Source organism: Mustela putorius, unplaced genomic scaffold, assembly GCF_011764305.1.
Source record: "Mustela putorius furo isolate JIRA1106 unplaced genomic scaffold, ASM1176430v1.1 tig00003899_pilon_pilon_pilon, whole genome shotgun sequence".
Taxonomy (NCBI): Eukaryota; Metazoa; Chordata; class Mammalia; order Carnivora; family Mustelidae; genus Mustela; species Mustela putorius.
Window position 1 is genome coordinate 1,179,365 of NW_025422048.1, and position 67,000 is coordinate 1,246,364.

Below are 67,000 nucleotides of genomic sequence, written 5' to 3' on the forward strand. Positions count from 1 at the left end.
TGTTTGTGCTACAGGAAAAGGGGAGTCCAGCCTGAAGCAGCTGGATCTGAGACTCGGGGCTGTCCTAGCACTGAAGAGCCCCCTGCCTGTGGGGCTGCCTGCCTGGTCCCCCGGCTGTAGAAGCCCCGCGCTTGGTGTGGGAAGCAGTGTCACCAGTGACTCCAAAGGCCTGCGACGTCCTCACCATCCAGCACCACCTGTTTCTTGCTCCTTTCTCATCTCTGCAGGATGTGCCCCAAGTGCTGATTTGTTGGGGAAAAAGGGAGTTCTGACTAGTGTCCCCGCAACTAGGAAGGTGAGGGTGAGGTCTCCCTCTTGGTCTCTGCCTGTCCCCTGAGGACATTCCCCCTGGTCTGCTGTCCTTGGGGCCGAGGGTCTAGGTGAAGTGATGCGCCTTTCTGCACTCAGAGGTGACGACAGAGGCCTGAGCACGTCCTGTGGTGTGTGTCCCCCTCACCCCTCACCAGCGAGAGCCCCTGGGCCAGAGGGAGGCAGGCACAAGAGCAGGCACCCAGACCCTCCCCAAGGGAAGTCCGGCCTTTGAGTCTGGAGAGCATTAGCGAAACTTGCAAATTGCCTTTGCTTCCCTGCCCCCTTCTAGCTTACCTTTTCTCAGGTCCTCAGCAGCGAGAGACAATGAGATGAAAAGGCCAAGAGGTTTGGCTCCTGCTCACTGGTAGTCCCTCTCCCTTCAGTGTTTGTGTGTCCAGTGACAAAGGTGTTCTTCCTGGTGACCCTGATTATATCCAGTATCTTAGACGCTATACGCATAGGCCTGCTTGGTCTCCTCTATCCCGGGCTTTTGTTTTGCTTTTTAGCTTTGCTTTTAGTTTTTCTGTCCCTTTAATTTAATGCACTGACTAGACACACAGAGCAGTTGAATTTTTATATATATATCTGTATATTGCACAATTATACACTCATTTTGCTTGTGGCTACACACACACACACACACAAACACCTGTTAAAATTATACCTGTTGCTTAATTACAATATTTCTGATAACCATAGCATAGGACAAAGGAAAATAAAAACAAACAAACAAAAAACAAACAAAAAAAAAAACAAAAAAAAAATACCACAAAAAAAAAAAAAACTACAAATCTGTCTGCTGGTCACTTCCTCTGTCCAAGCAGATCTGTGGTCTTTCCTCGCTTCTTTCAAGGGCTTCCCTGTGCCAAGCGAAGGAGGCTCCGGGCAGCATCCGGGTTTTGCACTGTTTCTCCCATGCTTGTGAGAGAGGTCCCGGGATGCTGGCGCGGGACAGTTCACCTCAGCGGGCGGGTGTAAGAGCGCTTCCTTGCCCTGGCAAATTCGGGAATGTAGCTGGTACCACCTGGCCCCCTGCGACCTCCGCGTGGGGCAGCTGGAGTGCACCAGGGAGGGGCTGGCCTGACCCACCCCCAGCCCTCCCAGGGGCGCAGGCAGAGCGGTCTTGCACAGCCAGCCAGCTCGGCGGGCCTCCCCGCCAGTAGGGCTTCCACTTCGCTGAGGCTGGAGGGCAGATGGGAGGCCCATCACATCTCTGAATGTGTGAGTTGCACCGGGTAGACACCAGGGACCCCACAACCACATACGAGAGTCCACTGGGTCCCCTCTAGGAGGTAGCAAAGACTCCAGAAACACCCTTTCTCTTTTTCCCGATCCTACGAGTAACTGCATTTGCTTTTGTAATTCTTAATGAGCAATACCTGCTAGAGAGTTTAGCCGTAACAGTTCTTTTTGATCATTTTTTTAAGTAATTAAAAAACACCAAAAAAAAACCAACCACCACCACCACCCAGAAACTCGTTCTTCCAAAGCAGAGAGCATTATAATCACCAGGGCCAAAAGCTTCCCTCCCTGCGTCGTTACTTCTTCTGAGGCCTGAACCAAAAGAGAAACACTCGTAAGCCGTTCGGGTGGCCAGGCTGCCCGCGTGCCCCTCGGAGGACCCGAGCTGGGGCAGCCTCTGGGCCCAGTCCGGGGCCCGCTCCCGCCTGCGCTCAGTATTAGCAGTGCGCCGCCGTGTCCTTGCCCGCCCGGCCCGGGCTGCTGCTGCTTGCCGCTAACAGGTGGGTGTCCGCATGTGTCCACGGGTGCGCTCTCTGACTGAGATCCGAAATCGGCGCCCAACTTAGCCTCACCCGGTGACCTCCTGCCCGCCTGGACGGAGCAGGGCCCACCCAGTTGAGTGTTTCTGGGGAGCCGGACGGTGGAGTGCAAAAAGGCTTGCAGAACTTGAAGCCTGCTCCTTCCCTTGCTACCAAGGCCTCCTTTTCCGTTCGATTTGTCACTGCTTCAATCAATAGCGGCCGCTCCAGAGTCAGTAGTTGCTGAATATTTGACCAAATATCACCAGGACTGTTACTCAGTGTGTGCCGAGCCCTCTCGTCGCGCTGGGCTCCCGTGTACCCGGACACTGTAGCGTGTGCTGTGTCGTACACGTGTTTGCCCTCCTCTCCTCCCTCATCCTTCCATCGTTTCTTCCGGGGCTTTTCTGTTTGGGTTTGGTTTGGTTTTTATTTCTCCTTTTGTGTTCCAAACATGAGGTTCTCTCTACTGGTCCTCTGAACTGTGGTGTTGAGGCTTATATTTGTGTAATTTTGGTGGGTGAAAGGAAATTTGCTAAGTAAATCTCTTCTGTGTTTGAACTGAAGTCTGTATTGTAACCATGTTTAAAGTAATTGTTCCAGAGACAAATGCTTCTAGACACCTTTTCTTTACAAACAAAAGAATTTGGAGGGAGGGGATGGTGACCGAGATGAGAGGGGCTGTCCTTCTTCCACAGGAGGGGAGATCCGAAGAGGTGACCCCGGCCCCGAGCAGCCAGATGCCACCCGAAGTAATTAAGCCTAAGCCAACGGACCAAACAGCTGATGTGTTGCCATTTTCAAAGTCAGAGCAAAACCAGGTTTTGTTCCACCCAGTGGATTCTGTTGCCTTTCCCCCAACTCCCGAGATTATTAGCATCATCATTATTTTTAAGGACAGACGAGGTTGATGTTCCTTCAAAGGGAGACAGGAGGGGTGTGACAGAGCCGACCTTGCCTCAGTGGGAGAGGCATAGGGCAGGCCTGAGGAGCAGAGCTCAGGATACAGGTGGCCGTCTACCTGGAGACCTCCGCTGTGGCCACAGGTCCGGTGTATGTTGACAGGACCGATGGGCCACTCTCCACCTGACGCAGCTCCTCCTGGACGGGCCAGGTGGTGGGCGGTACCGTTCAGGACAACCCCCCATCACATCCCACCCAGTCCCAGAGTACACAACAGTAACGTGACCTCTAGATTCTTCACCGTCCTGGGTGATGGGACAGTGGTGGAGGGGTGCACTCTCTTTGCTGCCATCTGATCCCCAGCACAATTTGGACATGAGAAACCCCACTCCCCTTCTCCTGGCCAAAGCAGATCCTTCTGAGAAAAGCCATTACCCCCACCAGACATTGTTTTGGGCTCACGGAACAGGGACATCCCTGTCCCCTGTCCCTCTCTGCTCGCCACCCCCCCCAAGGCGAAGACAGTGCTGACTCTCATGAGTATTTGCACATGGGTTTAGTATCAGGAAGGACCAGGCAAGGTGGCTGCCCCCCCCCCCGAGTCACAGGGACACTGGCCACTCTAGACAGAGGGGCTCTAGCTCGGAAGCCCGGTGAGGGTGGGAGAGAGGTGTGTGCGGGATAGGGAGCAGCCTAGGACAGACTTGGCTAGAGATGGCTCCAAAGCCCTCCATCACATTCACCTTCAGTTTTTGTGTTTTGGGACAATTACTTTAGAAAATAAGTAGGTCGTTTTAAAAACAAAAAATATTGATTGCTTTTTTGTAGTGTTCAAAAAAAGGTTCTTTGTGTATAGCCAAATGACTGAAAGCACTGATATATTTAAAAACAAAAGGCAATTTATTAAGGAAATTTGTACCATTTCAGTAAACCTGTCTGAATGTACCTGTATACGTTTCAAAAACACCCCCCTCCCACTGAATCCCTGTAACCTATTTATTATATAAAGAGTTTGCCTTATAAATTTACATAAAAATGTCCATTTGTGTCTTTTGTTGTAAAATCAAGTGATTTTTTTCATAAGGTTCTTTTACTATTTGAAAAGATGGGCAGCACGCAGTTTTATTTTATTTTTGTAAGTTTTTTAATACGTGTGAAAGCAAAGAATACTCAGCATGCCTTTCTAAGTGACGCGTTTGCACCTTTTGTTGGGAAGTACTGTATCCTGTGCTGTTAGCATTCTCGATAAATCTCTCTGTGAAAGTGACTCAAGGTCTGGGCTTTCATTATCAGCTCACAGGACAGCCTGCTGCTGTGTTTCCGGATTCCGTCCGGCTGTCCCTGAACACCACCAGCCGCTCTCAGGACTGTCTTGGGAGGCAAGACCAGCCTGCTCCACACCCTTACTGCCTCCCCTTGGCTTCCAAGGCTACCTTCGTAGGCACACTGCTGCCGCATGTCATGGGGAGCTCTGGGGTGGCAGGCTGGGAAGGACCTGGCACAGGCTTGGCCGCCGAGCCCCAGGGCCGGAGGCCAGCGCGCCTCGGCCACCCTGCACAGCTACACAAGTGCCCCGCTCCAGGGTGCCCCCTCTGTCCAGGTGCTTTTGGCTGTCTGGCCCCTGGACCTCTAACCTGACACCTTCCCGTGGCCTCTGCTCACCAGGCCCCTTGCCCAGAGGGGTCGCTGTCATCACTGTGGGGTTTGCAGACCTTTTGCCAACCTGGCACTCAGGAGCTGCCTGCCCGGCCACAGCTGTTCCCAGCAGGCAGAAGGAACAAGCGCTCAGAGGCCAGCATCACAGGAAAACAAATGCGGGCACAGCCGCTAGAAGGTGCACTCGAACGTCCTGGCTTTGAAGGTTAAAACAAAGGGTTGGCATTCGACCCATGTGTATTGGGCATGTGTCGCGTGCCAGGCCCGTCTTGGGAGCTGCTGTCCCGCAGGGAGCGAGGACAGAGGCGCGACCCCGCTAGAGCTGCGGGCGTGCGAGCGTGCTCCCTGCCCGAGCCCGAGTCCGCGGTCTTCGTCAAGGCGGTGCCCGCGCGAAGCCGCTGGGGCCAGGGTGGGACCTGCCATGGCTCTGGCTTCCGGGGAGAGAGGCTCCCGTGGAGGCCCAGCTTGAGAAGACAGCCTTCCCGAAGGGGAGCCCTCTGGGGCCAGGATGGAGGGGGCGGGTGGTGAGTGAAGGAGACCCGTTGCCATGCAAGCGCTCGTCCGACTGGACCAACAGAAGACGAAGGTCCTGTGGCTGTGGGTTCTTCCCGGGGGTCCTCAGGGGAGGAGGGCGTCGTGGGAGCAGTGGGCTGGGGGAAGGATGGACTCCAGAGACGTTCGGGGAAACGGCCGGGTAACGGGGCTGTGGGAATGGAGGAGCGCCGGCGAGCGCGAGGGAGGCGGCGGCGGCGGAGGCGGCGGCGGCCGGGCGCTGCGGGTGGCCAAGAGGGCGTCAGACTAGGAGGGCGTCAGGCTAGGAGCGCACGCGGCGTCCGGGAGGCCGGAGCCCGCTGTCCTCACGGGCGGGGAGGGCCCCCGGAGCCGGAAGCACGACGCGGGAGGGAGGAAGCGGAGAAGCCGAAGGCCTGTCTTATGCGCTCGTGGGAAGAAGGCACCAAAGAAGGAAAAGTTGCAAACACCGCAAAGCGCCAACACTTGCTGGAGCAGGGGCCTGGGGTGGAAAAGATGCGATGCGGGGGGCGGAGGCGGCGGCCAACAGCGCTCTGAGCCGGGGCAGCCCGCCGTCCCAGCTTCCAGATGGTTCTCCCTGCACCCGGCCTCAGGGCCAGCCGACAGGGACAGGACGCGGCCGTGACCCACGCCTGACCCTGCCCGGGATCTCTGACAAGGTCCGCTGCCTCCTGAAAGAAGCCCGAGAGTTTATAAGGAGGCGGCCCAGGGCGCCCGCCAGGCCCGGCTCGAGCCCTTTCTGGAGAACGCCCCGGCCCTTGCCATGCCCTTTGCCCCGGTGCTCGGATCCACGCTCCTCCACCCCTCAGAGTCCCGCTCAGGCGGCCCCTCCTCCGAGAAGCGCGCCTCGCCGCCCAACCGGACCGAGGGGCGCGGCCTTCGCGGGGAGAAACCGCGCGCGGCGCCCCCGTGCGGCCGAGGGCCGGGGTGGAAAACGGCGGCCGCCAAGGGCAAGATGGCGGCGGCCCCGGGCCCCGCCCCTTCCGTCTCGCGGGGCGCTGCACGAGGCCGGCTTAAAGGGGAAGTGAGTCAGTGTCCGCGGACCCGGCCGGCCAAGGCCCGCGCCCGCCGCGGCCTCCAGAGGCCCGGAGAGGCCCCGAAAGGCCCTGGCCCTGCGGCGGCGGCGGCCATGGCCGGTGGGCCGGGGCCGGGAGACCCCGCGGCCCCTGGCACCCAGCACTTCTTGTACGAAGTGCCTCCCTGGGTCATGTGCCGCTTCTACAAAGTGATGGACGCCCTGGAGCCCGCCGACTGGTGCCAGTTCGGTGGGTGGCGGCGGGCGGGCGGACGCTGGGACGGGGGAGGGGCGCGCTGGTCCCGGGCGCCCAGACTTGACGCCTCCCGGCCCGCAGCCGCCCTGATCGTGCGCGACCAGACGGAGCTGCGGCTGTGTGAGCGCTCCGGACAGCGCACGGCCAGCGTCCTTTGGCCCTGGATCAACCGCAACGCCCGCGTGGCCGACCTCGTGAGCATCCTCACGCACCTGCAGTTGCTCCGCGCTCGGGATATCATCACGGCCTGTGAGCGCCCGGCCCCGGGGAACCCCGGGACCCCGGTCTGGGGCCGGAGCCTGCCACGGGGCCCCTCCCTCCCCCACTCCCCCCCCTACCCCCCCCACCCCCGCCACCTAGCCCTAACTGCCCTTCTCTTCCCATGTGTCCCAGGGCACCCTCCTGCCCCTCTCCTGCCCCCCAGCACCAGCACCCCGAGGCCTAGCAGCCCCCCTGCACCCTGTGAGGCCAAGGTCCCCCGCCCCCGGAAGTTGTCGACGTCAGCCGCCACAGTCCCCTCCCCAGGTAAGAGGGCCCGGGTGTCGGCCTTGATGGACCTTTGGAAAGGGCCACCTTGACCATGCTCTGTGCCTGCCTCTCACTGGTAACTTTATGAAGCTTTTCCAGACTCCCAGACCCATTCTGGGGCTGAGCTCGGTCCTGTCCCAAGCCCTGCCTCCCGCCAGCAACCACCACCACCATACCCAGCCCCTTCCTCCACCAAGGTAGGTTGGTGCTGCCCCCAGGGAAAGATTCAAGACAAGGAGCAAAACAGTGTAGCCTGTGGGTACCCCAGCCAGCCTAACAGGGCCAGCCAGGAGGCAGCTGGGCTGGGGGGCACTTGTGACTTTAAGACCGCAGGAATAACAGAGGACCTCACCTGATCCAGGATCTCTGCCCACAGCCTAACCCGGAGAGCCCAGTGTCCCCCCTGCAGGGAGCCCAGGCCTCTCCCTTTTGCTGGCCCCTCAGTGAGATCTCCCAGGGCACCCACAACTTCTCAGAGGAGCTGAAGATCGGAGAGGGTGGCTTCGGGTGTGTGTACCGGGCGGTGATGAGGAACACGCCGTACGCAGTGAAGAGGCTAAAGGAGGTGGGTGTACCTTCCCCGCGAAGGCCCTGGCAGGTCATTGACAGACCCTCGCTTTCTGGTTCTTCTCCTCTGCTTCCCCACGTACCTCCTTCAGCGCTCTGACTGCCCAGTTCAAGGTTCCCAGCCCCTTGGTGGTTCTGGGCCCGGGGCAGGAGCCAGTGAGAGTGGCCACCAGGCCTGGGCTACCGGAGCTTCACGCCGCCTCTCCGCTCTCGTTTGCCGGGGGCTGCAGGGGGCGGACCTGCCGTGGGTCGCAGTGAAGCAGAGCTTCCTGACGGAAGTGGAGCAGCTGTCCCGGTGAGTCTGGGGCACCCCTCCTGGCTACGGGCGGAGGGAGAACCGCGTCAGGGCCCCAGAGCCCACCAGGCCCGGCCCACCCCCACAACCAGCTGGAAAGCATGGCGGAGGCTGGGGGCCAGAGTGCTCAGGTCCTGCTTTTCCAAGCAGGTTCCGTCACCCCAACATCGTGGACTTTGCTGGTTACTGTGCTCAGAGCGGCTTCTACTGCCTCGTCTATGGCTTCTTGCCCAACGGCTCCCTGGAAGACCGCCTCCACTTCCAGGTAGCCGTCCGTGGCCGGGCCCCTTCCCGGGGCCCACAGCACTCTCAGCGCCTGGCTGAAGCGGGGTGCGTGGCCTGGGCTCTCGGGCCCTGTGAGCTGATCCTGCCAGCGGGCAGGGGCCGGGCCCCAGGCTTGGACCCGAGGCGGGCTGCCCGTTTCGCCTGGCACCCTTCCCGTGCTCTCCCCTGGGCCGTTCCCGCAGGCCTGGGAGCCTGGGTCGTGCTGCCTCTGACAAGGGGGTTATGGACTCAGGGCCCCGATTCATGCCCCTTCATTTTACTAGCAGAGTAGCTGGGGGGTCTTGTCAGCGTGGCCCTCGAGGACGGGGGGCAGTGACCAGTGAGCCGCCCTGTCTGGACCTGAAGCTGACCTTCCTCTGGCCACGCATCTGCAAGCCACGAGGGCTGGCAGCGGTACGCAGGGCATTTCAGCTCTTGGGACAAGCGTGCTATGCCGGGGGGAGCCGGAGAGAATGCCTCTAACACCATCCCGGTCGCCCCAGGGAGAAGGAGGAGCACCCTGAGTCCTGGTGCCTCCGGGAAGCACAGTGCTCGTTCCTACAGAGCAGCGCAGTAGCTCGGGCCCCGCCTCCTGGGGAAGCGGCTCCTGCAGACTTTACTCCTTGTTTCCCAGAAGAGGAAAGTGAGACCCAGAGAATGAAGCGGCTTGTGTAGAAGCCACAGTGACAGGTGGAAGGAGAGTCCGGGTCAAGGAACCACGGCATCACAGCCTCTCCTGTGCCCTTTGCTTGCTCTGCCGCTCTAGACCCAGGCCTGCCCCCCACTCTCCTGGCCTCAGCGACTGGACATCCTTTTGGGCACAGCACGCGCCATTCAGTTCTTACATCAGGACAGCCCCAGTCTCATCCACGGGGACATCAAGAGGTGAGGAGGAGACAAAGCCAGGCCCTCGGGGCCTCTGAGCGCCGTGAGGATGGAGGCTGTGGCAAGGGAAAGATGTTCCCAAACCTTCTGCCAGCGGGCAGCAGAGGCCCTTGCCCTCTGAGTCCCAAGGAGCCCTGCTCTGGGTGTCTCCCATGAGAGCAGGCCCGCCCTCTCCCGCTGGAGGCCGAGGTGAGGGAGGGGGTGGAACCCTGAGGCCTGGGACAGCAGAGCTGGGGGCCCTGGGTCACCGAGCACCTGCAGTGGGACAGGTGTGGAAGCAGAGGTCAAGGACGGGCGTCCCGCCCCTCGGCGAGCAGGGACTGAACCGTGTGAGGGAGCCCCCCATTAGCTGGGCCACCCCGAGTCCGGTGCTGTCAGGGCCCAGCAAGCATGGGCTGCGGAGCTGCCCAGGACTGACCTGACCCTGCTCCTTCCCTCCCCAAGTTCCAACGTCCTCCTGGATGAGAGACTGATGCCCAAGCTGGGAGACTTCGGCCTGGCCCGCCTCAGCCGCTTTGCGGGGGCCAGTCCCGGCCAGAGCAGCACAGTGGCCCGGACGCAGACCGTGCGTGGCACCCTGGCTTACCTTCCCGAGGACTATGTCAAGACGGGGAGGCTGGCCGTGGACACGGATACCTTCAGCTTTGGCGTGGTGAGCACCTGGCCCCTTTCCTCGGCAACGCAAAGACAGGAGGGCCTGGATCATTCCGTAGCGGACCAGAGGCCAACCCGGCAGCAAGCTGACAGGAGCCTTGGCTCTGGGGCCCCTCTGCCCCTGACACGGCCCTCCCGCCCCGTGGGGCACTGCCTGCATCTCGTTTCCGGTTTGCAGTTTTGCAATCCTTTTCCTCACGTGAGCCCTCCAAACCACTGTCCTGATCTGCCCGTCCGAGGGCTGTGCCCATCAGCCTCGGTGGCCTCTTCGGGCCTGGCTGCCCCGACCAGCCCACAAGCCCCCCCCGCCCCCCCCCCCCCCCCCCGCACGGGGCCCTCCCTGCTGCGGCCCCGGAAGCCACCGCCACACCCTCTGTCCTGCCCTCCCCAGGTAGTGCTGGAGACCCTGGCTGGCCAGAGGGCCGTGAGGACGCATGGTGCCCGGACCAAGTACCTGGTGAGCGTCCTGAGGTGGGGCAGGGACTGGAGAGGGAGGCAGGGCAGGCGGGCAGAGGGGGTGGGAGTGGGGAGCGAGGCAGGGAGGCAGAGGGGAGAGGGAGGCAGGCAGGCAGGGAGAGGGGGTGGGAGGAGGGAGAGAAGCAGGGAGGGAGGCGGGAAGCGCTACTCCCCATAACCAACAGGTGCAGCCCTGGAGGGTGGAATGATCTGGAATCAGTGCCCCACAGAAGCCAGCCTCGGCTACTGCTGACTCATCTATGAAAGTAGGCAGGGCTCCAAGCAGCTTCCCTTGACCTTGCTGAGGAAAAACCTGTCTGTCTGCTGCAGACGCTGGGGCCTTTCCAGAATCCACCTGGGCTGGGAGAGGGGAAGGGGCCATCCCGGGGGCTCCGGGGCCAGAAGCTGCAGTGGCAAACAGAACACAGGGCCCTGGGAGAGGCTGTGGGGGGAAATGGGGCTACCCCCACCCCGTCGCTTCTGTCTGCCTCTCTGTGGGCCGAGGTGGCGCGGGCTCTAGTCCCAGCCTCATGGTGCTCCGCGCTGGGCCCGCTCTGCCACTTGCGAACAGACCCTGGGCGCGTGCCGGGAGCGCGGCGTACAGCACCGGCTCCCTACGGTCCAGGCCCCGCGCCGTCTTCTGCTCCCTCCCGGGCTCGGGGCTGTGTGTGTCCGGGAGCGCGTCTTGGGGGCTCTGGGCTGGAATCGGGGAGCCAGCCGGTGGCTGTCTGCGTCCGTCTGCGCGTCCCGTGTGCGGAGCTGAGCCAGCGCGGGCCGCTCTCCTGCGTGCCGGGTCCCTCCGGGTCTGTCTTTGGGCCTCTTTGCATCCTTCCCATTTCGTCTCCATGCCGGGGCCAAAGCGATGTCTCAGAGACAAAACGAGATCGTGGCAGCCCATCCGCTTTCCCACTGTGCTTGGGAGGAAGGCCCAGTCCCTTAATGTGGCCACAAGCCCAGGTCCTGCCACCACCAGCCTTCTCTCTGTCCCCCAGACTCAGCCAGCTCCCCACTGCCTGCCCCCGGGCCTTGGTTTGAGCCTTTCCTTCTGCCTGAGAGGCCACCCCCTGACCCAGGTGCTTCCTCCTTCATCTCAAAAGCCAGCATGGCCTCCAGCCTCATTTGCGCCCGTGGGTACCTCTCTGCGGGGTGCTCCCTGTCCTCTTTGGCTCTGACCTCTGGCTGGTTTGTGCCTTCAGATCCCAGCTCCCAAGTGACCACTTGCTCGGGCCCCAGTCAGAAGCCCCGTGGCCCGTCTGTTTTGCTTTCCCGTTGCCTTAGAGGCTTGTTGGTGTCTCTGCCGCACCGGGAAGTCAGCTCTCCGAAGGTGGGCCCCGGGGCGCTCTTCCACTGGCTCCCAGGGGCCTGGGGCAAAGCTGGGCACACGGTGGGTGCTTCATCAATCTCAGAAAGGACCACAGGAGTCAGCGATGAGAGCCTGGGGAAGAGGGCTGGAGGCATGCCCACCCAGGGATAGCTGAGCTCATAGGATCTGTCCCACAGAAGGACCTCGTTGAAGAAGAGGCTGAGGAGGCCGGGGTGACTCTGAAAAGCACCCGGACCACAGTGCAAGCGGGTCTGGCCACAGATGCATGGGCTACCCCCATTGCCGTCCAGATCTGTAAGAAGCACCTGGACCCCAGGCCTGGCCCATGCCCGCCCGAGCTGGGGCTGGCCCTGGGCCACCTGGCTTGCTGCTGCCTGCACCGCCGGGCCAAGAGGAGACCCCCCATGACCCAGGTAGCCCTGGGAGGAGGTGGGGGTAGGGAGGGAAAGCCACTGAGACCGGCTGCCCATGGCAGGGGGTGGCTGTCAGAAACCCCAGGTTTCGGGTGCTACCCAGGCACCTGCCACACCGCTTCCTGGGGACAGAGTCTCCAGACGTTTTTAGCACGCTCTTCAGTTCTGCTTGGGGTGGCTGGAGCCCCTCGCCAGACCCCACCTGGGAGATGGAGAGGAGCAGAGGGCTTTTACTGGGCCCCCTTCGGGGCACTCCAGTGCCACTGCACCTGCGTTTTCTCTGGCCCCCGCCCGAGCGCCGCTTCTTCCCTCTGACGCTAGGGCAGCTGGGAGGCTCTGTGTGAGGGCGGTAGGGCCGTGAATTTGCTTTCCAGAAGACGGACAAAAGCCACGCTCAGTCCTTCGCTTTAGTGGCCAGTGACTTCTTGGCAGTCTTTGCGACGTGGATAAAAAGCCCCGAGGTCCCCAGGTGGCCCAGAGCTGCCCTGTGGTAGGACGGCAGCATGCTGGGGCAGGGCCCTGTCCCGCCCTGAGAGTCCCTTCTCCCCCCACAGGTGTATGAGAGTCTAGAGAAGCTGCAGGCGGTCGTGGCAGGACCTGTCCCGGAGCCCGATTCTGCTGGCCGCAGCCCCTCTTCCCCGCAGGAGAACTCCTACATTTCCCAGCCCAGCAGTGCCCCGTGTGGTGCCAGCCCCCCGGAGCCCCGGGCGCTCCCCTCGGGAGCACCAGCCCAGGCCCCAGAGTGGCTCCAGAAGGGCCCCAACCAGCCCGTGGAGAGTGATGAGAGTGTGTCCGGCCTGTCTGCCGCCTTGCATTCCTGGCGCCTGACCCCGAGCTGCCCCCCAGACCCGGCCTGGCCAGGCAGCGCAGGGCAAGAGGCCACCGCGTGGGCCCCGACACCCCTGGGGAAGGCCAGCTGGACCCAGGAGTCGAGCTGGGGGAGTGGCCCGGGGCTGCAGCTGACAGCTATGGAAGGTAGCTGGGGACAGGTGCCGGGAAGAGGGACCAGGGGCCTCTCTTGGTGACAGTCCCCACACCCCACCCCCAGTCTGTCCTCAGCAAGCTCTGGGCCTTGACCTCCAGGTGGGTGACAAGAGGCCAGGAGCTCACTTCCTGAAAGCCAGGAACAAGGAAGGCTTTGTTCAGGGCCAGGTTCCCGGCCTATCCGGGAGCCGGGGCAGCAGTGCGGCCCCTTCCAGGCCTTTCCTGCAGACACGGCACAGAGGACTTCTGTCCCAAAGGGGCGGGAGTTGAGCTGGGGGCTGGGAAGAGCTGCGAGGCCAGCAGCGGCTCGGAGGAGCTCCCAGGGCCCGTGGCACAGCACCCCCCCAGCTGAGACGTGCTCTCTCCGCCCCAGGATCGCTCCTGAGCAGCTCGGTGGCCTCGCAGCCGCCGCAGATCATCATCAACCCGGCCCGACAGAAGATGGTGCGGAAGCTGGCCTTGTACGAGGACGGGGTCTTGGACAGCCTGCAGCTGCTGTCATCCGGCTCCCTCCGAGGTAGCCTGGGACTAACTCCAGGGCCGCCCGGCCCGCTTCCTCCTGACTGGCGAGCAGCACAGCGTCTGTTCCCTGAGGGTGTGGGGCAGCTCCAGGGCAGCGGGGCTGTCCCCCCCTTGGGGACAAGGCCTTGTGGGAGCCTTCTCAACTCCTCCCGACAGCAACACCTTCCCTTAGCCTAGGGTGCCAGTCCCCCCTCCAGTTGCTTCCAGAACATGCGAAGCTCCAGCAGGTACTTTCCCTTCCAGGTGGCCTTTGAAGAAGTGCTCAGGAACAGGAACTCCTGATCGCACAGATGCCCCGGGCAGAGAGCGAGGCCCGGCCGGGCCCTGGGCCCCGCCTCCTGGCAGCTGGGGCATCGCCCTTGCGTGCTCACTGGGCCCTTGTGTGCTAACCGGAGGCCTTTCCTTCCACAGGCTCAGGTGTGGGACCCCAAGGCAGGCCTGGGCCCGAGGAGAGTGACGAGTTTCAGAGCTGATCTGTTCACGCGGCGGATAACCCAAGCCTGGAAGCCGAAGTTCTCATAGTCGGGAAGTTCTCATGCTCCCGAGTCCTCAGCAGCCAGGGGTGGGGTGGGGGGTGGGGGGGCTCGCTAGGGGCCTCCTCAGGCGGAGAGCTGCTCCAGGGCAGGGGGGCGGCCGGGCCGGCTCCGAGCCACCCCGGGCCGCAGCCGTTGGCAGGGCAGGGCCTCTCAGAGGCCAGCCCTCAGGCGGTCAGGGGCCAGGAAAGCCCTTCTCGAAGGAGGGGTGCGGGGCCGGGGCCGGGGGTGGGGGGCGGGGGGAGGGGCGCGAGAGGAATGCCTGTGCCCGGGCTGCTGGCTGCTCAGGCCCGGGAGGAGCGGCCGGGGGGGGGGGGGGGTCCGGTAGCGTGGAGCAGGGGGCTGGCTCCCCTGGGAGCTGGCCAGGGCGGCCCCTAACGCTTCTCTCTGGATGTGGCTGAAGCCCCAGGGGACTGGGGCCTCTCCGTAGAACAGAGCCTGTGGGTCCCGGGGCCCTCCCCGCCGTTTGTAACTTGGGAAAGCGAGGCTTGTCTGTTCTGGGGTTCCCCTCTCATCGGGCCCGTGTCTGCCAGCTGCCCCGGGGACCTGGGGGGCGAAGCCTAATGTGATGGCCTGCTGGCCAGGCCCCCGCTCCCCCCCCCCCCAGGGGACACCCACTGACGGGTGCCAAGCCTGCCCAGGCTCCAGAGCCCACTGGCTGGGTCTCACTCAGGGCTGGGCCCCAACCTCCAGTTCCCCCGACAGCGGGAGGCCCCTGGCAGGTGGGAGTTGGAAGCGAGACAGAGAGGGAGGAAGAAGATGGGACTCCCGTTCCGAAGAGCGAGTCGGTCTCACGGCCTTGTGCGGCTCGGAAAGCGGCCCGGGCTCCCGGCTGAGGTCACCAGTCACACTACATGCCCCACGGAGCCCGGCGCCGCCCAGGTGCGAGCTGGCCGGGAGGAATAAACGCTCACGTGTCGATCTCTGGCTGTGCTCCCGGAGTTTGTGGCCCTGAGAGGCTCGAGTCTTTCCGATGCTTTTCACCTCGGGGTTCCCAGCCCACCCAGCCCAGCGTCAGACCCGCCGCCCTGCCCCGCCCCCAACAAGTCCTCTGGGGCCATTGTTCCCCCTGCCTGCCAGCAGCTTTTTGTGGGGTTTGGTGCTATTGTAGATGGTACCTTAATTTTATTTTCTTTCCTTTGGGTCGCGGGTGGGGGGCAGAAGGAGAGGAAGAGAGAAAATCCCAAGCAGGCTCCATGCCCAGCACGTGGGCCCATCTTGAGGCTCCGTCAGCCAACCCCGAGATCACGAGCTAAGCCCAAACCAGGAGTCCAGAGGCGAGCCACTGAGCCACCTGGCGCCCCTTCATTTTGTCTTCTCGCTAACCACGGGACGGAGAGGGAGCCTGATGTGAGGCTCGATCCCTGCAACGGAGTTGTGTCCGCGTTACTTAGGTTTGCTGAAATTCAGTTAGTAGCTCCAGCAGGTTTCTGTTTCATCTTTTGGTACCAAAATCAAGGAATGGACCAAACTCTAGGCGTTTTGGGGGTAAACATCTTGGAATAGTCTCCATATGCAGTCATTTCTTCCAGAAATAAAGGTACTTCTCACCTCTTCTCCAATCTGTATGCCTTTCCCTTCTTTTTCTTGCCAACTGCGCTGGTTAGGGCCTCGAACCCATGTTGTGTGGAGGTGGTGAAGACGGACGTCATTGCCTTGTTCTCAGACCTGGGTGTGAAATGGCTGTCATTCTGTCTTTCACCTCTGCCAGTATCTCTTGGGAATTTTTGCCTGTGTGCTCCTGAGGGACATTGACCTGCAGTTTCTTGGTAACATGTCTCTGGTTTTGGTACCAGGGCCCGCATAAAAGCAGCTGGAAAGCCTTCCCTTCTCCTGTGTCCTTAAAGGGCTCGGAGTGCTTGGGGTCCCTCAGTGTTCACCAATGAAGCCATCTCCACCCGGGCCCACAAGTTCCGTTCCTTCAGGGATGCCTGGCTGGCTCCGTTGGTCATGTGTGCGCCCCATGTCGGGGCTGGAGATTACATAAAAATAAAATCTTAAGATTAAATTCCCTCAGATAACTGGGCCATTCGGATTTTGTTTCTTCCTGTGTCTGTTTCAGTAATTGTGTCTTTCAAGGAATTTGCTTGTATCTCAGCTGACCTGGAGTTGATAATACCCCTTCACCCACCCTTCACGGGATCTGCACTGATGGCCCCTCATTGCTTGCATTGGTGTTTTGTGTCTTTTCTTTGTTTCTTGATCAGCATAGATAGAAGCTTATCAATTTGTTTGGTCATTCTAAAGAAGCAAGTTTTGGTCTCAGTTTTTCTCCTTTTCTCCATTTTCTCTTGATGATTTCCACTCTTTTATTATTTCCTTTCTTGTGCTTATTTTGGAGTAATAAAAATTATTTGGGGCTTAATTTACTCATCCTTTCCAGCTTTTTTTTTTTTTGGTTTTTTAAGATTTTATTTATTTATTTGACAGAGAGAGATCACAAGCAGGCAGAGAGGCAGAGAGAGAGAGGAGGAAGCAGGCTCCCGCTGAACAGAGAGCCCGATGCGGGACTCGATCCCAGGACCCTGAGTCATGACCCGAGCCGAAGGCAGCAGCTTAACCCACTGAGCCGCCCAGGCGCCCCTCCTTTCCAGCTTCTTAAAGTGTAACCTTAAATCGTTTCTTTTAAACCTTTTTCTCAGGGCACCTGGATGGCTTGGTCAGTAAAACATCACTTAAAATAAAAAAGTAAATAAATCTTTTTTCTAACATAAGCGTTTAAAGCTATAAATTCCCTTTGAGAACATTCTGTGCATTTTGGTATGTTCTGTTGTCATTATCATTGAGTTCATAATGTTCTCTAATTTCCCTTTTAATTACTTCTTCAACCAATGACTTCCTTGGAAGGAGTTTTGTTTTTTTTTTAAGATTTTATTTATTTATTTGACAGACAGAGATCACAAGTAGGCAGAGAGGCAGGCAGAGAGAGGGGGAAGCAGGCTCCCCACTGAGCAGAGACCCTGATGCGGGGCTTGATCCCAGGACCCCAAGATCATGACCCAAGCCGAAAGCAGAGGCCTAACCCACTGAGCCATCCAGGCACCCCAGGGAAGGAGATTTTTTTTTTTTTTAAGATTTCATTTATTTATTTGACACAGAGAGAGAGAGATCACAAGTAGGCAGAGAGTCAGGCAGAGAGAGGTGGGGAAGCAGGCTCCCTGCTGAGCAGAGAGCCCAATGCAGGGCCCGATCCCAGGACCCCGAGATCATGACCTGAGCTGAAGGCAGACGCTCAACCCACTGGGCCACCCAAGCGCCCCTTAGACGTAATTTCCAATTATTTGGGGATTTTGCCTATCACTTTTTAGGTGTTTTTTTTTTTTTTTCTTAAAATTTCTTAACCCATTTTCTTTCTTATTTATTTATTTGACAGAGAGAAATTACAAGTACACTGAGAGGCAGGCAGAGAGAGAGAGAAGAAGGAAGCAGGCTCCCCGCTGAGCAGAGAGCCCGATGCGGGACTCGATCCCAGGACCCTGAGATCATGACCTGAGCCGAAGGCAGCGGCTCAACCCACTGAGCCACCCAGGCGCCCCTAGGTGTTTTTAATTACATTGTAGTACAGAGAATTTACTCTGATTTCATGTCTTAAAAATATTGAGACCTGGTCTATGGCTTAGCACATGGTTTAGGTCGGTGAACGTTCCATGTTTATTTGAAGAGCGCGTACATTGTACAGTTGGGTGGTGTGTTCTATAAATGTAGATTAGCTCGAGGTGGTTGCTAGGGGTGTCCAAGTCTTCAGTATCCTAACTCATTTTCTCTCCCAGTTTGCTCTGGCCGACTGAGAGAACAGTAGCGAAGGCTCCAAATGTAAATTTGTCCTTCTCCTTTGGGTTCTGTCAGATTTTGCTACATCTAATACAGTTCCGTTGGCTGCATTCACATTTAGGAATGTTATGTGCTCTTTCCATTTGAACGATTTTATTTATTTGAGAGAGAGGGAGCGAGAGCACAAGCAGGGGGAGGGGTGGAGGGACAAGCAGGCTTCCCACTGGGTGGGGAAGCCCGACGCAGGGCTCCATCTCTGGACGCTGAGATCATGACCTGAGCTGAAGTCAGACGTTTAACTAACTGAGCCACCCAGGCGTCCTGCACTGTTACTTGTTCTTGATAAACTGACCCTTTTATCAATTATTTTTTAAGATTTTATTTATTTATTTATTTATTTGAGAGACAGAGGTCACAAAGTAGGCAGAGAGGCAGGCCAAGAGAGAGGAGGAAGCAGGCTCCCCGCTGAGCAGAGAGCCCGATACAGGCTGGATCCCAGGACCCTGAGATCATGACCTGAGGCGGAGGCAGAGGCTTTAACCCACTGAGCCACCCAGGCGCCCCAAACTGACCCTTTTATTATCAGGAAACACCCCTCTTCATCTCTGGAAATGTTCCTTCTTTTGCTATCAGCTTTGTTGGGTGTAGTCACTCCCACTTCCTTATGCTTAACTGATTTCTCGATACTTTTTTTCTGTTCTGTTCTTTGAACTTGCCTGGGTCTTTATTTAAAGTGCACCTGTAGACAGCACGTGGTTTGTTCTTTCTTTTTTAACCATTCTGATAATCTCTGCCTTTTAATTGGCCTGTTGAATGGTCGGCTTTAAGGCCGCCTCTTGCTATTTGTTTCTGTCCCGTCTGTCCTTCGTTCCTTTTCTCCTCCATTCCGGACTTCTTCGGGATTAATCAGATGTTTCTGATCTTTTTTTTTTTTTTTTCTCTCCACTCTTGGCTTGTTAGGGCTAACAACGGAGGCCACAGGTTCAACTCAGGAGACCCCTTCCTGCACCATGATCTGAAAGAGCCTTAAGGCCAAAGTCCAGGCTGCTCACTGGGGTCGCTGCATTTGGTTTCCTTCTGATCACAGTCTGGCACTGCCTATTTTCAATATTTTGCCTGCATTCTAGTTGTTTACAATCAGAAGGCTATTCTAGTATTTGTCATCTGCCATGGCCAGAGTCACAAGTTTCTCCTCTCTTCTGAGGAGCTCTTCACTCCTAAGGTCGCCCCGCCTTTCTCCTGCATCACCACGCCTGTCCCAGTAGCATCCGCTCTCGACCCAACACCTCTCTCCAATTACAACTCCAATTCTTTGTTCATCTTTAAACAGTTTATTTTATTTCATTTACCTTTTTTAAGGAGTGAGCAGGTGAGGGGGCAGAAGGAGAGAATCTCAATGAGGCTCCACTGCCAGCATGGTGCCCGGCACAGGGCTCAGTCTAACCCTAACCCTGAGATCAAGTGACCTGAGTGGAAATCAAGAGTCGGATGCTGGAGGCACCTGGGTGGCTCGGTCAGTTAAGTGTCTTTGGCTCAGGTTGTGATCTCGGGGTCCTGATGTCAAGCCCTGTGTCGGGCTCTGCACTCAGTCTGCTTGTCCTGCCCTCCCCACCCCATGCTCGCTCGCTCTCTCTCATTCTCTCTCAAATAAATAAGATATTTTTTAAAAAGTTTAATGCTTAACTGACTGAGCCACCCACATGCCCCTGTTCCTCTTGGTAGCCAAACTTCTCAAAATAGTTGTCTATTTCCTTACATCTCCCCATGGCCTCTTCAACTCCTTTTTTTAAAAAGATTGATTGATTGATTGATTGATGAAAGAGAGAGAGAGAGAGAGAGCACAAATGAACGGGAAGAGTTAGGGAGAGGGAAAAGCAGGCTCCCCACGGAGCAGAGAGCCTGATGCGGGACTCCTCCCCAGGCCTCCAGGATCATGACCTGAGCTGAAGGCAGATGCTTCACCCACTGAGCCACCCAGGCACCCGTCTTGGACCCCTTCTTTTGTTTTAATTTTTAATTTTTTATTAACATATAATATATTATTAGCCCCAGGGGTGCAGGTCTGTGAATTGTCAGGTTTACATAGTTCACAGCACTCACCATAGCACATGCCCTCCTCAATGTCCATAACCCAACCACCCTCTCCCTACACTCCTGCCCCAGCAACCCTCACTTTGTTTTGTGAGATTAAGAGTCTCTTATGGTTTGTCTCCCTCCTGATCCCATCTTGTTTCATTTTTTCCTTCCCTACCCCCCAAACCCCCGACCTTGCCTCTCGAATTCCTCATGTCAGGGAGATCATATGATAATTGTCTTTCTCTGATTGACTTATTTTGCTCAGCATAATGCCCTCTAGTTCTATCCACGTCCTTGCAAATGACAAGATTTCATTTCTTTTGATGGCTGCATAGTATTCCATTGTGTATATACACCACATCTTCATCCATTCATCTGTTGATGGACATCTAGGCTCTTCCCATAGTTTCGCTATTGTGGACATTGCGGCTATAAACATTCGGGTGCACGTGCCCCTTCAGATCACTACATTTGTATCTTCGGGGTAAATACCCAGTAGTGCAATTGCTGGGTTGTAGGGTAGCTCTATTTTCAACTGTCTGAGGAAACTCCATGCTGTTTTCCAGAGTGGTTGCACCAGCTTGCATTCCCACCAACAGTGTAGGAGGGTTCCCCTTTCTCCGCATCCTCGCCAGCATCTGTCATTTCCTGACTTGTTGATTTTAGCCATTCTGACTAGTGTGAGGTGGGATCTCACTGTGGTTTTGATCTGTATTTCCCTGGTGTCGAGTGATGTGGAGCACTTTCTCATGTGTCTGTTGGCCATCTGGATGTCTTCTTTGCAGAAATGTCTGTTCGTGTCCTTTGCCCATTTCTTGATTGGATTATTTGTTCTTTGGGTGTTGAGTTTGATACGTTCTTTATAGATTTTGGATACTAGTCCTTTAATCTGATATGTCGCTTGCAAATATCTTCTCCCATTCTGTCACTTGTATTTTGGGTTTGTTGACTGTTTCCTTTGCTGTGCAAAAGCTTTTGATCTTGATGAAGTCCCAACAGTTCATTTTTGTCCTTGCTTCCCTTGCCTTTGACGTTGTTCCTAGGAAGATGTTGCTGCGGCTGAGGTCAAAGAGGTTGCTGCCTGTATTCTCCTCTAGGATTTTGATGGATTCCTGTCTCACATTAAGGTCTTTCATCCATTTTGAGTCTATTTTTGTGTGTGGTGTAAGAAAAGGGTCCAGTTTCATTCTTCTGCATGTGGCTGTCCAGTTTTCTCAACCCCATTTTTTGAAGATACTGTTGTTTTTCCATTGGACATTCTTTCCTGCTTTGTCGAAGATGAGTTGACCATAGAGTTGAGGGTCCATATCTGGGCTCTCTACTCTGTTCCACTGGTCTATGGGTCTGTTTCTGTGCCAGTACCTTATTGTTATGGTGATCACGGCTTTGTAATAGAGCTTGAAGTCTGGAATTGGGATGCCACCAACTTTGGCTTTCTTTTTCAACGTTCCTCTGGCTATTTGAGGTCTCTTCTGGATCCATATAAGTTTTAGGATTATTTGTTCCATTTCTTTGAAAAAAGTTGATGGTACTTTGATAGGGATTGCATTAAACGTGTAGATTGCTCTAGGTAGCATAGACATTTTCACAATATTTGTTCTTCTAATCCATGAGCATGGAATGTTTTTCCATTTCTTTGTGTCCTCCTGCATTTCTTTCCGGAGTACTTTATAGTTTTTTGAATACTGGACCCCTTCTGATCTGCCCCACCCCGCCACTCTGCACCCAAGTGCTATGTCAAGGACACTAATGATCGTGGTGCCAAACCCAGTGGCTCCTTCCTCACTTTATCCTATGGACCCTTCTGACCGCCCTCCTCTTGCGATCTCTGAAACACTGCCCTCTCCGTCTCCTTTGCACAGCCTCGAGAAGGTGGGAGTCTGCGAGGGAGCGCCCTGGGCCCCTTTTGCAGCCTCCACTCCCCCCTGTGCTGACCTCACTCATCCTCAGGGCTCGAAACACCATCTGTGTATCGGTCATTCCCAAATGACATCCCTAGCAGTGTGCCCTCCCCCGAGCTTTTTACCCCTACTCCAGCTGTCCCTGGACATATCCTCGTCTGTATCTCACAGACCACACCAGCCTCAGTGAGAACATGGAACCTGGGCTGCCCGGTTGCCAGAAGCCTCCGGCGTCAGTGTGTAGCAGTACCACCGCCCACCTTCCGCCCGGCTGGCCGAGCCAGACCCTCAGAGGCTGCGCATTTTTGATAGACTTCATTAAGGAGGGACAACCGGCAAGTGGAAAAGTATACCACCTGCGTCTGCATGACTCGGTGACTTTTCATGTATGTGTCCAGCCACGTGGCAGGCATGGCTTAGACCGTGATCTGTCTGCCCTGAACCACCCCAAAATTTCGGGGCTGAGACCATGACCTCCCTTTTGCCCCAGAACCTGCAGTCTGGACAGGCCTCAGACGGGTCGCCTCATCTGCTCTACTCCACGTCGGTGGGGGCGGAGTGAGGGCTGGGAGTCGGCACCATCCGGAGGCCCCTGCACCCCACGGTCAGCCGCGGGCCCTGCTGGGGCGAAGACACCCGAACGTAACCATGTGGCCTCTTCCCAGCAAGGTTGCTGGCTGCTGAGGTGGAGCATCTTTTTTTTTTTTTTTTAACACATAATGTATTATTAGCCCCAGGGGTGCAGGTGTGTGAATCGTCAGGCTTACACACTTCACAGCGCTCACCGTAGCGCATGCCCTCCCCGGTGTCCATCCCCAGCCACCCCCAGATTGTTTGTGAGATTAAGAATCTCTTACAAAGAAGGGAGTTGGGGGAAATCAGAGGGGGAGACAACCACGACAGACTGTGGACTCTGAGGGACGTGGTGGTGCGTATTCGGGAGGGCACGGACGGCATGGAGTGCTGGGTGTGCTGCATAAATGATGAAATCTGGAACACGGAAGAGAAATTTAAAAAATAAATACACATTTTTTAAGAAAGAGTCTCTTGGGGCTCCTGGGTGGCGCAGTTGGTTAAGCAACTGCCTTTGGCTCAGGTCACGGTCCTGGAGTCCCGGGATCGAGTCCCGCATCGGGCTCCCAGCTCCACGGGGAGTCTGCTTCTCCCTCTGACCTTCCCGCCTCTCATGCTCTCTCTCACTGTCTCTCTCTCAAATAAATAAATACATAAATACATAAAAATCTTTAAAAAAAAAAAAAAGAGTCTCTTACGGTTTGTCTCCCTCCCTGGTCCCATCTGGTTTCATTTTTTCCCTCCGTGCCCCCCACGGCCCTGGCCCTGCCCCTCAAAGTCCTCCTATCAGGGGGAGTCATATGATAATTATCTTTCTCTGCCTGACTTATTTAAGGCAGAGTGTCTTGAGAGAGCCCCGGGGCAGGCAGTGTCACCTTCGCCGCCTGGTCTTTGGGCACTGTCATCGGGAGAAGCCAGCGGCTAAGGCCGGTCTGTACTCCCGGGGGACAGGAATTACAGCCCAACTTTGGGTGACAGGAGTGCCAAAGAGCTCACGGGCACGTTTAAAAGCAGTACAAAGACACTTTCGTCGTTCTAGAAAGATCCCTCACGCGGAAGAGCCCCACACATAGACTGCAGTCGGAGCTCCTCGGCGCGGCCCGCAGCGGGGCCTCATTGCTTTGCGTTCCTGTGGACTGTCCCCCTGTGTGACTAGAGCCCACCCACGGCCTCCTGGCCTCCTGCCGAGCCAGGGGCTGTCCCGCCTGGGCTGGCGTCCGTGAAGGCCCGTCGAGCCCGGTACCCGCATTTCCCCATCTTCAGTGCGCTCGAGCGCTGTGTCTCCGGCTCGCGGCTGTGTCCCCGGTTCGGGGGCGTGTCCCCGCAGGGACAAGAGGTGCTAAACCTCAGTGGGCAGGCAGGACAGACGTCTTGGACGCCACGAGTCCACCTTTTCACTCTCCCAATGAAGCCTTTTGGTGAGTGGTTCGTAGCTGCAGGGAAGCCTAGTTCCGTTGAAGAGCGTCATGCCCATCCACGGGCAGGAGGACCGTCTCCTTCGACCCCAAGATGCTCCATTGCTTTCTCTCTCACATTTAGGTTGATGTTTGGTTTTGTTGGTGCGCGGACATCACGGGGTCTTTTCCCCCCAACGTGGACAGCCCATTTACCCCACAGCAGGCAGTAAAATGACTATCTTTCCGCCCCGAACGAAAGCAGGGACTCGGTATCTGTCTAGCGTGGGTCCTGCCGCACCCACCACACCCATCACACCCACACCGCACTAGCTTTGTTACTGGGACCATGGAGTAAGTGTTCATCTCCACGGCCGGTGAGCACGCGGGGCTTTCCAGATCCGCTTTGCTCTTGCACACACACAGCTGGTGGGACTGTAAGACGGTTCTGTCGCTTTGGAAAACGGTCTCACGGTGCCTTACAAGGTCATTGCACACCTGTACGATGCGGTGTGACCATTCCGCTTGCAGGATTTCCGCAGGGGAACTGCACTCATGCGTCCACACACAGACTGGGACACAGATGCTCACGACGTCCCTACCCACGACAGCTGGCCGGTGGCAACAACCCACATGGACATCAGGCAACCGCACAAGCAAAGTGCATGCTCCATACAACGGAAGAAGGCTGTGCGAGAAGCTGGGAAGCGACCCAGCGGGCGGAGGAGCGCGTGCCCATGGCACCAGCTCCGGGTTCTGGGCGGTGCGGACTCACCTCTGGGCGCAGAGGGCTGCTCGGTGGTGCCCGCGGGAGGGGCTGCCGGGACTATGAGGAAACTTTGGGGAATGATGGTTTCACAGATAAAACCTTCACTGTGCAGTTCCTTTTGTATCAATTCTAGTTCAGTAAAGTTGTTTTTTTAAAAAATATAATGTCTCGAGGTACCTGGGTGGCTCGCTCAGTTAAGTGTCGCCTTTGGCTCAGATCGGTCCTGCTTCAGGCTCGCTGTGCAGCAGGGAGTCTGCTTCTCTGTCCACCTAGTCCCCTGCTGGTGCTGTCCCTCTCTGTCTCTCAAGTAAATAAATTTTTTAAAAAACATAATGTCTCTTTTAAGCAGCATCTTCCTGGAGTTTTTCCCCCACTTTTTTTTTTTAAGATTTTATTTATTTATTTGACACAGAGAGAGATCACAAGTAGGCAGAGCAGCGGGCTGAGAGAGACGAAGAAGCAGGCTCCCCGCTGAGCAGAGAGCCCGATGCGGGGCTCGATCCCAGGACCCGGGGACCATGACCTGAGCCGAAGGCAGAGGCTTAACCCACTGAGCCACGCAGGCGCCCCTTTTCCCTGCTTTTATCCAGCCTGGCAATCATTGTTTATCCATTAACATTCTAATGTATTTACCAAGATGTGTGTAGGAGTGTGTGTGTGTGTGTGTGTGTGTGTGTGTGTGTTGCCAAATTTAAATGACAATACATATCACCGGGTATTTGTATACAGTTCTGTGCATTACATCTTCACTGTGATGTAGCATTCCCCACTCTCTGCACACTGGAGCTTTTCCATCCTACCAGCATGAGCTCTGCACCCTTGAACCAGTACTGCCCCCCCCGCAGGACACACACACATGCAGGCGCACACACAGTTCTGCTTTCAGGCAGTTGCGCCATCCAAGAGGAGCAGCAGAGGGAGAGGGAGAAGCAGGCTTCGCGCTGAGCAGGGAGCCTGATGCGGGGCTCGATCCCAAGACCTCGGGATCATGACCTGAGCCCAAGGCAGACACCTCACCCAGGCATCCCCCCCTTTCTCCTTTTTTTCATCTTTACCCTCATGCATCCCTGCATTTATCCCCTCTTGCCTTTGACACTGTTCTTTTCATATATTTTAAATCCCCCAAAGGCATTGCTGCTGTTATTTTCACGTGCGCTCACTCACATGCTCCCTTCCTAGTGCAGACTGGTTCTTCCATCCTGGATCCATCCGTTCCTCCCTCCCTCCCGTTCTTTCTCAAGTTACTTCATTTCTTAGCAGCAAATTGGGTCAAGAAAAGGAGCAGGGACCATCACTATAGGAGACGCCAATAAATATTCTGATTTTGACTACTCCTATAAACATTACCAAACACCCTACGCGGGTCCCACAGCATAGACTTGGGTCTATTTCAAAGTAACATTGTACATAATAAATATGCTATAGAGGAAATGTGCATTTCCTTCATGTGTTTATTAAGAGGGCTGGGGCGAATACGGTAGGACCCTGGACAACTTTCTTTATTTTATTTTATTTATTCATTTGACAGAGAGAGATCCCAAGTAGGCAGAGAGGCAGGCAGAGAGAGAGGAGGAAGCAGACTCCCCGCTGAGCAGAGAGCCTGATGCGGGGCTCGATCCCAGGACCCTGAGACCATGACCCAAGCTGAAGGCAGAGGTCCAACCCATTGAGCCACCCAGGCGCCCCTGGACAACTTTCTTTCTTTCTTTTAAAGATTTTATTTATTTATTTGACAGAGAGAGAGATCACAAGTAGGCAGAGAGAGAGAGAGGAGGAAGCAGGTTTCCTGCTTAGCAGAGAGCCCGATGCGGGGCTTTGAGCCACCCAGGTGCCCCTGGACAACTTTCTTAAGATAGAATTCATCCCCCCAGCCGTGGACAAGAGTTCCAGTTTCTCCATGTTCTTGTCAAGCCTTGGTACTATCCATCCGTCTGATGGCAGCCATTCTCATCGGTGAGAAGTACTATCTTCCCGGCACTTTCAATGTCCACAGCCTTAATGACCGATGATGTTGAGTCTCTTTTCATGTGTAGGATCATTTCCCTCAGCTTAAAGAACTCCCTGCTACACTTCTTACAGTACGGGCTGGCTAGCTTCGAGCGGCCCCAACCTTGGCGGGAAACGTGTTGATTTTCCTGCCACCTTCTTCTTCTCCTTCTCCTCCTTCTTTTTCTCTTTTTGCCTTCACTTTTAAAGGTTCCTCTTCTGGGTATGGACCTGCATGTTGGCCATCTTTCTCTTTCAACCCCACAGGCACTGTCCTATCAGCTTTCGGTCTTTCCGTTGGAGAGCCGCCGGCCGTCACAGTGCCTTCCCGGGCCACTCTGAAGAGTCCTCTGCCTGGGATTTTCAGCAGGTTGACTGTGCTGTGCCGGCTTCTGGTTTTCTTTATATCTACATTGTTTAATGCTCGTAATTTTGTAACCTCCTTCAGTCTGGGGTTTTGGAAAATTCCAAGCCATTATCTCTTCCAGTATTGCTTCACCTTGAGGAACCAGAACCAGCACATCTTGTCTTCTTCCATTTGCCCTGTACCGTCTCCCCTGCGCGCCCTGGGCCCGGGCAGGCCACCGCCGACCCGGCCACGCTTCCCAGCGCGCCCGCCCCTGCCTCACGCTCTGGCCTCGGGTCCTGCCCCCGCGGGGGCTCAGCACAGCCCAGCTTCGCGGGGGCTCAGCACAGCCCAGCTTCTCGGCCTCAGCTCTGTCCGTGTGAGCACAGCGCCGTGGCTTCACAAAGAAAGAATAGCAAGATGTTCAACTCGGCCACGGGTTTACCGCCCGCCGCGACAGAGCCGTGGCCAGGCAGCGAGTGGGCTCCGACCCAGCTCCTCCACTAGCGGCGGGCGGGGGTCGTTCTGGTCTCGTTTCGTTTTTCCTAAAGATCCCCGAGAGCCAAGTCCTGGTCTCTGAGCCGCCCGTTGCCGCGGAAGCCCGCGGAGGCTTCAGGCTGCCCGGGGGAGGCTCTGGCCGGAGGGCCCGGGTGGGCCGCGGCTCCGCAGGCGGAGGAGAGGCCGGAGGAGAGGCGGGCGGAGAGCCCGGGCGCACGAGCCGCGGGCAGAGAGGGGCGACTTCGGCCGCCTTCGTTCCGTGTCCCCTCACCAGACTGCAACTGTGACACCGAAGCATTCCCGGCTGTTGTTTTTCTAGAAGAGAATGGAAGTCAGCGGGAGGAACAGTGAATGGGCCGGGCTTTCTGCTGAGTCACTGCCTTCGCGGCTACCAGCCAGCACCGACGCCCCCGCTTCCAGCTCGTTTCTACGGCGACCAGCGAGCCGCGGGGAGTCCCGCCAACCTGGGATCAGAGGGGTCCCGGCCCCACGGGGCCTTTTTCCCCTCCCTAGCCAGAACACTTTTTAGAGTCCTTTTTTTTTTTTTCTTTAAACAAACTTTGCCTTTTAAAAATACCTGCTCGTTACAAAGACATCCAAACTGCACAGAACAAGAAGAACCGTTTCTCGCTTTCCCGGCCAGGAGCGGGCCCCACGAACCTCCGCCGCCTCCCAGGACTCAAGCTACACTCGCCCACCTCCCCTTCCGGGCTCCGTGCAGATGAGCTTTATTTTTGCTCTTCGGCAAAACTGCCCCGTCGACACAGTACGAAGACGCTCTACGTAGCTTCAGCTGGTACTCTGGGGGCGGCAGCTGCATCGTTCCCGGCTTTTCTGTCTGTGCCTCGACCACCATAAACAATCTGGAATCCCTGCACGTGTATTTTTGTGGACTTGGGCAAGGGTATCTTAGCTGAGACTTCTAGAAGCCGGATTACTAGGTCGTTTGGCTGCGTTGGAGCAAAAGTTTCACCTTTGTAAATCTAATCAGCGAAAAAGCAGAGTTTGCTTTTTATTTGCATTTCTTTCAGTAGGAGTGAGGTCAGACACTCCTTTATTCTCTTTACTAGACTTTGAAGTTCCTTCCTTTAAAAAAAATGAAAAAAAGGGCACCTGGGTGGCTCAATGGGTTAAAGCCTCTCCTTCGGCTCAGGTCTTGATCCCAGGGTCCTGGGATTGAGCCCCGCATCGGGCTCTCTGCTTGGCAGGGAGCCTGCTTCCTCCTCTCTCTCTCTGCCTGCCTCTCTGCCTACTTGTGATCTCTCTCTGTCAAATAAATAAATAATCTTTTTAAAAAAATGAAAAAAAAAAAAAGAGGAAAAAGACTTATTTAATTATTTGAGAGAGACCAAGCCAGAGGACTTGTGAGCATGGTGGGTAAAGGCATAAGAAGCATCTCCAGCAGCTTCCACGCTGAGCTCAGAGCTCAACACAGGGCTGGATCTCATGACCCTGAGATCATAACCTGAGCCTAAACCAAGAGTCAGACACTCAACTGACTGAGCTCCCCAGGTGCCCCAAAGTTCCCTTCCGTGCCCAATCTAGTCATATCTGTGCTCAGATTCCCACAACTTTTTCTTATTGGTACAGAGCGGTCCTTCCGTATTCCCAATCATAACTTTGACCTGCACACACATGTGTTGTGAATACGCCTGGTTTGTGATGTGTCTTTGACTTGATTCGTGGTAGTTTCCATGCAAAAATTTACTAATCTTTAACTTCAAGGCTTCTGGCTATCCCCAGTTCAAGATCATTTTGAAAGGTCACTTGTGGGGGTGCCTGGGTGGCTCAGTGGGTTAAGCCTCTGCATTAGGCTCAGGTTATGGTCCTGGGGTCCTGGGATCAAGCCCCGCATCAGGCTCTCTGCTCAGTGGGGAGCCTGCTTCCCCCTGTCCCTTTGCCTGCCTCTCTGTCTACTTGTGATCTCTCTGTGTCAAGCAAATAAATACAATCTTTTTTTTAAAAGATTTTATTTATTTATTTGACAGAGAGAGATCACAAGTAGGCAGAGAGGCAGGCAGAGAGAGAGGAAGGGAAGCAGGCTCTCCGCTGAGCAGAGAGCCTGATGCGGGACTTGATCCCAGGACCCTGAGATCATGACCTGAGCCGAAGGCAGTGGCTTAACCCACTGAGCCACCCAGGCGCCCAAATAAATACAATCTTAAAAAAAAAAAAAAAAGAAAGAAAGAAAGAAAAGAAAGGTCAGTTGTGTTTTCTTTGTTAACAGTTTATCTTTTAACGTTTAAATGTTTGATGCAAAAGACCAACATTGATCTGATACACAGAGAACTGTGCCCAGCAAACAGAGGATACACACTTTTCAAGCACATACAAAACATTCAGAAAAATACCATGCTGTGGGCCACAGAAAAATTGTTCACCAATTCCAAGAAATGAAAATCAGATAGATTACGGAGTGCAGTGCTAAGAAATTAGGATGAACCAGGAAAAGACAGTACTTCCTCTCTGTACACTCCAACTGGAAATTTTGAAAAATATACTATTAACTCTTTTTTTAAGATTTTATTTATTTATTTGACAGAGAGAGATTATAATTAGGCAGAGAGGCAGGCGGGGAGAGAGCGGGAAGCAGGCTCCCCGCTGAGCAGAGAACCTTACTTGGGGCTTGATCCCAGGACCCTGGGATCATGACCTGAGCCCCTGAGCTAAAGGCAGAGGCCTAACCCGCTGAGTCATCCGGGCACCCCTATACTATTTACTTTTTCTCTAAGGAGGCTCCACATCCAACATGGGGCTCAAACTCAGAACCTCAGGATGAAAAGCTGCATGGCCCCACTCACTAAGCCAACTAGGCACCCTTTCAGCGGGAAGTTTTAAAACAGCCTTCTAAATAAAGTTTGGCCTGAGTCTGAAATTTAATTTAAAAATACTACATACTGGGGTTCCTGGGTGGCTCAGAGGGTTAAACTTCTGCCTTCAGCTCAGGTCATGATCTCAGGGTCCTGGGATGGAGCCCCGCATCGGGCTTTCCGCTCGGCAGGGAGCCTGCTTCTCTTTCTCTGTGCCTGCCTCTCTGCCTACTTGTGATCTTTCTCTGTGTCAAATCTTCTCTGTGTCAAATAAAATCTTTAAAAAAATAATACTACATACTACATGTAACTTTATGCCGATACCTTTGAAATCCTTGATGAACTGAACGACATTTTTTGAAAAAGAGAACTCTCCAAAACTGTCTCAAAAAGAAGCAAAAAAACGGAACAGGACAAAAATCGTATCCGGGGTGGAGTTGCCAGGCACAGATCCAGACTGTAAAGGGCCAGAGGCCCGGCCATGTGACAGGCACAATTCACAGTCCTGTTCAATAAACCGATGTTGCCTTCCATGAAGGTGGTCACATAAGGTGGGAGCCCAGGAAGCCTCGGTTGTTAGAAGACACGAACTCTTCCCACACTCGGAGGCCCCGTCCAGCTGAGGCACACGGGGACTGGGGGGGGGGCAGATGTGGCCCTGCCAGTGTGGCCAGCTGGCTTTGGACACTCGTCTGCATCTTTGGCTAGTTAACTTGGGAACCGAACACGACCTGCTTTAAGGACACGCACCGTCTCTTTCCACCAGAGCCACCGAAGGTAATGAGGGGGTCCCCAGCCCATCCTGATTGTAGCTCTGGGTTCTGGGCCCCCTTAAGTGACCCCCGGGAAAACCTGTTGATCAAGCAAAGCCGAGTTGACTGGACTCCGTGCAATGAGGAAGAACACCGCCTCGGCGGCGGAAACCGGGAGGTGCCCGTTTACTCGGCTCTGACCCAGGCTGACGACGGCGCAGGAAGGGATTCCGGTCCCGGACCTGCTCCTTGCGGCGACAGGAAGTCACACGGGTCTAGGAAGGGACATCGGTTTCAGTCGCACACGACAGACCCCCGCGCCCGCGGTGGTGGCCGCTCCCCTGCGAGTTGGGCCAAACCAAGCTTCTTGGGAGCGTGAGGCCCAGGCGCGCTGGTTTTAGCGGGTTCGGCGGGTCCTTCGCAGACGACGACGGGGGCCGAGCGCGGCTGCGGAAGGCCGGGGGGGGGGGGGCGTGGGGGGGCAGCGCTTGCAGGCCTCGGACAGGCCCTCTGACGAGGGCCCCATGGCACCCACTAGTGTCCTCTGGCGGGAGCTGTTACCCCGACAAAGGCTACTCGAATAATTTAATGTTTGGATAAATGGATTTGGGGGAAGTTCCTGAAATACACAATCAAGTGATTTGCAACTTCCTCTTCCTAGACAAGAACCGCAGGGGGTGCGGGAGTGGCGGGGAGCGTGAGTCCCGGACTCCCAAGGCCGGGTGACCGTCCACAGTTTCAGGTCCCGGCTGAGTAGCTCCCATCCTGAGGTCAAAAGCTGCCCCGCTCGCGCTCCAATTCTCCTTGGAGTTTGCTGAGGGGCGTAAGGGAGTGGCAGTGGCCCTCCCAGCAACCCTGCTGTGTCACGCCAGCGCCCTGGCAACGGGGAGTGCCAGCTGGCGTGACATTTGAGGGGATTTGGTGGGCTGGTCCTCTGCACGACTCAGTGGCGGGGCTCCCAGCGTGGTGTAGCCGGAGCCATCGGTGGCCACCGTTGGGCCACGCCAGGAGATCGTGGCCTTTGAGCGGCCTGTCTCGCAGGCTCCGGCTGCAAGGATCGCCCACGGGAGGGCCAGCGGCCCGGAGCCGTGGCACGGGCGAGGCAAAGGGTGCGCAGAAGTGCTCGTGCAGGCGGTGCTGTGAACTGGGCGCTAGGCTCATGCTTGAAGATGAACAGCCTGGATGTCAGGAAGCAGAAGGAGAAGGACCACGGGAGTCCTAAGAAGCGACGGGCTTGGCCTCTGCTATGCAGAGGGGGATTCCGAGTCATGGAAGCAAGGTGGTCGCCCATGCGGGCAGAACCAGCGCGTGTGTCCACTCCCGCAGGCCTGCACGGCTCCGAGCCTGGGCGAAGTCGGACAAGCCTGAAGAGCCCGGGGGGCCCAGTCTTGAGTCAGACCCAGAGAAGAGACTAGAATCCAAGCCGGCAAGATGATTCTGGCAGATGAAACCGCAGGGCGCTTCCCGGACCAAGGGGGGCTGCCCGCTGGGCTTGCGGCCGCCGTGTGTCTCCTGCGACCACAGTCAGAGCCGCGGCAGGGGCAGGAACCCTCTCCACGGGGGGGCTAGGGCTGTCACCAAGAGGAGCACTGACGGGCATCTCATCCAGCGACGCTTGGTAGAGTGACGACCCCAGCTCCCTCACGCGTCGGTTACTTTCTCTCGTTGTGGCGTAGCTGCAGGAAATGGTACAGAACAGGGCCCTCCGCGAGTTTCTTAAAATTCTCTCGCAGTTGAGTCTCTTGGAATTTTCCGCTGTACAATCATCTGATTTGCAAATAACGAGAACTTGGCTTTGTCCTTTCCAACATACACTCCTTGTGTTTCTCTTTTTCAGTGTCAAATAATAACAGTGATCTTGAGGATACCATCTTGTTCTTGGCTAATGAAAATGCTCCTGGCTTTCACCATTAGGCATAGCACTGCCTTTTGGCTTGGGATGTATATTTCTTTTTCTTTTTAAAAAAAGTCTTATTCATTTATTTGACAGAGAGAGACCGGGAGAGAAGGAACACAGCAGGGGGACTGAAAGAGGAGGAAGCAGGCTCCCCGCTGAGCAGGGAGCCCGATGCAGGGCTCGATCCCAGGATCCCAGGACGCTGAGATCATGACCTGAGCCGAAGGCAGAGGCTTAACCCACTGAGCCACCCAGGCGCCCCTATTTCAACTGTTTGTAACAGTACAGTTCAGCGCCGTTTAAGCTCAAATCGCTCACATTGTCCCTGAGTATTTCCATCTTCCCAAACTGAAATCTGCCCCGATTAGATGTTTGCTCCCCAGTCACCCCCCGGCACCCCCATCCTACTTTTCTGTCGTTCTGAGTTACTGCAGGCACCGCATAGAATGGAATTGTACACACTGTGTACCCTTTTCTCTCTTGGCTTATCTCAGGATGTTTTTGAAGTTCATCGGCATTGAAAGATACCAGAATTTTATTCCTTTTGGGGCCCCTGGCTGGCTTAGTCAGTAGGGCCATGACTCTCCATTGCTGGTTGTGAGTTTGAGCCTCATGTTGAGAATAGAGATTATTTAAAAATAAAATCTCTCTCTTTTAAGATTTATTTATTTATTTGTGGGGGGGAACCAAGGGAGGAGGAGAGAGTCTCAGGCAGACTCAGCTGAGGGTGGAGATCACAGCCTGAGCCAAAACCAAGAGCGGGACCCATCACTGATGGGGCCACCCAGGTGCCCCCCCCCAAATAAAATCTTTTTTTTTTTTTTTTAAAGATTTTATTTATTTATTTAACAGACAGAGATCACAAGTAGGCAGAGAGGCAGGCAGAGAGAGAGAGGAGGAAGCAGGCTCTCTGCGGAGCAGACAGCCCGATGTGGGGCTCGATCCCAGGACACTGGGATCATGACCTGAGCTGAAGGCAGAGGCTTTAACCCACTGAGCCACCCAGGCGCCCCCAAATAAAATCTTTAAAAACAGAATTTTATTCCCCTTTAAGGCTGAATAACATTCCGTCGTAGGCTCTCCCATGTGATCCTCCGTTCATCGGGTGACTGTGCCTGGGCGGCCCCCTCCACCTGCTGTAAGTCACGCTGCTCTGTGCGCTGGTATGTGAGTGTCTGTTCCAGGCCCGTCTCCGTTTGTTGAAGTCGACACCCAGAAGTGGAATTACTTCAGATACCTTTTAGACATCTACTGATGTCATGGTTTTCTCCGTTGACACATTAATATCACTAACAATGGCAACATGATTCCTAATTGATTCATCTCTGCGCTCTTGGAATGAACTCCCACTCTCGCTGGCTTGCACAGTGCCCTCATCACTCTCCAAAGTGTCCTCCTGTAGACGATAGGTTCCGTGGGCAGAGTTCAATACAGTGAAGCCACAAATACTATTTCTACTCTAGGGGTGAAAGGGGGGAGGTTCAGAGAGTTTAGGCCATCTGCTCAAGGCCACACTGCTGAATGGACAGACGTCACCCAGTTAAAGCAAAGGTGCATAGCAGGCCAAGTGCTGTATAAGGTGGGGCTGTAGCTCCTAGCAAGAACAGAAGCAGGAATAGGAGACAAAAAAGAGCAGGTTTTCCTGGGGTCCCTTTATTTTCCGTGACTCAGTACTATGGAATGACGCTTAGTACTAGAAAGGAATGTACACGCTAGTGTGTGTATAGATGTGCCAAGTCATATGTTTCCATTTATGGGAAGTTCTAGAACATGCAAAACCAATCTGTGGTGATAGAGGTCATAGTAGTGTTTACCGTTGGGGATTGGTTTCCTGGGGCCTCCAGTGTACGTGTGTGGAAAGTTCAAGTAATACCCTTAATAGGCTCATAGAAAGAATTTATGTCACCTTCCCCTGCTGTAAGGCTCACTTGAAGTCCCATCACCCACCAGTGTTATTATGTAGTTCTTTTTTATTAATGTAGTTGTATTTTAAAAATTCTATAGGGGCACCTGGGTGGCTCAGTGGGTTAAGTCTCTGCCTTTGGCTCAGGTCATGATCTCAGGGTCCTGGGATCGAGCCCTACATTGGGCTCTCTGTTTAGCAGGGAGCCTGCTTCCTCCTCTCCCTCTGCCTGCCTCTCTGCCTACTTGTGATTTCTCTCTCTCTCTCTGTCAAATAAATAAATAAATAATCTTAAAAAAAATTCTCACTGTGGTTTGTACAACTTTGCAGCGTGCGACGCCTGTGTTACTGCTTCTGACCTAGTTGCGCTGGGCTCCAAGAGCGTGGTCTGACAGCAGGTCTGCAAACGTACTAGCTTCTTGCTTGTGGCTATGAGGCCATCATTGGTTTTTGATGCCACTCATGGGCGTGGGGACAGGCACGGGGGGCACCGACCCATCTGAGCAACCAGAGTCACAGGCTTGTTCACATTTCCGGCAATGGCATCAAACTATTTTCTGTTTGACTGACATACCCTCAAGGAAACCCGTAGAAACCTCCTTCTCCGCCGCTGGATTCGTCTATCTCGCCCGGCAGTCCTGCCCGGTTTTGCTTTATGTGACTCGAAACGATTTTCACATTGTTCCCAAAATGTTTTTCTTTGGTCCCCAAAGCATATTTCACCTGATAGCAGGTGCTGAAGTGTGTCTTTCCTCTTAGTCTTTCACGTGTAACCTTGTGCACTCATACTTTATTTAGGTGTGTCTGGTAGCCGGCATATGCCTGGACATCGCAGTTTTGATACGCTATGACAGTTTCTGACAGTGTCCCTGTCTGAAGTCCCCTCAGAGGTGACATGCGTTATCTGCAGTGGGTCTGGCTCAGTCCCTTGTGGGTGTCGCAGGCTCAGCGACCCTGACCTGTTGGGGTTGTACGATACAAGCAACAATCATCGGTGGGGTGGGGAGCCCATCTGATGGGGCTCCTGGGAGACTCAGTGGGTCAAAGCGTCTGCCTTCAGCTCAGGTCATGCCTCAGGGTCCTGGGATCGAGCCCCGCGTCGGGCTCTCTGCTCAGCGGCGAGCCTGCTTCCTCCTCTCTCTCTGCCTACTTGTGATCTCTGTCTGTTACATAAATAAATAAAATCTTTAAAAAAAAAAAAAAGCCCATCCAAATGGCAGAGAGGAAGAGTTTCCCATGTCAGGTATTTCCGAACTGCTCACCGGACAAGGGTGGGGTTCTCCCGGGTGGAGCTGGTGCTGGGGCCTCCTTCGTCCACCGCTGGCCTCCACCCCATCCCAGCGCGTGTGCTATCACAGTTCTGATCGGAGGCTTTTGAAAATCAAGAATATCTTTTTCAAAGCTTCCCGCCCACCAGAATGGCCGTAAGGAAACAATAGCAACAAGAAAAGGGAGAACATCTGTGCGCCCAGGAACGGATACAGAATTGTTCACAGCAGCATTCTTCGTAAGAGCCAAAACGGGGGAACGTGGTGACAGAGGAATGGATAAGTCATTACTGACGCATCACAAAATGAATGAGCCTTGCAAACACGCTGAGTGAAAGGAGCCAGACACAAAAGACATTTACCCCGGATGTGCGTTCCAGGTCAATCCACGAGATGAGTGGGCGCCGGGGGAAGGGGAAGAAGGAATGAGGGGCGACGGATGATGCCAACCATCTGGAAGGAGACAGTGGTGGTGGTTGTTCAACCCTGTGAGTGGACTAAAACCCACCGAACGGGGAACGGTACGGGATGTGACTTCTGTCTCAACTGAAAAGTGTGTTTTCAAAATGATGTTTGGATCCCGAGTCCCGGTGATGAGGGCTCCAGTTACAAACAACAAAGTAGCAGCAACAGGAACTCAAAGGTCATTCAGCTTCTCTGAACTCGCTCTCCTAGACAGGAAGCCCCTAATTAGTGCCTGGCAGCTTTTGCCAGGCACGAAGGGCACTTACCCACGCAGACGCCCGCTGAGCTGCTCGCCCCCACCCCCCAGTCCTGAAACAAGAGAAGCAAGTGAGGCCCAGAGAACTTCCAGAATACCCCCGAAACTAGCCAGTGGCAAGAATCAACACTGATTTTTTAAAATGTGGTTAGGGGGTCCCGGGTGAGCTCAGTCGGTTGAGCAGCTGACTCTTGATTTCTGCCCAGGTCATGGTCTCAGGGTCCTGACATAGAGCCCCACGTTGGGACTCCATGTGGGGCATGAAGCCTCCTTGAGATTCCCTCCCTCCCTTTTCCTCTGGCCCTCCTCCTCTCCCCAACCCACTGCTCACTCTAAAAAACAATGTGGTTAAATACAGAGCCCATCCAATGTGCCACCTTAGCCATGCGCAAGCACACAGGTCCACGGCACGAAGCGCATTCCTACGTCGTGCGGTGCGATCGTCCCCGCCATCCTTCCCCAGAACCTTCCCATCTTCCCGGACTGACGCTCGGCCCCCGCTGGATACTGGTGCCCCCTCGGTGTCCCCCAGCCCCCCGGCGCCCGCCATCCCGCGCCCCATCTCTCTGCGCCCGACTGCTCCGGGCGCCCGCCCCGGGTCGGATCGACGCCCGCGGCACCTGCCCTTTTGCGGCCGGCGTCCCTCGCTCCGAGGAATAGCTCCCGGGCTCACCCCGGTCACGGCCGGTGTCCGAGCTCCTGCCTTCTGAAGACGGAAGAATGTTCCGCTGCCTGGAGAGACCCCGTTTGGCTTCTCCGTTCATCCCTCGATGAACCCTCGGGCCCTTGGGGCTGCTACTGGGACTCATGCTGCTACGAACGTGGGTGCGCATCTCTCCCCAGCCCCCTGCTTTCACCTCTACTTTAGATCAGGAGAGGCAACCAAGGAGGAAATGAAATTCCCGTTCAGCCCCGTTGCATGGACCGCAGTCAGTCCTCGGCCAGCACCGAGTGCCGGGGGTGACAGGGAGCCATGGGGACTCTGGCGGGCGGTGGTTCTGGCGACTTCTTGGTGACAGATCTGGGGACTTGTGCACAGGCAGATACTCAGAAGGGAGGCATGGACACAGCACCCAGGGAGGGATTACATCACTGGACACCCCAGGAGACCAGTTCTGCAGCCTGTGGGAGAAGGGCCTGGACCCTGCGTGGCGTTTATAGAAAGTTACGATGCACATGAGACAGTCGCGAATATTGCTAGTGCATACTCTCCCCCCAGGAAAGGGATGAGCAGGTGGGGGAACAGGGTATCCCCAAGCCTGGGTGGGGGTTACCTCTGGGGCAGGAAGGCCGGGGTGGGGCTCCCACTTCATCTGCCAGGTTTCGTGTCTTTCAGAGGAAGAGCCCTGAGCCAGCCGAGGCGGGGACAGTGCACACACCCCGGCAGAGGCCCCAGTGGCAGTCAGGCAGGGCCGAGCGACAAGAGACAGAAGTAAAACCAGAAGTCAGCGATTCTGAAGAGAAACAGAGGGCAAAGATCAAAGCAAAGGGCAGGAAGTGGAAGAAAAGACTAGAAAAACATGACCATGGTTGGAAGGAGCTGTTCTGCCACCCTGGCCCAGGCCGCAAACAGCAGGCAGGCTCGGGCGGCTCACCAGACCCACGCGGGCCAGGCCCTGGCGTCCGTGAGCCCCACGGCCACCGCAGGCAATGCCTCCTGGCTCGCAGCCATGTGGCCCAGTGGCTGCCAGCTTTCGGGGCAGAAAGGCGGCAGGGGCTCAAGGGGGCAGCTAGCAGGAAGGCTGCTTAGCGGGGCTGGGGAGCTCAGGGGTTAGAGCACTGGTCTCGTAGCAGGAAGGCTGCTTGTCTTTGCAACGGCCATGGGGATTGTCGAAAGGACCCGGGACCCAAGCCTCCACTTGGAAGGGGAAGGGGGGGGCTCTCCAATCACACCGGAGGACCCGAACCCCCTGGGTTATGCTCTTCCAAGACTGCAGCTTCCGGAGATCTCGGACGTGAGAGGGAAGTGCTTTACCTGCAGGCAGCGCTTCGGCCCTCCCGGGCTGGGACGAAACCTCTCACAGGGAGAAGGTCTCCTCTCCTCGAGTGGACGAGATCACAGAGAGCGCCTGCATGGCTCCGGCCTGTTGACAAGGACAGCTGAACAGTTTTATTGCTAAACGTAAATTTTAACTATTTTTATAATTGCTGTTTTAAACAATTTTTAAAAGTAATCTCTAGGGACGCCTGGGTGGCTCAGTTGGTTAAGCAGCTGCCTTCGGCTCAGGTCATGATCCCAGCGTCCTGGGATCAAGTCCCGCATCGGGCTCCTTGCTCGGCAGGGAGCCTGCTTCGCCCTCTGCCTCTGCCTGCCATTCTGTCTGCCTGTGCTCGCTCTCGCCCTCTCTCTCTCTGATAAATAAATAAAATCTTAAAAAAAAAAAAAAAAGAAAGAAAATAAATTGAGGATTCAGTTTCCCCTCCTCCCTTACACCCCATCAGGGAGTCTTTCTGATTATATTAAAAAAAAGTAATCTCTATGCCCAACACAGGGCTTGAACTCATGACCCTGACTGAGATCAAGAGCCGCACGCTCCATCGACAGAGCCAGACAGGTGCCCCTATGCTTAGCAATTTCATAATGAGAGTTTCAGAGCCAAAAATATCTGAAGCAGCTACAGGAGATGTTAGGATTGGACAATGCGAGACCAGAAACCCAAAAGCAATGTAGAGAAAGATGGACACAGAGACACCCGGGACCGTGCAAACCTTTAGCCACGGCACTGTAAGATATCCACAAAGTCAAGGGACAAACGAGAGACTGAGAAAACGCATTCATCATCTGTATGCCAGATGGCCAGTTACTGTTCATAATAGAAAACAGAATTCCTACAAACTAAGAAGAAAAAAGACAAGTCAAGAATGAGGAAGAACAAACCCCAAACTTCCAGCGAGGGCAGGAGCTCCAGCGGGGCACGTGGGCACAGGAGGCAAACTCACGGTGCGATCACGCGTTGCCCCTATCAGGCTGGCCCAAAGCGAAAAGTGTGCTAACCCCTCTCCGGGGCGAGGTGCGTGCACAGCGTGGAGCCCGGACCGGCCCCGCCAAGGACAGTACATTGCTGTGGCGTGTCCACCGACCCCCACTCCCATGGTCCCACCCCAAGGAGCCTGTGTCACCTCCACTGTCAGCAAAAGCACCCCAACTGTTTTCACTGGGGGGCACATCCCCAGGCTGTGGTTATGGGAGCACAAGGAAGAGAGGCTGAGACACCAGGGAGGGGTCGAGCCACGGCCATGGGCAGGACTTTGGGCAGGGGCTGGGAGGCCGGGTTTCTGATGCAACTGTCAGCCAAGTCGGACTTCTAGAGTTTCCTTTCTGTGAAATGAGGGGGTTGGGGCAGACGGTTTCGGAGACGTCTCCCAGCTTTGGGGACCTCTAAGCCATTTAGGCCAAGAGCAGGCAGAGGGCCCCTGTGGTAACCACTGGCTTCTCAGCCGTGTAGCGGTAAGATGGAGAAACAGAGCAGACAGAGAGGGTGGGGAATGCGGGTGGAGACAGGGAGGGGTGGCACGGCCACCAGCCTTCTTCCTCTGGCGGCTCCGACTGCTGGGCTGTGAGACTCCGGGCCCAGGACCCAGAACCTGGGGCTCACCATGGCTGGAGGAGACGCAGGAAGCCACACTGTGAGAAGATAGGGGGCACGGAGAGAAGGTTCCAGGCCCCTGGCTTTGGTTGGGTTAGCTGATGGAGCAAATACAAAGTCAGGACACCCAGTTAAATCTGAATTTAAGATAAGCAGTGCAACAATTTCTTAGTACAAGCTGTCTCCTGTGGTATTTGGGACAAGATGGGACTAAAACATCGGTGTGGTGCTACATTTTATCTGACGGCCTTGGAGGGGAGACCGGCAGCCCAGAAGGGGTTGGGCTTCAAGAACTCTCTGCCCTGGCCTGTGTCGCCCTGGCCCCGGCGTGGTAGAGGCCCCCCCACCCCCACCGCGGTGTGTCTAGTTCTCCATGAAACTGTCCTGAGTCACCCGAATCTCGGCATGCCACCTGTTTCCTCTGCAGACCCAGACTGACACAGAAGTGTCGTGAGAACCAGAAGGGTCTCAGGCTTATTTACTGAAATGGGGTGAAATCAAATGAAGGACGCGTCCGGCAACGAGGCAAACCGCAAATGTGGGCGGCAGTGGGGGGGACCCCTCAGCGACTCGGTGAAGAACGAAGCCCCTCTAAGAGCTTGGTCCCCTCTGCCACCACCCTCCTACCCTCACCCCTACCTGGGCCACCCAAGGAAGCACATCTTCCCCGCCCTCCCGCTGGCCTCCCTAGGGACACCGTGACGGGACAAAGCTGTTTCCCCAAAGAAGTGCCACCCTGCTCTTCACCTGCTGGCGTACCCGGCCTCTGGGCCCCCATCCCCGAGCCAGGCCACACCGTTTGCCCGGGCCTCGTGGAAGGGGTAGAGGTCGGGTTCTCCAGGCGACGGCTTGCTTCAGGCCCGCCACACACTTGGGAGGCGTCCAGGTACCCAGTTTCAAAAGCATCTCAGCAGTCACTGCAATGGTCCCCATGCCAACACGCATGCCCCAGGGAGGGGCCCTGGGGGACACCGAGCAGGCACATGTGGGCAGAGACGGTGTCCTCTTTAACTTTGCCTTCACCTTTGTCTCTGACGAACAGATGTCCTTCCGATGACAGCGGATGAGACGAGCAGGTGGAGGACTCACTGACGAGCGGGAGGCAGGGCTGGCCGAGCCCAGGTGCTGGGTCTGTCCGATGGAAACCTCCACAGGACCCTTCAGTAAGCCTTGCCGCTAAGGACATCTAAGCCACCCCCGGCTCCCATGGCAACGTTCTGTTGAGAATTCATTTTTATTTTTTTTTAAGATTTACCCATTTGAGAGAGTGAGAGAGCGAGCGCATGCACAAGCAGGGGGAGCAGCAGGCGGAGGGAGGGGGAAGCAGGCTCCCCACCGAGCAGGGAGCCCCATGTGGGGCTCGATCCCAGGAGCCTGGGATCATGATCCAAGCAGAAGGCAGCCGCTTAACCGACTGAGCCACCCAGGGGCCCTCTGTTGAGAATTCAACTTTTTAAAAGAAATTTATTTATTTATTTTTAATAAACATAGATTTTTATCCCCAGGGGTACAGGTCTGTGAATCGCCAGGTTTACACACTTCACAGCACTCACCATAGCACAGACCCTCCCCAATGTCCATAACCCCACCCCCCAGAATTCAACTTTTGATGTTTGTGCTTCCTTCATGTAGACACACTGTGCCTTGTTCCACAAAGGACCTGAAATGATGGGGCTTCTGCTACATGACCTTGGCTTTCGATTTCCCCATTAGCCTGCCCAGCCTGTGTGCGATGTAACTTGGTCTCCCTGAACCCACTCGACCCTGGGGACACTCACTGGCACGCCCGCCGCCTGGCCTGACATGCGGTGACCATTTCTCTCTCACCATGACAGTGATGGATTTCCTGGCGCCACTTGCCCCCAACCTTTTATTCTGAAAAAATTTCAAACTACAGAAGAATGACAAGACTAGTATAATGACCCCCTCCATGCCCTGCACTGAGCCATCTGCGAAAGTAAGTCACAGACTGCGTAACATTTCGCCTCTAAATCTCGAAGTCCATAACTTCGAGGGAAGGGACAGTCTTCCATGTGACCCGTCTATCTTATCACACCTAGGAAACTGCAGACCAATGGAGCTACAGGTGGGTGGTCAGCTGGGGGAGGGACGGGTGACTGCAAGCAGCTTTGTTCCACACTTTAGTTTTATTTTTTTTAATTTTTTTTTTCAGCGTAACAGTATTCATTGTTTTTGCACCACCCCCAGGGCTCCATGCAATCCGTGCCCTCTCTAATACCTACCACCCGGTACCCCGACCTCCCACCCCCCGCCCCTTCAAACCCCTCAGATTGATTTTCAGAGTCCATAGTCTCTCATGGTTCACCTCCCCTTCCAATTTCCCTCAACTCCCTTCTCCTCTCCATCTCCCCTTGTTTTCCTTAAGTTTTCTTCAATGTATTTAAGTCATCTCTGTCCCCCACATGGGGCTTGAAGGCAAGACCCTGGGATCCAGAGTGAAGTGCTCTTCTGACTGAGCCGGCCGCCCATTCCATTTTTTCCTCTTCTTTTTAAAAATTTTTTTTCCGGGCAAACTTTAATGTATCTTCCTCTCAGGACGGCTTTGGCAAGTGTTCAAGTTTGTCAGAAACAAGAAAGCGAAATGGAACTGGAGCACGTCACAGACCTTGGACCAGAAGTGGCCCGTGAGCCGCTGGAAGAGGCGCCACTGCGCGAGCTGATGGTCGCACAGCTTGAGGACCACAAAGCCGGCGCAGGAGAGCACGCCCAGAGCCAAGTAGGTCCCCGAGGAGGCAGTGCCGTGGCGCCTGTGAGTGCGAAGGGCCTGGGCCGCGGCAGCTGCGATGTGGACGCCCAGCGCGACCTCGAACCCATGGGAGTGTAGCAGGGTGAGGCCGTAACTGCCCAGGGAGAGACCCTCGATGGCAAGGAACAACCAGGGATCCCAACCCCTGTCTAGGGAGAGACACCAGGCGACTGGCCATGCGAAGATGGGTAAGGTGAACCACTGGTCCAGCACGGCGGCGGGGGGCACCTGCGTCGCGATCCGCAGCCACTGAACCGGGCCGTAGACCAGGGCCATGCTGGCGAAGACATCCTTCAGGTAGCGAGCCCTCCGCGCCTCCACGGGGCGCCCCGGGGCCCTGGACTTCCTCTGCAGCCAATACAGCCCCAATAGGACGTAGGCCACGTTAATGAGTGAGTTGAAGGGCATGGCCAGGAAGGCGGGGAGGCCGGCCACAGGGGCTTCCGCATAGTGTTCATAGCCCAGCTGGACAAAGACGCCATCGAACACGCCTGTGTAGACGGTGGCTGTGCAGAAGCAGCTGGCCACAGCCACGTGGGAGAGGGCCTGCCTGGACTCGGGCTTCATGTGGAGCCCTGGGGGACCTCGGGGCGGCCTCCACTGTCCGTTCAGAATGAAGATAAACTGCTTTGCTAAAACGTGCCTTGGCCTCCCAGCTGAGCCAGCTTCTTCAGCAGGCCAAGTCCCGGGGATTTCTGACGCAGATGCCGCAACCTTGTCCTAGACCTTGCCCCAGAGCGGCGGACATAGGCCGGAGAAAGGCAGTGGTCCCGCTGACCGGCTGGCGGGAGTGGAAGACTGTTGTGCCTCTTCCCCTGTGGTCACAAAAACAATGGGGTTACAAAGAAAAGCACCCAAAAGAGAGCCTCCAGCTTCCCAACTCTCTGCCTCAGGGTCCACCAACAGTTTTCATTAGAAGAAAACAAATGAAAGCAAAGCGATACCCACAGTGTGTTCACCTTCTTCCTTGAGGCTTCTGGAAGCCCCTAGAATGCTCTCTCTCTTAGGGGTTCCGTGCCTCTCTCCTGACCCCATGCAGTTCTTCTCTCCTCGGGGCAGTAGGAAAATCCTGCTCCTTGCTCTAGTTCTGTTGGATCCACGACATTTAGAGACTTAGACCTTCCCAAGGCCCGTCATTACAATTCAGAAAGGGTTTCCCCACCTCAGTGGTTTCATCAATGCTGACATTTCCAGTCAGCCCCGAGCCCCTTTAACCAAACATCCAGTTGAACTAGAGACCTTAGCTGTGGCGAGTTCTGGAATCCAAAGCAAGGGACGGGGCAGTACTGGAGGGGGGCGGGGCAGGAGAAGGAGGGGCGCGGCGGCCGGAGAGGAGGGCAAGCAGCTCCCCTCTGCTCCTCAGGCCTCCCGCGCTCCCCTGAAGTGCCACCCCATCCAGTCACCTTCTTTCCTCGCGCACGATTAAACCGCCATGTCCTGCAGCCACAGAAGCGGGTGACAGGAAGACAGTGTGCACTTATCACGGACTGCCAACGGCTTTGGGACCAGCTGTGGCGCGAGCTGGCCTAGTAGCTCAGAAAGCTGTCACCGTTGTGCAAAGCAAAGGTTCCACACTCTGAAGGGGACTCAAACACCAAGAGGGTGGCAGGTGGGGACGACAGGGGCTTTCTGTGTTTGAACTCGGGCCCCCCCGCCACCTACCATTTGTGTGACCTCAGGCCTTAACCGGTCCAGGCCTCGGTTTGCACACGCGGCCGGCGGGACGCGGCCTGTACCCCAGCCGAGGAGCCATCGCCTGGCTTAAGTCAGTTGTTCTACCTGCAGACGGCGGAGCAGCGCTCGCTCCTGAGGCTGTACCCTGCTCATCTCCCCTCCGGCAATTCAGGCCTGGAAAGGGCGCAGCAGGGTCTGACCGTCCGCTCTCCCTTGCCTTGGGGGCCCCGTGAGCACCTGCTCAATTCCAGTCCAGCCCAGTTCAAATGCCCAGCCAGCGCCTGTCCTCTGCCTCCTCGTGCTTCCGCTGGCATGCTACCAGTCACTTCTCACATGGACCCCAGCACCCACCTATCTTCTCTGGGGAAGGGGCCGCTGGGCCTCCCACTGAGCTTTCCGGCTCCCATCCTGCCTTGGGGGTCCTTTGCTAAGGAGGCCCACAAAGCCCAGCCTTCCCACCAGGGACTCGGCATCTCCTCACTGACCATAAGCCCCCTCCCCAGCTCGCAGCACTGTCACACACCTCCCCCGACCCCTTCTCTACCAAGCTTCCAGGTCCCGGTCCAGGGAGCTGCCCCCGCCCCGGGGTCCCCATTTCCAGGCTGGCCACTGTTGATGTGCTCTGCCCACACGGCCCCCAACAACATCCTCCTCAAGTTCCCTTGCCTGAATGGTGCCAGTCCCTGCTTAACACGTGAAAAACTCCCTAGGCCCAGTCTGGCCTCCGGCTAGAATGAGCTTCTGCAGTCCTCACTGCCCCCTGCCCCCTGCCTCGGGTCCACTAACACTTTCTTTCTTTCTTTCTTTTTTTTTTTTTTTTTTAAGATTTATTTATTTATTTGACAGAGAGAGATCACAAGTAGGCAGAGATGCAGGCAGAGAGAGAGGGGGAAGCAGGCTCCCCACTGAGCAGAGAGACCGATGCGGGGCTCGATCCCAGGACCCTGGGATCATGCCCCGAGTGGAAGGCAGACGCTTAACCCACTGAGCCACACAGGCGCCCTCTGCTAACACTTTCAACTTGGCCTCCCCATTCAGCTCCTGACTTCAACCAAGACACCTTACCTGTACCTGTCTTGGGCCTGGCTCTGTGGCATGAAGCGCCAGGCCTTTGGAACCTCCTCCAGCCGGCAGGGGTGAGAGCCGGGGACAGGAGTCAAAGACTGTCAACTTGATAGAAAAGGAGGTCCAGGAAGGACATGGAAAGTGGCTCCTCTCTCCGGCTGCTGGGCAGAGTCCATCTGCGCCCTTGTGCAAGCTTAAAGTGATACACCATCAAACCACCTTCTCGGGTCCCCCAAGACCAAGCGGGGTACTTTATGGCTGAGCTCCTCCGCATCCCTGAGCTGCCATAATCCTTGCTATGCAACACAGTATTCCCCCAGTACCTGGCACACGAAGGCTAAATCCTTGCTATGCAACACAGTATTCCCCCAGTACCTGGCACATGAAGGCTAGAGCTCAACAGCATTGGCCTGAGGTTCTCGGCTTCCTGGGGCCATATGCATTTAACCAGGAGCCAATATCCTCCATCACAGTGGTGGCTTCTTTCCTGTATGACAACTGCTTGTTTTGTCTCTGACTATCCTGACCATCCTTGCTGCCTTTCTATAGATGAGGGAATGCCAGCGTGAGGGCTCTAACATGGGGACAGCCCCGGCAGGTGAGGCCAATCTGGGCCACCTGGATCCCCAAGAAGCCTGGAGCAACTGCAGTGATTCCTGAACTCTCGGGAGAGAATTGCTGAATTCAGGCAAGGCCCTCAGAAACCAGCGGCTCGCCTTCCTTAGTTTACAGGGGAGGGACTTGTGGCCATGGAGGTGAGGTGAATGCCATTTAAGGCAGTTGGTGGCACAGTCATTTATAGGAGAGGGCTCTTGTCCTTTGGCTGTCACAGGTCCCTTTGGTGTTGCTCAAATAAATGCTTCCAAATGTGTAAAAACAGTTACAACATAAACTTAATGTCGAAAGATGGTATAAAATATTTTTGGAAAAGGTGTGATTCGGGAATACCTGTGCTACTTGACTAGTAAATGAAATTGCAGAATCTATGGGCCGATTGTACCTATAGTAATTTCAAAGTGTTAAGTCTCGTATTTGAGTTAATTACAGGGTAACTATGACAGAAGCTAAACGATCTGTCACTCCCACGGGTGACAAAGTCACCAGGTTAACACTCTGTGCTCTGTAGCCTACATTTGTAATTGTGGGAAAGGCCAAATTTCGACTACCGGTTGGTGAAAATAAAGATAACACAAAGCTGAAAGTGCAAAAAGCATGTTGTGGCTCCAAGCTCCCAGACGCCAGCGCAGGACCCCTGCACTACAGCCCGAGTCTATGACAGTGCGGATGATGGTGCAGCGCCCGAGCGGCCTCCTGCAAGATCTGGCCCACGGGGTCCACGCCAGTACCCACCTCTGAAGGTTGCTGCGAGAACTTGCAATATTGGCGCGAAAAGGCCAGCGATCACCATCCGGGTATTTGCCTCTCTATCTCTGCTGGGGGAAATTCAAATCTCGGGAAAGGGCGGACCCGAAAAGCGGCCCTGCGCCTGCGCGGAGGGGCGGGGCGCGGGTCTCTGGGAAGCAGGCGGGGCGGGGTGACGCGAGGTGACGCGGAGCGACGCGGAGCTCTCCCGCGCCCTCCCGCTCGGCGCGGGTACCGCCGGCCTGGCTGCCCGCCCTGCGGCCGGCGGGGAGAGGGCGGGGAGCGGCCCCGGGCGCCCGGCCCGGCTCCTTTCGTCGGAGCGCGGGCGGTGGCGCCGGCTCCCGGGGGCGGGGCCGGCGAGCCTGGGAGCCGGCGCGTCACTGCCCACTCGCCCCGCCTCCGGCTCCCCCGCCCCCCACGCCCGGCGCGTCTCGCGCCGCTTCTCCCGCGGTCGCTGGGTGTGGGGAGTGGGAATCTGTCCGCTGTCGGACCCGAGGCGCAATTCTGATAGCTCCCTTTAGCCTCCCTCGGTAGTCTATACCTTGTCCCCACTGCTAGTTAAAGGGAACTCCTCGGGCGTGTGTTCCCTTCAGCAACCTGGGGGGACGGTTCCCAAGGGGGCGGGGCCCAGTTCGTTCGAGGCACTCTCATCCGGGCATTCACCAGATGCCTCAGCCGCCATCTTTGTTTTGTGCTGAAAGTCGCTATTGACGCCCGTGGACGGCCGGGCGAGGGGAAGTGGCAAGATGGCGGCTCCCAGGGCGGAGGCGTGAGGGCGCAATGGGGGGGCTGGGCCGCGGGGCTGGGCGCGCCTGCGCCTGACCCGCTAGCGTCCTGAACCCAAGCTCAACGCGCGGCGGACCTGGGCCCTCGCCGCGGGGCAGCGCAGGGATCCTTTAAGAGGCCTCAGCTCACGGAGAAGCCGTGCGAGGGCGGGGGCGGTGGGGGGGGGGTGAGACGATGACGTCGCCCGACTCCGCCCCCTCGCCCGACCGCCGCTGCCGCCATGTTTAGTTGTTACTTCTTCACACAAGATGGCGGCTCCCAGGGAGGAGGCATGAGCGCCCTGCCGTTACCGCTCCTGCTGCCGTACAGTTGCCACTTCGGGGCCTAACTCTGGCTCTTTGGAGCGGCTCCTGTGGGAAGGAGTAATAAGGACGGAAGCGAGGATTGGACACTGCTTTGCGTTTGGTTTGCAGTGGAAGAACTGACCCAGGAGGAAGAGAATAGGGGGGAAGGGGGAGTTAGTCTCAAGATGGCGGCTCCCAGGGCGGCAGGCGCAGTCTGAGCAGCAGAGGCGGACTCGGGGGAGACATTCGAGACCTCACGAGCTGTACGGCGCGGGTCTCCGAGCAGCTCCCGAGAATTCGAGTTCGTTCCACCGGCCTCCGGCGCGCCTCTGTCATTTACGAGTGTCGAGGCTGTTTCGGGAGCGGCGGCTGCACTAAGCGCTGGGCGGGGAAGCGGGACGGTTTCAAGATGGCGGCTCCCACAATTGTGGTGTGAGCGCCGGCGGGGCAGAGACAACCGCGGTGCTTGTGGCTCCTTTCCACCCGCCCCGGAAGCCGGCCAGTGCAGGGGACTTGGGGGGTGTGGGAACCGGGCCGGGGCTCCGCCATTTCCGGCGGGGGAGGGCTACGACTGAGGAAGGGAGGAGAGAGAGGCGGCTCAAGATGGCGGCTCCCAGGGCCTCCCGCCCGAGCTTGTAAGCGGGAGAGTCCAAGCGAGTAGTCGGGGCGGCGGGACTTGGTGGCCTCCAGCTTCTCGGGGCTAGGCGTTCGAAAGTTTCGGGAGGCTCTTGAAGAGACGGGGTGAGCTAGAAGAAGGGGAAGAGCCGAAGGGAAGGAGGGTAGTTAAGATGGCGGCCTCCATGGAGCCGTCCACCGCTGTGTGAGGAACCGCTTTTCCGTGAGAGCTACCTTAGACGAAAGGGGGTGTGTGTGAGAGGAATTGGGGGGCTCCCTTCTCGCTTGGTGACTTTTTCCGACTACGGCTTTTCCCGGAACTATGGCTTCGGCCGTGTCGCCCGCCAACTCGCCAGCGGTGCTTCTGCAGCCCCGCTGGAAGCGAGTGGTGGGCTGGTCGGGTCCAGTGCCCCGGCCCCGCCACGGCCACCGAGCCGTGGCCATCAAGGAACTCATCGTGGTGTTTGGCGGCGGCAACGAGGGGATAGTGGACGAACTGCACGTGTACAACACGGGTGAGTGCAAAGCCCGCTGGGTCCTGGGATCTTTCCCTCCCTCCATCTCCTCCCTCTCCCTCTTTTTCCCTCCCTCCTTCTCCTCCCCCTCCCTCCTCCCTCCTTCCCCCCCCCCCACACTCCTTTCTCTTCCCCTCCCCTCCTGCCTGCTCTCCCTCCTCCCTTTTCTCCCTCTCCCTCCGCACTGATCGGCGCTCTCCTCCGAGCTGCGACCCTTGGCTCCGCCCGGCTCCTCTGCTTTCCCTCCTCTTCTCCCGGCCTTCCCCTGCCCCTCCCCGTGGGCGCTCGGGTCTTTGAGGAGTGCTTCTCATTATGCGGGAGAAATTCTCGAGTCCGGTGGGTGAGGGGGCGGGGGCGTCGCCGGCGCTGACTTGAGGCACACGCCGTTACCCCGCCGGGCGGGCGGCTGCGTCCCTTTGGCGCAGGCACAGTCCCACCCCCTCCCTCCCGCCTTCTGCGCCTGCTCAGCTCCTCTTCGTTGACGCCTGTTCTGGGGAAATGACAGCTTCTCGATTACGGATTAGGGACAGAGTTGAGGGCCCTAATCCCGGCGGGGGGGATGTGCCCCCCGCTGGGTGACCGCCGCGGAGCGCGTGCGGGAGCCTTGGGCACTGGAAGGCAGGGCAGGCAGGGCGGCGAGGCCGGCTCCCCCTTTGGCCGCGCACGTCTGTAGTGCTCGACTTTTCGGCCGCTGCCTTTCCTCCCCGAGGGCCCTGCAGGGTAGACGGTGAAGTCCAGCCATCCCTAGTGGGCTAGGTGGGCCCTCGCCTCACCTGCCCCAAAGCCCGGGCGCCAGACCCGCGGGCTGAGAGGAGTCTGAGCCCCGCGGACACGGCGAGCTGCGAGCAGCCCGAACCCTGCGACGGCGCAGGCTCTGGGACTGGGCCGCATCCTCCGGAGGCCTCTTGCCCACGGTGGCGTGTTTGGCCAGCTTTGCACACCCTGTGGCCGCTTGTTGAAGGGGCAGTGGCCCAGGGCCCCTCACCTCGCTCAGAGGGAGGGGCCAGACGTGCTCCCTGCGGTGGGGGTGGTGCTGAGAGACCAAGACACCCCGGGGGGAGAAGGCCGGGGCGGCTGCGTGGGCACCGCCCACACACAGGGCTAGGCCTTCCCGTCTGAGTGGCCTGGGGCGCCCCCCCCCCCCCCCCCCCATCCCGCCCGGTCCCATTGCTCCGGGCCTCTTCTTTCCCGGGGTTCTAGCAGTGCCAGGTCTTTCGATCTGAGCAGGGCCTCCTAGCTGTGAGGTTGCTCTGGGGTGGCGCCCAAGGGAGAAGGAGGTTAGCGCCGTGAGGCTTGGGTGCTGCCATCTCCCTCTCCTGAGGCAGAGAGCGCGGCTTTCTGTGCTCCATGCGCGGTACTGCCCCTACCAAGTTGATTTGCAAACGCTGGTGGGTTGCTAGTGCTCCTTTGCGTTGCGGGGCTCAGCACCTGTTGCCTCCAGTGAGGCCAGGCTGCTTGGCAGCACCCTGTGCCAGCTGCGACAGCTGCGGTGGCAGCCGTTAGCTCAGTAGGGTAGGGCTGAGGGACGGGGCTGTTTTTAGAGAGGCCGCTGGCCGGAGCAGGACCTTCTAAACTGCTTGGACTGACTTTATTCTCATAAGGCTTGGAGCCGATTCCTTAACAGGGAGCTACAATTTTAGAAAGTAGGGCAGGGGCCTAATTACCATCAGCTCCGAAGTCCGCTGCTGCCAGGGCTTTCTGCATATTTGCTGGTTTATGAAAACGAACTGGCCACTTTGACATCTTCCCCATCTGCAAGGTTGTGTCCCGTAGTACAGTGTAGCCAGCCATCCAAAGGGCCGTAGCCCCGGGTTCCTCCAGGGTAGCGGTTTGGAAAAGGCGCCGTCCACTCCCGCAGGAGAGCCGCTAGCACGACACCTCCGCACTCCTCCCTGCGCATCTGCTCGGGGTCCGACCAGAGCCAGAATCTGTGCTGCTTGTGGCATCTGCTCATGGTTGTCGTAGCTGTGGGGCTCTTGCCTTCTTCTCTGCAAATATGGGGCTTCGTGTGGCCCCTCTTCCACCACTGGGGGCACAGACGCAGGTGCCTGCGCGCCGTTGGCCTTGACAGCTGCCTGTCTGCTCCCCGCTGTTTTGTTTTAAGTCAGGGCACAGTAGACCTTCCTTATGCCTCTTCTCTTGCACTTTCCCTTCTCTGGGCTGAGAGACCTTCTGGAACGAGAGCTGACCGGGCTGGAAGCGTTCCCTCTTGCCAAGATAAATGGCCCCAGGGGGCGCGTCCGGGACGTGTGCAAGCACTTGGCTGTCTTGGTTAGCTCAGGGATCTGGAGGTGATGCTCGAAGGGTGTGTGTCCTTCCTCGTTGGCGACAACTATCATAGCGGCTGTTGGACACTTGACTGGCCTTTGGGAGGTCTTGGGGTAGCTGCTATAGGTTGTAGGAATGTTATCTCAGGGTAGCAAAGCGGATTATGGAGCAGAGCCAGCCCTAACGGTGGGCTGTGTCCCCATGAGGGGAGGGTGTGGCTGGTCTGCCTCAGTGGTTCTTTAACGTCTGGCGACTGTTGAACAGCCGCAAGGAGCCTTGAAAACATCTAGTGGAACTTCCTTGTTTTTTTGCACATGAGAAAGCGGGGTCTGAGAGGGGAAGTGACAAGTCTAGGGTCACCCTGCCAGCTGGTGGCAGGGTCATACAGGAGCACTTGGGGTACAGATACTCGTGGAGACAGTTGGGCTGTCTCTTCCTTCGGTTAACGGGCCCAGGCCACCACCTTGAAACACCTTCCCGACCTCTGCCCTCTAGCTCTCTGGCCGCTAGGTTCGGCCCCTCGGAAATCCGTTCCTCTCCGTCCGGAGACCTCCTCTCTTCTAACTCGCCTCTTGCAGTCACTTCCGGATCGGCCCCGTTAGTTTCGTTTGTCAGGAAATCCTGTCCGCCCTCCGAGGTCTGGCTCTGGGTTCGCCTTTTCTGAGAAGCCCCGTCTGCCGCGCCGCCCCGCTCCGTGCTCCCGAGGCCCCGGCTGCTGCAGACGCGCGCTGTCACTGCCGGGAGCCGAGGGCCCAGCAACTTTCCCGCTCTACTGGGGGTTCGCGGGCGAGGGCGGGCGTGTCTGTGCATCCCCACCCCAGGCTTGGCACCACGTCTGCCACGCAGGAAGCGCTCTGGCGTGACAGAGCGGAGCCGACGCCACCGGTGGACTGCGTGTGCCCAGCTATGTGGCCCAGTCTCCCGGGGTGACACGTAGGGGTTGATGGGAGCCACCACAGATGGAGGCAGTGCGTGGGGACAGGGCTGCGGCTGCGGATGAGACCCCGAAGCTGCGCTCTCAGGCTTGCTGGGTTGTCCCACGGAGGGTCCTGTGTGCGGGTGGCCTCCTCTCCTCCCAGCCCCCTCCCAGCCGAGCGCACTGACAGGCCAAGGCGGACGGAGAAGGCGGGACCTGGAGGCTGGGTCTCGAGGTGCCCCACTCCATGAGCTGGAGATAATGCGAGTGCGTGAGGTGGCGCTGTGCCGTCGCGCGGGCGGGACGGGGCTTTGGCTCTTGACAGCGGTGTGGCGGGCCCCTGCCCCGAGTGTTCTAGAACAAGATCAGCTCCTCTTAAAGGAGGTGGTGGTCGTGAGCTCTTGAGACAGCACCGGTTTGGTTCCTTCCAGCCTGGATAGCTGGGCCACTGATTAGAGCGTGACGGGCAGGCCGTGAGTTAGTTGATCGTGGGGCTTTGTCGCAGCCCCTACTAGTGGCCCTGTGATGGCCCTGTAGCCACAAGCGGCAGCCCCAAGGGTGCTCAGGTGAGAGGGCGGCCCATGGCTCCGGGCACGTGGGGCCCTTGGCGAAGTATCTGGCGATGGCTTTGAAGTCAGCGACAAGGTTCTTGCCTGTGTCTCTTTTTTGCTCTGTGACCTCAGGTAAGTCACTTCCCCTCCTGGGCTCTGTTCCTTCATCCACGGAGGGGGCTTGGCCCCGGGCAGCTTCCAGGTCTTCCTCCGGCTTTTTCCTGCGTAGCTGGGAGGGAACTCCGTGTCTTGCAGTGTGCCCACGGGGGCTGAAGGCGGAGCCGGTCTGAGTCTGTTTTTCACAGTGGGCATGACAGTGAGGTGGTGAGCTGGGGCCCCGGGCCCGCCCCTCTACCAGGAAGGCGGGGGAGGCTTTGCTGCTGGGCCTCCTGGAGTCCAGGTGACTCTGCTGAACCTCGGAGGAGGGGTGGGTGGGGCAGGGCAAGATCACAGCCTGTTCCAGATCAACCTGCTGCAGGTGGGGAGGCGGGAGCAACGGGGCTCTTCCACCCCAGGAAAGGCTGTGACTCTGGAGGCATCGTGTGCTTTTAGATGGGGGCGGGCCCTTTGGCTGACGTGGACATGGGACTTGTCACCTAGTGTGCAGGGGAGATGTGTCAGTGACCCAAGTACGCGCCCTCCCAGAAAGGCTGAGAAGCAGTCGGGCAGCTGGGGCCCCCCCAAGGCGCTCCCCCGGGACAATCCTAATGCCCGCTTAGACTCCAGGGCCGCCCCCATCATGCTCGGGCGTGGCCGCACACGGTTTGAGGTGTTGGGAGTGAGTGTGGCATGTCGTTTAGGGACGGTTCTTTATGTAACATGTAATGGAAAGGATCCCTCAAAATTCTGAGGAGGATGTGTGCCTTCTGCTTTTTCTGGGAGGCCCTGGCATGGCAGGCGCGCGGGGAGCTGAACCCGGGGTGCAAGCCTGAAGTGAGGGGAGCAGTGGCGTGGGGGTGTGGGGCAGGCTTCTCCTTCACCCTCTTCTGAGGTGGTGGTGTCCTCACTCTCACTTAGAGGTGTGGATCTGGGGGAAGCTTTTTCTTGCAGCCACCACTTCTGGCTTTCAGGAATGTTTGAGATTGGTATGGGTGTGACGTGACGGTAAAGGTGGGTGGCATGGCCCGTCTCCCAGGAGACCCCAGCAGAAATTGATTCTTGCCCCCGCCCCCCTTCTCAGCCGGTGGGCCGGGCTGCCTTGATGGGCCTCCCTCACCCGCACACCTCCGGCTCCGGCCGCCAGCGCCTGCAGGGAAGGAGGGCACCGGCGGGCCGCGGTCTCGCTTCCGGCCACTTAGAGGTGTAGCCCTGCACCCCCAGAAGAGGCACACAGGGCCCCCGACGGGGCGCTTCGGGTGTCGGACATTGTGTTCCAATATCGGACCCCCTGAGCGGTAGGGGAAGGAAGTCAGCGGCTGCATTCCCAGAAGCTAACGAATTATCTTGGTTAGTGACTTCCTGCTTAAAAAGACGACCTTGATGAGAAGCCGGGCGATTGCAGGCTATTTGGAGGGGGTCCCCCCTTTCTCAGAGCACGTTTCGCAGGCTGCTGGATATGGGGAGTAAGAGGACTGGGGTTCTGGTTCCGAAGGCTTCCTGAAGTGTTCTGACGCCTGCTTCCTTTCGTTGCCCAGCGACTAACCAGTGGTTCATCCCAGCCGTGAGAGGGGACATTCCCCCCGGGTGCGCGGCCTACGGCTTCGTGTGCGACGGGACGCGCCTGCTGGTGTTCGGCGGGATGGTGGAGTATGGGAAGTACAGCAACGACCTCTACGAGCTCCAGGTAGCGGCCCGCAGCATGCTCGCCTGCTTGCGGCGGTGGCCCCGGGCCTCCCTCCCGGCTCCCCCGCCGCCTCCCCCCCCCCCCACAATAAATGGCCTGGGGTCCTGACAGAGACCAGCCCGTCCTGGGTTCGACCCCCAAGTCTTGATTTTGCAGGCAAGCCGATGGGAATGGAAGAGACTCAAAGCAAAGACGCCCAAAAACGGGCCGCCCCCATGTCCTCGGCTTGGGCACAGCTTCTCCCTTGTGGGCAACAAGTGCTACTTGTTTGGGGGCCTGGCCAACGACAGCGAGGACCCCAAGAACAACATTCCGAGGTGAGGCTTTGTCGTTCTCCGTGTGCAGTCCTGAGGGTGGCCGTGCCTCATCCCTTTCTTCCGTGAAACGAGAGGGTCACGCTCCCTGCCCGGGTAGGGCCTTTCTGCCTCCGAGGTCTGGAAACCATAGAGCCCCGCCTTGCCCTAGGCTGGTGCCTGCTCCCACCGCGTTAGCACTGGCGCTCGCCTTCCCGGCTTTTGCTGCCTGCAGACTTAGCGGTGGTATTTTCCAAGGCCGGTGACCGAGTGCCTTGCTAAAGGCTGAAGGTGGTCCCAGATGGGCTCCTGCTTTGACCCCAGGAGGCCCTAGTACAATGGCCAGCTTCGTGTGTGAGGCGGCCCAGCGGCATGCCATCCCATGGCTCCTCTCGGGCTCCCGCTCATCCTTGGGACTCTCATCCTTGGGAGTTTCTGGTGGTCACTTCTCAGGGCTGAGGGGAGAAGAACTTGGAGTTCGTTTGGACCTAGCTCCCCTTTGTTTCCCAGGGAGTCTGCTCTTTGCCCCTGGAAGGTGCTGAGGCCGCTGGCGCATGGAGTCGGGGGGCTTGCCGTGACTGCCTTTCCTCCTCCAGGTACCTGAACGACTTGTACATCCTGGAACTGCGGCCGGGCTCCGGCGTGGTGGCCTGGGACATCCCCATCACGTATGGTGTCCTGCCTCCCCCCCGGGAGTCACACACTGCTGTGGTCTACACTGAGAAGGACAATAAGAAGTCCAAGCTGGTGATCTACGGAGGGATGAGCGGCTGCAGACTGGGGGACCTCTGGACCCTGGACATCGGTAAGCTGCGGGAGGGCAGGCTCGGAGCACGCTGGGCTTGGGTGCGGCACGCAGAGACAGGGTGAGCGTGCCGCTCACCCCTCCAACTTTGGAGGGGCAGGCTGGGAGCCGGGGTGAGGGGGTAAGGGCCTTTTCTAGGCTGGAATGGGCTGCATGAGGCAGCGTCCATCCCTGTCAGTTCGTCAGGGATCAGCCTGTAGCGGGAATGACGCGCCGTGGTCTCTCGTGGTCACATGGGGTGTTGAGAGAGGCCCATAGCCGGGGTGAGGCTCACTCAGGGTCGGGAGTGGTTGAAAGGAGGTCAGGTTTTGGCCTGAAGGAAGGCCGAGGGCACTGGACAGCCGAGGACACATCTCTGCGGGGGCACGGCGTCCTGGAGGTCAGTGCTGGCTCTCAAAGGAAACCGTTTCCCCAGAGCGAAGTTCCTGGCAGCGCCGGTGGCAGGGACAGACACGTGTTTTGGGGTGAGCAGGGTGGCAAATGCGGTGCCTCTGGGAGTGCACCTTTGGCTCGTACCAGAGCCCTGAGAGCAGCGGTTGCCAGGATAGTGAACGGAGCACGGGAAATGCTGGAGCCCGGTGACCAGAAGGCCTCTTGGGGGCCGTGGGGAGGCCTGGCACGGAGTTTTTGGACCTGGTGGTCACCCGCCTTCCAGAGCCTTCCCTGTATCCGGGGAAGGTCCTGCAGGGCCGAGGGCCCGCGTCCGACCTTGTGTAGTAACCATCCCTTGTCCATCACTCTGCGCAGACACTCTCACGTGGAACAAGCCCAGTCTCAGCGGGGTGGCCCCTCTCCCTCGGAGCCTTCACTCAGCCACGACCATCGGAAACAAGTGAGTGGCCGCCGTCTTCCCACCCGGCCCGCCCCGCCCCCACAGGCCTCTGTTCTGTTCCTGCACTTCCTGAGGCCCAGGGAGGCCTCTTTCTGGCTGGGCTGGCCTGCCGCAGCCCCGTCTTTACATGACAACCCCGGGAGACCAAGACAGACTCGGGGTAGAGGGGCGCAGGCCGTTCTAGGTCCTCTCCATGAGCAGCAGGGCGTCTGTCAACGCCAAGGTCCCAAAGCGCCTATCAGAGCGATGGGGACGGCGGTGAGCTTTAGATGAGCTGAGTAGCAGCGCCGCGTGGCAGAGGTGACACAGTTCTTGTGAGGGCTGAGCCACCACGGAGAGGCCCGCATCAAGAGCGTCCACACGTCCTGGGGGACACTCCTGGGGAGAGCTGGAGGACCAAGCGTATTTAGAACTTTCTGGATGGAAGAGGTGGCCTCTAGCTTGGCACCTCCTCCACAACCGTCTCCTACTCTTCCCTCCCTCGTCCCAGAATGTACGTGTTTGGTGGCTGGGTGCCTCTCGTCATGGATGACGTCAAAGTGGCCACACACGAGAAGGAGTGGAAGTGTACCAACACACTGGCTTGCCTCAACCTGGGTATGGCCTCCCCGGGCTCAGCGTGGCCTGCGAAGGGCTGCGGGAGGCCGGCCCTCCTCAGCCCCGAGAGCTGTGTGGGCTGTGCAGGGAGCGAAGCTGCTTCTAAGGCCGGGCCTCTAGAATCCACAAGAAGTAGCCACTGGCCAGAGCGCTCGGAGGGGTGCCCCCGCTTTCAGGTTTTGAGTAGGCTCTCGCACGGCCCAGCCTCCGAAAGTACAAACGCGTGACGGGGCAGAGCCTCCCTCCTGCCGCCCCTTCTGTGGAGGCACCCACGTTGGTGGCTTGTCACCCGCCCCGCAGGGACTCCTCTGCCTATACGAGCATCGTCGGCGGGCTCCTTTCTAAACACACACGATGGCAGCCTGCTCCCCGCAGTGCTGCGCCAAGCCCAGCCCTTTCGGGGGTGCACTCCGTCTCGGAGACTGACCCCTCCCGTCCCCGCACGCCGAGCGGCCTCATTCTTTTGAGTTGCTGTCCAGGTGTTGAAACTTGCACAGACGCGGCTCCGTGAGTATCCTTGCACTGTTCTCACCCACGTGCAAGTGCATTTGAAGGGTAAACACCTAGAGGTAGAGACGCTGCCGAAGGCCGTTGCCAAGCTGTCCCACAGAGGCCGCAGCCATGTAGGTGCCCCCGGTGGTGCCTGCGCCCTCTTTCTGGCGGGTCCGAGAGGTGACAGCCGCCCCCGCCGCCCCCCAGCCCTGGCTGCAGTAGGTGCGGGAGCCAAACTGCCAGGCGCCTTGTGGTTTCAGTTTGTGTTTCTCTTGTTTTCCGTGAGGGTATGTATTTCTCCTTAGATCCTCCTGTCGCCTTCTCCGTAGCTCGCGTTCGTCTTTGCCCGTCTCTTTCTGTAGGCTCTTGTGTTCGATGTGCAAGAAGTGAAACCTTTGGCTGTGCGTTTCAGACAGTCCCGCCAGTTTGTAGTTTGTGGTTTCTAATTTCATCTTCCACGGGCCTTTTGCCATACTGAGTTATTTTCCATTTGTTTGTTTTTAATTTAGAAATCTTTGATGACTTCCTGGTTTTTAATTTCCCATCCCTGACAGCGAAAGGCCAAAGGGCCGCTGGGGGTTCCGGGTTCCTTTGTCCCCTTGCTGACCTCCCCTCCCGCCCTCCCCAGATACCATGGCCTGGGAGACCATCCTGATGGACACGCTGGAGGACAATATCCCTCGGGCCCGAGCTGGCCACTGTGCCGTGGCCATCAACACCCGCCTGTACATATGGAGTGGGCGCGATGGCTACCGAAAGGCCTGGAACAACCAGGTCTGCTGTAAGGATCTCTGGTACCTGGAGACAGGTAAGGCATCTGGGTCGGGGCCATAGGCCACCCCTGTGCAGCTGAGCCCGGAGTGGGGGTTGTGGGGGGAGCTAATGCTGCGGCCCCTTCTCACCGGCTCTGCTCTCTCCCAGAAAAGCCACCGCCCCCGGCCCGGGTACAGCTGGTACGAGCCAACACGAACTCCCTGGAGGTGAGCTGGGGGGCAGTGGCGACAGCCGACAGTTACCTTCTGCAGCTCCAGAAATATGACATTCCTGCCACGGCTGCTACCGCCACCTCCCCCACACCCAATCCAGTCCCGTCTGTGCCTGCCAACCCTCCCAAGAGCCCTGCCCCCGCAGCAGCCGCACCTGCCGTGCAGCCGCTGACCCAAGTAGGCATCACGCTCCTGCCCCAGGCTGCCAGCGCGCCCCCGACCACCACCACCATCCAGGTCTTGCCGACGGTGCCTGGCAGCTCCATCTCCGTGCCCGCCGCAGCCAGGACTCCAGGTGAGCTGGGGGCCCAGCACTGGGCCTGAGGGCAGGGTCTAGCCCACAGGGACATGGTGAGCCGCACTGAGGGCTGCCGAGGACCACATGCCTGATGGTCACGAGCGCCGGCTCGGCCATACCTGCGGGCACCGTCCCTGAATGGGTCTGGGAGGACCAGACCTGATGCGCAAACGGGTCGCGGAAGCACTTCGCGTTTGCACACGGGACGCCGCAAAGGCCCCCTGCTTCCCTCACCAGGTGTGCCTGCTGTTCTCAAAGTCACCGGTCCTCAGGCGACAACAGGAACCCCATTGGTCACCATGCGACCTGCCAGCCAGGCTGGGAAAGCCCCCGTCACCGTGACCTCCCTTCCCGCAGGCGTGCGAATGGTTGTGCCAACGCAGAGTGCCCAGGGGACGGTGAGGAGCCGTTGGAGAGGGCGGGACGTCCTGGTGATCGATGGCGCTGACAGGGCTCAACGCTGCCCCCAGCCAGGGCTTTTCTTGGCTGCGGAGCACTGAGGAGGCCACCTGTCATTACGGAGTTAATCAAAATTTATAAGCTAATGCCTCAAAAAGATCTCCCTGCTGTGTGCATCTGGCTCCCGCAAGGGCATCTTGAACGTGAACTTCCTTGTTCAGAAGCCCGAAGGGAGAATCTAGCCAGCCAGGGTCTGACCCCAGGCCAGGAGGAGGGAGCCGTGTCTGACTTCGTGGTCTTCAGAAAAGATGTAGAGCTGGCAGACGCGTGCTGCTGGGTTCCCGCACCTGGCTGGTGGCAGGAGGCCAGGCTGGAGCCTAGAGGTGCTGCCGGGAGGAACGCTGGGCCCCGGGGGGAGGCTCCCTAGGCTGGGCTGAGCTGGATTCTGCCGAGGTCTCTGCTGCCTTCCCCTGCCCCGGGCTCATGCACCCCATGCCCCCTGCAGGTGATCGGCAGCAGCCCCCAGATGAGTGGCATGGCTGCGCTGGCAGCCGCCGCTGCCGCTACACAGAAGATCCCTCCTTCCTCGGCGCCCACTGTGCTGAGCGTCCCAGCAGGCACCACCATCGTCAAGACCGTGGCCGTGACCCCTGGCACCACCACCCTCCCGGCAACTGTAAAGGTGGCCTCCTCGCCGGTCATGGTGAGTATGCCTCGGGCCCGGCTCTGAGCCAGCAGCCTTGGGGTAGGGCCTCTGGGCACTGGGGTAAGACAGTGATCACCCCTTCCGGGCTTTGGAGCAAACTGTGGGGCTGTTGGCCCCTCCTCACTGCTTGCCGTGGACTGTGGAACAAGCCGTTCCATGGGGGCCATGACAGCCATAGGCTAGGCGTGCACTGTCGGTGTCCTCTCTTGCTTCACTAACGGAAAGGGAAACCACCATGAGCCGTTCTGCAGGTGGGTGGGTGCGGGCAGGTAGATGAGCAGGTGGGGAGGGAGCCGCGGGCCTGCTGGCCACTCTGGGCGGGGGCGCGGCCTCTCTGTCCCGCTCATGGCCCGTCTCCGCCCCTTCAAGGTGAGCAACCCCGCCACCCGGATGCTGAAGACCGCAGCCGCCCAGGTGGGGACGTCGGTCTCCTCCGCTGCCAACACATCCACCCGCCCCATCATCACGGTCCACAAGTCCGGGACTGTGACAGTGGCCCAGCAAGCCCAGGTGGTGACCACCGTGGTGGGTGGAGTCACCAAGACCATCACCCTGGTGAAGAGCCCCATCTCCGTCCCGGGAGGCAGTGCTCTGGTGAGTGACGGGTGCCACTGGGCTGCCTGTGACGGGAGAGGCCCAACCCAGGCTGTGCTCTTGCTGGGCTTCCAGATCACTCCTTGCCCTGTCCTTTCCTTTTCAGATTTCCAACCTGGGCAAAGTGATGTCAGTGGTTCAGACCAAACCGGTTCAGACCTCGGCAGTCACGGGCCAGGCATCTACGGGCCCAGTGACTCAGATCATCCAGGTGCGCTTGTGGGCCCCAGACTCAGACACGGGGCGGCTCTGGGCCCCTGACTGACAACGGGGCGGCTCTGGGCTGAACCCCTGTCCCTGTCTAGGGAAGATCTCTTCACACTCTGCAGCTCACACCGTCCCAGGGCTTGGTCCCGCCTCTCCCTGTCTTCGGAACCTTCCTTGAGCCCCTCGGGCCACCAGTAGAGAGCGGCCCATCCTGGCGATGGTGCCATCCATGTACTTGTCTTGCTCTTGCAGACCAAAGGGCCGCTGCCGGCCGGGACCATCCTGAAGCTGGTGACCTCAGCAGACGGCAAACCCACCACCATCATCACTACCACGCAGGCCAGCGGGGCAGGGACTAAACCCACCATCCTGGGCATCAGCAGCGTGTCCCCAAGCACCACCAAACCTGGCACGACCACCATCATCAAGACCATTCCCATGTCGGCCATTATCACGCAGGCTGGTGCCACAGGTGGGGGCCTCTCTCGGGCCCCAGATGAGGAACCTCGTCAGGAGGCTAAGGCTGCACGGGCAGGGGGTCGGGCTGTGGCGCGCTCTTGGTTAGGGTTAGGGGTCTGCTTTTCTCCTCTCTTCCTTTCCTTGCCCCTTGCTTCACGTTTGTAGGGAGGTGGCAGGGGCATGGTTATAATCAGTACCGGGTTTGGATCGAGGGGTGGTGGGTGGGAGGCACTGCTTGCAAGAGAGTATGAGGGAAATAGGGCGAGGGGCCCTTGAGATCAAACGACCCCTCTCCTGCCCAGGTGTGACCAGCAGTCCTGGCATCAAGTCCCCTATCACCATCATCACCACCAAAGTGATGACTTCAGGAACTGGAGCGCCGGCCAAAATCATCACCGCTGTCCCTAAGATCGCCACTGGGCACGGGCAGCAAGGAGTGACTCAGGTGAGGTGTGCCCGGCCCGTCCCTTGCCCCAGCATCCAGCCCAGGGTCCCTGCAGGCCACACGCGTCCTCTTGAGGGGCCCGGGAGGGGGCAGCACAGGGTCTGGGCAGCCTTGGAGTGACACAGGGGCGCTCTCTTCTGGCATTACAGGTGGTGCTGAAGGGGGCCCCTGGACAGCCAGGCACCATCCTCCGCACCGTGCCCATGGGGGGTGTCCGCCTGGTCACTCCAGTCACTGTCTCTGCCGTCAAGCCAGCTGTCACCACGTTGGTTGTGAAGGGCACCACAGGTGCGTAGCCTAGATGTCGGGCCTGCCGCTCCCCTGGGGTGTGCTCCTGTCCCTGTGTCCTGTCCCCGCCAGAGGGAAAAGCTGCTAGCAGGGGGAAGGCCCCAGGTACGGGCCTCACCCCACCCTTGCCCCTTCCCCCTCCAGGCGTCACAACCCTCGGCACAGTGACAGGCACCGTTTCCACTAGCCTTGCCGGAGCCGGAGGCCACAGTACCAGCGCCTCCCTGGCCACTCCCATCACCACGTTGGGCACCATCGCCACCCTCTCAAGCCAAGTGATCAACCCCACTGCCATCACCGTGTCGGCAGCTCAGACCACGCTGACGGCGGCCGGTGGGCTCAGCACCCCCACCATCACCATGCAGGTACAATGGCCGGCCTCCGCGTGCGTATGCACGTGTGTGTGCGCGTGCGCACGGATGGGCCACAGCCCAAGGCTTCTGCTCTGCTACTTGGGGTCCAGGCCCTCTTCTCCTCACCTGTGTGGCCTGGGGGAGGGGCAGGGGCGCTTCCCTGTTTGTACCGCTGTGGCTCTTGGTCACTACGACTGTCGTGTCAGCAGGTTAGGTCTTAAGCGGTTCTAGATTTTGAACGCGGGGCAGACGTTTCCTCTTACAACGTAGACGATTCAACGGTTTCTCTTTTTGCGTGCATAGTATTCACTTTCTTCATACATTTTAAGCTGAATTCATGCAAGTGGCGAAGCGTCTAGGTACAGGGTCAGCGGGGCTCCCTCCATGACCAAGGACTGGCCCTAGCCGCTGACGCAACCCCACAGCCCCTTCCCAGTCTCCATGGTCTTGGAGGCAAAGCCGTGCCTCTAACCTGGTCCCTGAGCCACTCAGTGTCTGGACCTCAGAGGGAAAACGGGTCCTGGATATTTCCCGGGGCTGTTGCTTTAGAACCTGAGCCAGTGGTCCCTAACCCTTCCCATTTGTTCTCTCCCCCAGCCTGTCTCCCAGCCGACCCAGGTGACTCTCATCACGGCACCCAGTGGTGTCGAGGCTCAGCCTGTGCACGACCTGCCTGTGTCCATTCTAGCCTCACCTACTACAGAACAGCCCACGGCCACGGTCACCATCGCTGACTCGGGCCAGGGAGAGGTACAGCCAGGCACCGTGACCCTGGTGTGCTCGAACCCACCCTGCGAGACGCACGAGACGGGCACCACTAACACGGCCACCACCACTGTCGTAGCTAACCTCGGGGGGCAGCCTCAGCCCGCCCACGTGCAGTTCGTCTGTGACAGACAGGAGGCAGCTGCTTCCCTCGTGACTTCGACGGTTGGGCCACAGAACGGCAGCGTGGTCCGCGTCTGCTCCAACCCACCATGTGAGACGCATGAGACAGGCACCACTAACACAGCCACCACCGCTACGTCCAACATGGCTGGGCCACACAGCTGCTCCAACCCGCCCTGCGAGACGCACGAGACAGGCACCACCAGCACCGCCACCACCGCCATGTCCAGCATCGGCGCCGGCCAGCAGCGGGACGTGCGGCGTGTCTGCATGGCCGGCACCGCGCCCGCTGTGCTCCGGGTTGGCGTGGCTGCTGGGGCGTCAGAGGGAGCCCAGATGTCGGTCAAGCCCTTGTGCCAAACCCGCCAGACCAGCGTGACCAGCGCCACCATGACTGTGATGGCCACTGGCGCAGCCCCGTGCTCAGCTTTCATGCAGCTGGCCCCTGTGAGCGGCCAGGTCCGAGCCAGCATCCTCGGAAGCAAGGACAGTCCCGTGGCTGGCCTGAGTCCACTGGTGTCCATCGGCCGCCAGTTGGAGGCCCACCACACGCACACGACCAACACACCCACCACGGTCCGCTCTGCCATGGGGGCCGGGGAGCCTGGCGAGGCCCGGGGGACCCCCATGCCCACATACGAGAGCTCACCAGGCGCCACCGCCACCGTGACTGTGCCGGCCCTGGAGGCGCTGCTGTGCCCTTCAGCCGCCGTGACCCAAGTCTGCTCCAACCCGCCCTGCGAGACCCACGAGACGGGCACCACCAACACCGCCACTACCTCGAACGCAGGCAGTGCCCAGCGGGTCTGCTCCAACCCGCCATGCGAGACCCACGAGACGGGTACCACGCACACACCCACCACCGCCACCTCCGGTGGGAGTGCAGGCCAGCCTGAGGGCGGACAGCAGCCCCCTGCCGGCCGCCCCTGCGAGACGCACCAGACCACTTCTACTGGCACCACCATGTCAGTCGGTGTGGGCGCCCTGCTCCCCGATACCGTTCCCTCCCATAGGACCCTAGAGTCCGGCTTGGAGGTGGCAGCACCGGCCGCCGTTGCCGCCCAGGCTGCTGCCTCGTTGCTGGCTCCGTTCCCGACGCAGAGGGTTTGCTCCAACCCGCCTTGTGAGACGCACGAGACAGGCACCACGCACACAGCCACCACCGTCACCTCCAACATGAGCTCGAACCAAGGTGAGTAAAGACACTGGCCTGGCGTGCGTTGTCTCCCGGAGCCCTGGGCTCAGAGGCTGAGGGGAGCGGTGACTAGAAGAGCCGCCCGGCTAGAAGCCAGTAGTTAAGAGTTCTTGGGGCTCTGTGTCCCAGCAGGGGTTGGGGTACTGCCAGAAACTGTGTCCCCTGGGGGCAAAGCTGGCTAGAGGCCTTGGGGCTTCTGCTGGCCTAGTACTTGTCACACTTCTCTTTGCTCGCTCCCCTCCCTTCCAGATCCCCCACCAGCTGCCAGTGACCAGGGAGAGGCGGAGAGCACCCAGGGTGACAATGTGAACATCACCAGCTCCAGTGCCGTTACAACGACCGTGTCCTCCACCCTGACACGGGCTGTGACCACTGTAACACAGTCCACGCCCGTCCCAGGCCCCTCGGTGCCGGTAAGAACCCCCGGAGGTACCCTGTGCCACCTCTCTGCTGCCCACTGCACTTCTGGTCCGTGCGGTTCCAGGCTTGGACACCAGGTGTCGCCCTTGCCCCAGGCGCTGGACTGCTCCTCATCCCTTTTCCTGAGTCCTTCTTCCTGACCATAAAAGACCTGCCTGGGGCATCGTTGGGCAGGAGGCAGGGGTCTTCCAGGCCCCAGCGTCTTGGAGGCTTGTCATTTGGCTATAACCAGTGAGAGTGACCCGGCAGGAGCCAGAGTGTCTCTTTGGCTAGACCGGGATACCTCTCTGAGGATGGGTGAAAATCAGCCAGAGGGTCCCAAGGGTTTCCCGTCTTGTGCGCCCCCACCATGGCTTGGTCACCTGCTGCGCTCCTAATCAGGTGGGGTGAGGCTGGCCGTGGACGGTGAAAATCCAGGTCTCCGGGGAAAGATGAAGGCTGCCCGGCTCTGGCCACTCTTTTCTCCCCTCTGACGGGGGCTTCTCTCCCTTTCTAGAAGATCTCATCAGTGACTGAGGCTACCCCAGGGGCTCTGACCACCGAAGTCCCCATCCCAGCCACGATAACAGTGACCATAGCCAACACAGAAACTTCTGACATGCCCTTCTCTGCTGTTGACATCCTGCAGCCCCCAGAGGAACTCCAGGCCTCGCCAGGGCCTCGCCAGCAGCTGCCGCCACGGCAACTCCTGCAGCCCACCTCTACACCCCTGCTGGGGGAGTCCGCCGAGGTCCTGTCAGCCTCCCAGACCCCTGAGCTCCAGGCCGCCGTGGATCTGAGCAGTACAGGGGACCCGTCTCCGGGCCAGGAGCCTGCCAGCTCAGCCGTGGTGGCCACGGTGGTGGTCCAGCCGCCCCCACCCACACAGTCTGACGTAGACCAGTTGGCCCTCCCCCAAGAGCTGATGGCCGAGGCCCAGGCGGGCACCACCACCCTCATGGTGACGGGGCTCACCCCCGAGGAGCTGGCGGTCACTGCTGCCGCTGAAGCGGCTGCCCAGGCCGCAGCCACGGAGGAGGCCCAGGCCCTGGCCATCCAGGCAGTGCTCCAGGCAGCGCAACAGGCCGTCATGGGTAGGTGCTGGCGGAGGGGCAGCTGAGCACTGACTGCGGCGGTTTCCGGCCAGGCCGGCCAGGAGCCCTGAGGGGAAGGTGGGCCCCTCGGGAGGAGCAAGGCCGGGGTGGGCCTCTGCGGCCTCCCACTGACGGCCCCGACCAGGTGGCCACTGCGCTGGGAGGTAGCGGGCTGCCTGAGAAGAGGGGGCCTGGTTCCCTGCCAGGGTGGCCCGAGTTGGCCAGGACAGGGAGGGCGGGGGCGTGGGGCTGGGCCGCCTGGGCCGGCGCTCCTCTTGAGTGGCGTCCCTGCCCCCACTGGAGCAGGCACCGGGGAGCCCATGGACACATCTGAGGCGGCGGCGGCTGTGACGCAGGCGGAGCTGGGCCACCTGTCGGCCGAGGGACAGGAGGGCCAGGCCGCCACCATCCCCATCGTGCTGACGCAGCAGGAGCTGGCCGCGCTCGTGCAGCAGCAGCAGCTACAGGAGGCGCAGGCGCAGCAGCAGCAGCACCTCCCCACCGAGGCCTTGGCCCCCGCCGACAGCCTCAACGACCCAGCCATCGAGGGCAACTGCCTCAACGAGCTGGCCGCGGCCGTGCCCAGCACCGTGGCCCTGCTGCCCCCCACGGCCACCGAGAGTGAGTGCGAGGGTGCCGCGCCGCGCCGGTGGGGGCCAAGCCCCTGGGCCCTTCCCCGCAGACGTGGCCGGGGTGGTCTGGCCTGAGGGGGAGGAGCTCCCCGCGCACAAGCAGGCTCTCCGGGCCAGCCCCCCAAGGATGTCTCTCTGCCTCACAGGCCTGGCTCCGTCCAACACGTTTGTGGCTCCGCAGCCGGTGGTGGTAGCCAGCCCCGCCAAGCTGCAGGCCGCGGCCACCCTGACGGAAGTGGCCAATGGCATCGAGTCCCTGGGTGTGGTGAGTCTGGTGTGGCGGGGTTTTGAGAGGTGCGGCGCCCGGGGCCCGAAGGCCGAGGGTTTCAGCTCTCCTTTCCG

General features: G+C 58.2%; 3 protein-coding genes and 2 long non-coding RNA genes across 19 annotated transcripts in view; 4 read left to right on the forward strand and 1 right to left on the reverse strand.

Annotated features, from left to right (window-relative positions):
• The first annotated feature begins 6,291 nt into the window (after positions 1-6,291).
• Positions 6,292-15,420, forward strand: IRAK1 (interleukin 1 receptor associated kinase 1). 5 transcript variants are annotated; one of them, XM_045068112.1, is made up of 14 exons: positions 6,292-6,427; positions 6,515-6,682; positions 6,827-6,958; positions 7,052-7,158; positions 7,323-7,526; positions 7,759-7,823; positions 7,974-8,088; positions 8,854-8,972; positions 9,417-9,624; positions 10,018-10,083; positions 11,583-11,819; positions 12,374-12,794; positions 13,177-13,320; positions 13,737-15,420. In XM_045068112.1, the coding sequence occupies exons 1-14, from the start codon at positions 6,292-6,294 to the stop codon at positions 13,796-13,798; spliced, it is 2,184 nt and encodes a 727-aa protein (XP_044924047.1). In that variant the 3' UTR covers positions 13,799-15,420. The 5 variants fall into 5 exon arrangements, with proteins under 5 accessions (XP_044924047.1, XP_012905554.2, XP_012905553.2 ...); XM_013050100.2 differs by having other exon boundaries at positions 7,338-7,526; XM_013050099.2 differs by having other exon boundaries at positions 6,292-6,682; positions 7,338-7,526.
• A 1,601-nt stretch (positions 15,421-17,021) lies between these two features.
• On the forward strand, positions 17,022-17,743 carry LOC123388491. The gene is made up of 2 exons (XR_006602996.1): positions 17,022-17,166; positions 17,398-17,743. It is a non-coding gene; the product is annotated as an uncharacterized LOC123388491 (long non-coding RNA).
• A 3,524-nt stretch (positions 17,744-21,267) lies between these two features.
• LOC123388490 lies at positions 21,268-22,642 on the forward strand. Its single transcript, XR_006602995.1, has 2 exons — positions 21,268-21,992; positions 22,097-22,642. It is a non-coding gene; the product is annotated as an uncharacterized LOC123388490 (long non-coding RNA).
• Positions 22,643-42,388: 19,746 nt separating this feature from the next.
• On the reverse strand, positions 42,389-47,344 carry TMEM187 (transmembrane protein 187). 4 transcript variants are annotated; one of them, XM_045068225.1, is made up of 3 exons: positions 46,967-47,344; positions 43,826-43,964; positions 42,389-43,692 (listed from the first exon to the last, which is right to left on the reverse strand). In XM_045068225.1, the coding sequence occupies exon 3, from the start codon at positions 43,442-43,444 to the stop codon at positions 42,647-42,649; it is 798 nt and encodes a 265-aa protein (XP_044924160.1). In that variant the 5' UTR covers positions 43,445-43,692; positions 43,826-43,964; positions 46,967-47,344; the 3' UTR covers positions 42,389-42,646. The 4 variants fall into 4 exon arrangements, with proteins under 4 accessions (XP_044924160.1, XP_004780762.1, XP_044924161.1 ...); XM_004780705.3 differs by lacking the exon at positions 43,826-43,964; XM_045068226.1 differs by lacking the exons at positions 43,826-43,964; positions 46,967-47,344 and adding an exon at positions 45,992-46,949.
• Positions 47,345-47,586: 242 nt separating this feature from the next.
• The window catches only part of HCFC1 (host cell factor C1), a 23,866-nt gene continuing 4,452 nt past the window's right edge, over positions 47,587-67,000 (forward strand). Inside the window, exons 1-22 of one of the 8 annotated variants that reach the window (XM_045068224.1) lie at positions 47,588-49,178; positions 54,548-54,696; positions 54,853-55,013; positions 55,586-55,794; positions 56,542-56,626; positions 57,117-57,223; positions 58,344-58,523; positions 58,637-58,695; positions 58,903-58,996; positions 59,237-59,397; positions 59,904-60,101; positions 60,474-60,698; positions 60,805-60,909; positions 61,158-61,377; positions 61,667-61,809; positions 61,959-62,097; positions 62,242-62,462; positions 63,048-64,530; positions 64,783-64,946; positions 65,450-66,026; positions 66,330-66,647; positions 66,805-66,923. In XM_045068224.1, coding sequence (XP_044924159.1) covers positions 48,986-49,178; positions 54,548-54,696; positions 54,853-55,013; positions 55,586-55,794; positions 56,542-56,626; positions 57,117-57,223; positions 58,344-58,523; positions 58,637-58,695; positions 58,903-58,996; positions 59,237-59,397; positions 59,904-60,101; positions 60,474-60,698; positions 60,805-60,909; positions 61,158-61,377; positions 61,667-61,809; positions 61,959-62,097; positions 62,242-62,462; positions 63,048-64,530; positions 64,783-64,946; positions 65,450-66,026; positions 66,330-66,647; positions 66,805-66,923 — 5,310 coding nt within the window. In that variant the 5' untranslated portion in view covers positions 47,588-48,985. Of the gene's footprint in view, positions 49,179-52,648; positions 53,046-53,071; positions 54,360-54,547; positions 54,697-54,852; positions 55,014-55,585; positions 55,795-56,541; positions 56,627-57,116; positions 57,224-58,343; positions 58,524-58,636; positions 58,997-59,236; positions 59,398-59,903; positions 60,102-60,473; positions 60,699-60,804; positions 60,910-61,157; positions 61,378-61,666; positions 61,810-61,958; positions 62,098-62,241; positions 62,463-63,047; positions 64,531-64,782; positions 64,947-65,449; positions 66,027-66,329; positions 66,648-66,804; positions 66,924-67,000 lie in introns of those variants that run through there. The other 7 variants (XM_004780700.3, XM_004780698.3, XM_004780699.3 and 4 more) reach the window with 7 other exon arrangements.

Bases quoted from the DNA above. Each gene is read 5' to 3' on its own strand.
- TMEM187 (XM_004780705.3), bottom strand. From the start codon at position 43,444: ATGAAGCCCGAGTCCAGGCAGGCCCTCTCCCACGTGGCTGTGGCCAGC.
- IRAK1 (XM_013050099.2), top strand. From the start codon at position 6,292: ATGGCCGGTGGGCCGGGGCCGGGAGACCCCGCGGCCCCTGGCACCCAG. The intron at 6,683-6,826 runs GTGAGCGCCCGG...CATGTGTCCCAG, and splicing joins TCGGGATATCATCACGGCCT to GGCACCCTCCTGCCCCTCTC. The intron at 13,321-13,736 runs GTAGCCTGGGAC...TTCCTTCCACAG, and splicing joins GTCATCCGGCTCCCTCCGAG to GCTCAGGTGTGGGACCCCAA.